Genomic DNA, 66,824 nt, shown 5'->3' on the forward strand with positions numbered 1-66,824 from the left:
ATTCATGCCTCACGTTTCACGTTCAAGTTCATGTATTCTCTATTCATGTCTCACGTTTTAGCACTCATGTTTTCATGAAACTATGTCATGTCAGTTTCCATGACCCATGTCATGTTATGTCTCATGTTTCACGCTCATGTCATGTATCCAGCGCTCATGTTTCATGTCTCAAGCTTCAGTACCCATGTTTCCATGTAATCACACATTCAGTTCTTATGATCCATGATCATGCTCCCACGTAACCATGTCAAGCGCTTATGTTTTATGTCATCTTTCATTCATGTTCATGTATTCAAGCCATGTCCAGCCATATCCTTAACCATGACCCATCATTCGAGGACGAATGATCCCAAGGGGGAGATATTGTAACACCCCGTACCTTTAATGAAGGTTTTGACCACGATCCTAGACTTAGAACATCAGATAAAGAATGTTGGAATTGAAATTTTTCCGTTCAGTTGTGATATGGTGGTTTACGCCCATGAACAGTGGTCGTAATCCAATTTACGACCATGAACAATGCCCGTAAACTGAAACCAAGAATTTCTGAACATTCTGGAATTTGACATTTTGAGGTCATATGGTTAAATACGGACCGTATTGTACTTTACGGCCCGTATTTCAAAACGTGTTTGGAATTTGAGAAAACTTCCTCTATGAAAGTTGTAGAGCATTGAAATACCTTTCCAACGGTATCTTACGGGGGTCAAACGGACATCTGTGCAAAGAGTTATGGCCATTTTACTGAAGAGAGGCAGTGCAGTCCATATGGCAGAATACGGACCGTATTGCAGTTTACAGGCCGTAAACTTGAAATACGGCCAGCACAGTGCTGGACGTAAACTGCATTTTCCAAAACATTATATGTTCGTTTATATCAGTTCAAGTCATTATTTTTCATTCCCTCAAACCCTAGAACGACCTCCTACTCTCCTCCAACATCAAGAACACCAAGGTAAGTCCATTCCAATTATTCCAACTCAATTCTAACATATATCCTTGTAATCTAAACAAGAAATAATCATTCCTAATCTAGGGTTTTCAAGAAAACCCATCTCAAGATTCAAGAATCAAGATTTAGGAAGTCTTCTTCAAAATCCAAGTCTTTAATTCAAGTTTTGGAACAACTAAGGTATGTAGAACTTCCATCCACATGAGGGAATCTCTATGTTCTTCCCCATGCTTCGTTTCCTTGATATACATGAAGTTCAAATCTTAGGGCACTAAATCCAACATATTGGTAGCCCGTATTTAAGTATTTATGTACATGAATTTTGTATCTATATTCGTTGTTGTATTCCTAATCTTCCATTACGGTTATTAGGAACCCTAGCTTAATCCATGAATCATGAATTCTTCCTCATGGGTTCTCAATATGTTTACATGAAACTTCATGATTTTATCTAGCAAGTTACAAGCATGTTTTCAAGTCAATTATATATATGATTTCGAAATATTCTTATTACTCATGAATCAAGAACATGTTTGCAAGACTATGACAAGATATCTTATGAAACTATTTTATAAGTTATTTCATGAAACCATGTTTACAAGATTATTGCATGAAACCATGTTTACAAGTTAATTCGTGAAATCATGATTTCAAGACAAGTACAAGTTAATTCACGAAAGTCATGGGCTTCTTAGCCAACTACGTTATTCTCATGTTCGGGAGTTGTATTAATACCGAGAAGGCTCAAGATAGCCTGAAACTACGTATGCCAACGTAGGATAAGGATCGCTCCGCCCAGATAGGACGATTCCTTCATATTTTCCCCATTGAGGGATTTGGATCCATTTATGTTAGATTCATGTATCGTGCCCCGGCAAGGTACGAGATAGCTTAGCTGATCGGGCAGAGATCAGACTCCACGTTTCTCCCCGTGGTGGTTCATGACGGTATTACAGTTCATGTCATGTTCATGTCTCGTGCCCCGACAAGGTACGAGATGGCTTAGCTGATCGGGCGGAGATCAGACTCCACGTTTCTCCCCGTGGTGGTTCATGTCATTATTACAGATCATTACAGATTATTACAGATTATCTCATGTTTACAGTACTCATGTTTATGTTCAGTTCCAGTACTCAGTTTCAGTTCTTATCATGTTATTCATGTCCTATGTTATTTCTTTCAGTTGCTTTACATACCAGTACATTCAATGTGCTGACGTCCCCTTTTATTGCCCGGGGGCCTGCATTTCACGATGCAGGTACTGATATACAGGACGACACATCTACTCAGTAGGACAACATTCGTATCAGCTTATTGGTGAGCCCCATCTCATTCGGGGTTTAGACATTGTATTTCTTTATTTAGTTTTGCATCTAAAGGTATGCTGGGGGCCTTGTCCCAGTGAGTATGTTTTCCAGTTAGACTCATGATAGAGGTTTCATAGACTAGACAAGTCAGTTATGTTATGTCAGACATTCAGAGTCGTCTAGCCATTTTTGGCTCATTCATGTTATTTCCGCACTCATGTTTAAACAAGTATTTTTATTAAGTATTATGACTCATCACGTTTTATAAAGGCTCATCATGCATTCACGTTATATTTCCGCTTATGTATGCCTCATGATAGTTCAACAAGCCATGTGGTTCGCTCGGTCACATGCAGTCAGGCACCGAGTGCCGTGTTACGTCCAGGCCATGGTTCGGGGCGTGACAATATGTGTATACAAGATGAGAGAATAAATATTCAAAAAATAATGTTGAGTACTTCATTTATGAAATAAATGTGTCGGAGAATTAAATTTGAAGTGTGTACGTGTATGTATGAGGATATAATAAATATTCAGTACTATGACATATGTCCACGTGGATAAAGAAGTAGTTGGTTAAAGTGTACAATTTATATAGCTTTTGGTACAAACTGTTGGGATTACATGAATTCGGTATTGGGCCCGAGCCCAGTTGTTTTTTTATTTAGTAAAATTTACTTGGTGTAACTACCCCTAAGACTTATTTATGGATAATATCTAACATTTTTAATATTTATGATCCATAAATATATTTTTCAAATTTTACACTTCATAGCTACCCCACTTTTTTACTAAATAACCGTGCAACACCATATCCCTGTTTAGACGCGTAGTTCCCAAATATACTCTATCTCTCTCCCTAAATACACGCAATTAACTCCCAATTCCCCCCATTTCTTCCATAATTCAAATCAGTTTCTTTCACTTCTTCAATTATCAATTCCGTTTTTCACTCTCACATAACTCCCCATTATTTTTACAGTTTCTAAGTAAAACATTTACCAAAAATAGGTAAGTTTTTTTTCGGTTTTGATTTTGTATATTGTATTTCAGTATATTTTTTGGCAAGATGCATGTTGTTTGCTTTTTTTTTTTTTTTTTTTTTTTTTTTTGTAAAATTCTCTGTTGCTTTAATTTCATCATTCTCAGATATACAAATCATTCATTCTTAGTGTTGTTTTTCCTCAAGATTCACAGATTCGATTTCAATGGTTGAAATTGGTTCTCTGGGCATGAGAACTCGAGGTATAAAAAATATAATAGATGGTCCTAGTTTCTCTTTGGGATTTACTCAACAAGAAAACCCCATTGCAGGAGGGTCATCCTATGCTGAGACGCGTAGCAAAAAAATCAATGATCCAAGAAGGACGAAACAACATCTTGATTCTCATGATGATAAAGAAACAAAGAGGAAACAGTCAGCACCAGATAAAAAAGTTTCTCAAGTGCCGCTACAGAAGAAGAGAAAGGTTACCAAGATTGTTCCCGGAGGCAAGAGCAAAAAAGTAGTTCGGAAAAAACCTTCAATTGATGTAGAAGACGATGGAGAGGTATTTTTCCCCTTTTCATGAATGTATTTCAATTCACCAGATCTATATTTCCCATATATTTATGTGTATTTTTTTTTCGTATTTCCTTTGGTTTTGAATTATTTATGTGTTTTTCAATTTGTTATATACATTTTATCATCTAGTAGTTATGTTTTTGTGTTTTGTTATATTTTTGTTTTTAATCTGGGTTGGACATTCTATCAGTATAATTGTTCATTATATTTCAGTGTATTTCGATGAATGTCAAAAATACAGCATGTTTGTTATAGATTTTAAGACTTTAGCAGTTGTGTTTCTTTGTAGTTGTGATTTCTTGTTATTAAATTTTTGTATTTTAGCTTCGTAGGGAAAATTGACTGTGTTTTACATATGTCATTTGGTCCAGGATTCTAGATTTTTGGTCATGAAGTAGCCTTTCGTGGCCCCATCTATGCAAAGATACACGAACGTCAATGTAATCAGTGACATTAGGGGTAAACTAAAGGGGGCTGGTCAGATGGACAAGTTTGGAGACTCTATTTTTGGGAAATATCTTAGAATGCAACATATGGATGTACAAGCACAGTTGTTCATGTGCTTCATGGTTAAAGAGCTTAAGGGAAGTACATACGAGTGCTTTACATTTGAAATAAATGGAAAAGTATTGCGTTTTAGCATTAGAGAATTTGCACTAATCACTGGATTGAATTGTGTCTCCGACGCAAATGAGTTTGTATACGATAAGATGGAAAAAAATAGGCTTATGGATGATTATTTGGGTGGAACATCTGATCACATCAAAAGAAGGCAGTTGATTGAGTGTTTCAACAATACAGATTGGGAGGACAAAGGCGAGGACGCAGTCAAGATGGCCATATTGTATTTTATAAATACATTTGTATTCTGCGGTAAGCCTGTTCAATCGAACATACCTAGGATACATTTTGACGTTGTAGAGGATGGGAGATATGTTGATTATCCTTGGGCAAAGAGTCCTTCAAGGAGTTGGTTACAAGCATTAGTTAGAAATATGCCGACTTCAAGCAATATTATAGAATTCACGGAATGCCAATTGCCATGCAAGTTTGGCTGTATGAATCTTGTTCAAAAGTCCATCCAATATTGCAATTAAGTCAGGAAATTTAATTCCAAGAATCTTGAATTGGCGGACTATTGAAGAAAGACCGAAATTTGATGCTTTGATGGAAGGCATGTTTAGAGATGACATACACCCGGTAAATTTTGGACATGCATTCCTTTTTTTTTTCCTAACTGTATTTGAATCAAAGTTTATTCATTTGCATCCCATTGTATATCACTTGTATTTTTCCATATATATTTATTGTATTTCAGTATATTTCTCACTCTATTTTATTGTAATGTAGATCATCACTTTTTCAGGGGGTAATCATATGTATTTCACTATATTTTTCATCGACTCAGTCCTCTATATCACTGTTTTTCTCATTATAGCCCCCAAATATCATAAATGTTTCCATATTTGTTTTTTGAAACCATTATATGTATCTATACAAATATATTTTATTCAATTTCTTTTGATGTACTTAATGTATATCACTTGTATTTTCCATATATATTTATTGTATTTCAGTATATTTCTCACTCTATTTTACTGTAATGTAGATCATCACTTTTTCAGGGGGGTAATCATATGTATTTCACTATATTTTTCATCGACTCAGTCCTCTATATCACCGTTTTTCTCATTATAGCCCCCAAATATCATAAATGTTTCCATATATTTTTGTTGACACCATTATATATATCCATACAAATATATTTCATTCAATTTCTTTTTATGTACTTAATGTATATCTCACTGTTTTTATTTTATTTTTCACAGATTTGTACTTTTGATGATGTTGTTCCAACCACTGTTGAGTTGGAACGACTTAATTTGCCTCCTGTTGTTTCACAAGCTATCCCCAACCCAACAGGCGGATTTGAAGTTGCCGAAGGCAACGAGATGGTCAATGATGACTATGATGACTTCAGTACCACACCACCACACAATGTAAGGGGTAAACAGTAACAGCGGTCTGCCGTATCTGATTCACCGCCTCATAAGAAATGCAGACATGTTTCAGTTATAGATTCTACTGTTAGGAAACAACCAGCCTGGAACGAACCACTCACAACATCGAAGGACGCTTCGACATCAAGGCATCATGATGTCCAAACAACCACCAAAACTGATGAGGTGAAACTGCTCAGACAAGAGTTTCAAGCTTTTAAGAAAGATGTAAGTGTTTTGTTTTCCTTTTTTTTTTTTGTAATGTATTTTCTTTGTTAAGGGTTTTTAAAATTTTGACGTATTGTTCTGTCAAAAACGCGTAGGTATCTGCTCAGTTTACTGATCTTAACAAGTCCATGGATGATATTCGCAAGTGCATCGATGACAACTTCAAAAAGGTTGTTGAGGCAATAAAGGGAAATCAAACCTCAGAAAAGGTAAATCCAAAATAAAATTGATTTTATTCACAAAATACAGATTTTGAATGAAAAATGTTCCCATACTTTAACGAGTAACATATATATATATATATATATATATATATATATATATATATATATATATATATATATTTCCAAGGCTGCCGATAGTGAAGCTCCGATAAATCAATACGAGGTTGGCATACAATACTCGCATGAATTCAATCAAGAACAACATTATGCCAAAGAGACATCAATTGTCAAAGACGGTATTGATGAAAATAAGGTAAAAACTACCCTTTTTAACAATATGTAATTTTTGTAATTTGTTTTGTTATACATATAGGAACTCTCAATAATATATATTATTGGAAAAAAAAGATGAAGGTTGCAGGCACAATGTTAACTGGCGATGTTTCTGGTGTTGGAATGTGCCGAAGTACACAAAGTGGGGATACTTTAAAGGCTTCAACTGAAGAGATTCAAGGTAGCGGTGAAACACCCCCGAAGCCAACACAACCACAGGTACCTAAGAACAAAATTTATTTGTTTTTTTTTTTTTTTTTGCAGAATCCCAATGTTGGTTTTGTAAAAGGATGTGGTACACACATGTTTACTTGTATTCACATAACAAGTTTAGTATATCTCACTGTATTTCTAACACTAATTTGTATATTTCACTGTATTTCTAATCTTTTTTAGTATATTTGACGATATATTTCACTATATCTCTAATTCTTCTTACTATGTTTCAATGTATATTTCACTTGTCACAACATTTTTTTGTATTCTACTGAATTTCACTGTAACTTTTTTTTAGTATATTTCACTACATCTCTAACACTTTCTAGTGTATTTCACTATATTTCTAACTCGAGTTTTTATACTTGAAATTATATTTCACTGTTTTCTAACTCATTCTTGTATTCCAGTGTATTTACTGTACACTGAACACTACACTTATTTTTTTATTGTATATCCCGGTGATGTTTTTAATTCATTGTGAATTTGTATTTTGTTGTTTCACTGAATGTTTTTAACTGGTATAGGGTGAGGCAGTCATGGTGCATACACATGTGCCGGTTCCGGCTGTGAATGTAGTCCAACAAATTCTGGTCACAAGTGATGAAAAAAAGAGTGGAGAGGTGTTATCAACACCACATTTGCAACCTGAGGTACTCAAACATATATTTCTAGTGTCAATCATGTGATATATTTTGAAGCAATCTGTAGCTGATTTTTGCGTTTGCATTTTGATATTGGTAGCAGGCTGTACAATTTCAACAAGGTGGGGTAAATGATAATGCAGAATTTAGTGCATCAGAGCAAATGGTAGCAGAGTTTTTAATCCAGTGTCCCCTTGCCACTGTGATTCCACTTGGTCCCCCTGCAATACAAGTCAATGATCAAGCTGATCCCTATATGTTTAAGACCCCTCAGAGCAGCAAAGTTGAGAACGTTGTACCAAATTCTCAATGGTTAATTCATGATGATCAATTACCCAGCCAACTTGGAGTACAACCAACAACGAGGCAAGGTTCAACTGCTGAAGTAGCACAACCTTCAATCGAAAATACTGAACGCCGAATGATTGTCCACCCAAGCATTGTGCGAGATAGGAAACCCAACAAATACACTGTGTCCCCTTTCATGCCAAATTACAGCTCAGCAGGATCTTCTGCAAGGTCTTCTGTCCCTATCAAATTTGAAAAGAAGCATCCCTTTGTAGAACATCCAATCAATGCCCCTGTGGACACGACGTATTTTCAAGAATATGAAAATTGGCTCAAGAAGAATCTGTTATTAAGGCATGATAAAAAGTAATTTTTTTTTAAGATTACGTTTCTTTAAAAATATGAAAATGTTTCTTATATAAGTTTTCTAATCATATGTTTCTTTTTTTCTGTTGATATATAGAAGAAACAAGGAATTAGTGGATCCTGAAGACGCCGATATGTCACTCAAGCTAGGCGTCACACTTGTTAAAGACAAAAACGGGTTCTACTTGTTATCAATGGAAGGGAAACTTTGGAATGATGAGGTTTTTTTTTCTTTTTTTTTTTTTACAGAATTTCCTTTTTCCATTTGCATGTTTCAATGTTTATTTTAAAATATATTTCATTAAATCTTCCTAATTTTCATTGTTTTTTCTTCATGTATTTCACTGTCTCTATCATATATTTTCAATGTATTCTACAGATCGACTACACTGATTCTCACCCTTTCATTTTACTGTGTTTTCAAAGTGTCTATTTCAATGAATCTTATCCTATATTTCACCATATTTACCATATGTACCTTTCGTACTGTTATTTTTTTTTAATAACATTCTGTTATATTTCTACTGTTATATGCTTCTGTTTTTTTTTAGCAGTTTTGCTGTATCTTTTTCAATATATTTCAGTGTATTTTAATGAAGTATCAACTGAGATTATTGACTGCCCCTATATTTATTTGCAGCATCTTGATGTTACTTTTTATTACCTCCGTAAGAAAGGCAAATATGAAGATAACAGCACATATAAATTTACCACCGTCAGCTGTATACTACAAACCATAATCACCGAGATTTACCATGCTTGAAAAAATCCAGAATCATCCACAAGTGTTGCTAGTAAGGAATCTGATGTATGTGAGTACATAAACGGGTACAGGTTAATGGGTAATGTACCATGGCATACAGTTGACAACGTATTAATCCCTATCAATGTGAAAGAGGAAAATCACGGGATTTTAGTGGTAATATCATTCATTGACGGGTGTGTATTTGTTATTAAACATACGCTATAGAAATAATGAAATACACTTCTATAATGTATCTTTTTGTTGTTTTCTTATATTTGTTTCTCAGTTTTGCGCAGATGCCTGTATGTGTACGACTCATATCAAGCTGCAGGGCATGAAGCCGTCGTTAGGAGAGAAGTGAACATGTTGGCTGCCCTTGTGCCACATCATCTACAAATGTCCGGTTTCTATGAAAAGAAGAAGGATATAGATTTTCAGAATCACCCCACTTACAAAAATAGAGCACTAAATGATGATTTTGATGTCGTTAATGTGGACGATCTACCACAACAACCCCCTAGAAGCATGTATGTATTATATATATATATATATATATATATATATATATATATATATATATATATATATATATCTTTGAAATACAGATTCAATAACACTGTTCTTCTTCTAAACTTTTACTAAAGAACGAATAAATTTTTGTTCATTTGGTTTCAGGGATTGTGGTGTATATGTGGCAGCTTTTGCTGAATTCTTGAGCTCGGGTGAAGGCATTCAAGTCAATATTGATTCAAAGTTTCACCGTCAGAGATATGGTGCACTTCTTTGCGACTATGCTTGGGGAAAGGCAAACCAGAATGCAGAAAGTGATAACGAGCAACCAGCAAGACCAGTCAGGCCTATAGTTGATTACGATGCAGTGAATATAGTAGATGACGTAGAGTAGATGTTGGGGTAGATTAGATGTTTTTTAGTTCAAGACATTTTTTCATGTGCTTTTGATGTTGAACATCAGTGTGTGGATCAGTTAATATTACTTTTAGACAGTATCTTTTTCTTTCAGAATACAATGAGTATGGTGTTGTCTTTTGTTTAGTGTTCTCGGATGTTATTAAATACACTCGTATTCTGTCTACAGTCATTTCGTGTTTGTTTGTTATAAGTACGCAATACATTTCCTTATTCATTGTATATCTGGTAAGCTTCTTTTTTTTGGAAAACTAGAAATGCAGCAACCAAGTCATATATATTGCAATACAAGTCAACTGGTTCATAAGTTCATGTGTGTTCTTTAAAATGTATTCCCCAACAATAACACTATATTGAAATACAAGGAAATAAATTGAAATATAGAGACATACAAAGAAATATAAAAAAGTTACAAAACCCCAGAATGCTTTCCCTTTGTATTATAATTCGTCCAATTTGTTCTGTATGAATCAAATGTATTCCCACAACAATCATTGCACATATAAAGTAATTTTTTGAGGCACAAGTATTGACCAATGTATTTCAATTTTATTTCATTGTCATTTTATATTGAACATATCAGTTCAATTCTATAACATAACACCAGTGAAATACATCACAGAAAAGAAAAAATGAATTCAAGATGGAATACATTTGATTCTTTTTTTTAAACATCATCGGACAACTGTCCTAGAAATAAAACACAAATGAAGACTAGACATTTATTTCTTCTTCTTAAGTGGCTCATTACCACACGAACGCCTTTTATGACCAAGACGTCCACATATACTACAAACATTCCTACGTTTACCAATCATCAGCTCCATTAATGGCTTATCCCTCTTCTTTTTTGGCCTACCAGGAGGTCGCTTGTATCTCGGTGGAAGAACAACCTCCTCCAATATGTGTGTTGGAACATTCCACTCACTCTCGTCGGGAAGTGGATCAATCGGCACATCATACGTATTCACCACTGTATTTGGCTTGAATAATTCTGAGCAATATGCATTAGCCGTTAGATTTTTACTCTTTAAGACAGCCCAGGCATGTGAACATGGTATTTCGTCAATTTGGAACATCCGACAACTACAAGTTTTCCTCTTCAAATCAATTATGAAACGCCGCGGTCCATCATTAACCGTATAAACATATTCAGTTGATGCTTCAACCTAAGAAACATACACATTCAACAACAAAAATACATTGCATGTCAAGTTCCATAAACTTAAAAGAAAACTTAAGGCAGTTAGCTAAATATAACGAAATACAGAAAAACACAGAGAAGTATACCCTGAGATATAAACAAACTAGTTTTATCATCAAGAAAAAACTTACCCTCATGCGTAATGATTTATACTCGTTCATTGAGAGCATTTCTTGGTATCGTCTCGAAAGTGTTGAGAATGTGTCTGTACCATTTTTCCTATTTGTGCAATTCCATCTCCCAAACATCCTCCTAACTTCTTCAAGGAAATCAAAAACAGGTAACTCTCTTGCCGCTACTAGTTTTCCATTAATACATTACGCTATATGCGAAGTCATCGTCCAACCTCTGTTAACAGGTGAATATAGCCGAGACCATTTCTCCCTTCCAGCATCATCCAAATATTCCTTTACCCATATATCAACATTCTCAATCTTTTCCATCAGTTTATCGAACTCATACTGTGTGTATGCTTTGGCAAGTGAATAAAACACAAGACTCAATACTTCATCATTCGACTTGTATTTCTTAGTCACATTTTTCCACAAATGCCATATGCAGGACAAATGAAGAACAATAGGATACACCCGATACACCGCTTTGATTATGCTTTCGTGTCTGTCGGACACGACACACATGTTATCCCTAATACCATAAGCTATCTTGAACTGCTCAAAGAACCAAGTCCAGGACTTATCATTTTCTGAATCTATCAAACCATATGCCAGTGGTAGAATATTACCTGTATATACATTTGCATTTTAAAAAGTTAATCATAAACTGTGTATTTTTATCAGTCTATATTTTAAGTCTAGATAAGAGTAATGTAATCTATATTTCACAGTACATTTCAGTTTATACAATGTATTTTTCATTTATATTATTGAAATTAAACACACAGGAATAGACATACCCGCACCATCCAAAGTACTTGCGGATACAAATGTACCATTATACGTGCTTTTAAGGTGTGCACCATCCACTACCACTATTGGTCTACAACACTCAAATCCATTTATGAATGCTTTGAGTGCAACAAATAAATACAGGAACTCATTTTCACATGATTTATGCATTTTAACATGTGATCCAGGATATGTTTTATCTAGGATATAGACATATGCCGACAATTTATTGTATGAAGCAGCAGGATCCCCCCTCAAATCATTCATAGCTTTTTCTCTAGCTCTCCAGGCCAGCATGTAAGAAACATCTACGCCGAATTCATCTTTTTCGTCGTCCATTATATCCCCAGGGCTAACTTTCCTCTTGTGGTTCGCTATTTTCGGCTTAACAACCGATTGCCCAATAAACCAACTTGTTGCTTGCCTCTGTGAATATACCTTGTCCTTCAAAGGGCATGTATGTTCTTCATGGAAATACCTAACTCTGAACAGCTCATATTTTCCAACACTTGACGCTCGTAATTTTCATTCACATTCAGGCGACATATATACGACTGTATAGCTACAAAATAAAACATAGATCAGTATGAAGTCATTCTCAGTAACGAGCAGTTTGTAATGCATTTATTATCTCCCGCAAAGTTAGATTATGGAAAGCACATACCTTATAGCATTGATCTCTCAGTTTTGAAATTGAATCGTTGTCGAATATCATAATTCGCCATTACAAGTTTCAATATATCCTTATCCTTGAAAATTTGATCTACAAAAATTTCCTTCTGTTCTGCATTGAAAATAATCAATTTGTTGTCCTCCTCTAAAAATACAACAGCCTTTCCACAATTTGACAGATCGAATTCATTAGAATCATACGCATCCATATCCTCCAAATTATCATCGTATCCAAGTTGAAGCACATCGTCTCTAAAAACACACTCACCAGTTGCAATCTCCTCAACATCATTATCTGTAATACTAACGCACAATGGATACATCCCCAAAACACTTTTTTCCCTCTTAAGCTCAACATACACCTTAATTCCCATATCGTTGTGTATTTCCATTGGTTGAGTATCCCCCTCAACAACATATTTTATTGAGATTTTGTTTCTGCAACTATCCAGACCAAGTTGAGTTGAAATCGTAGTAACTAGTTCATCGTATTTGCAATAATCACTGAATACAACTGCATCTATTTTCTTGTTAACATAAAAATTTTGATCGTTCCAAAACCCAGAATTTCGGATGAAAGCGGTTACGCTGGCCATTTATATCATTACAAATAGAGCGATACATTGTAATATGATATTCCTACTGCTTTCCACTAGAACAACGTATCTCTCCACTAGAACAACGTATCTCCAATCAGAATGTTGAAAAATTTAATAAACGAAAGGGATTTTTTCTGTATTAGTGCAAAGCAGATTGTTGAAAAAAATATTAAAAGAAAGGAACTTTTGCTAGATTTTGGGAAAGATAAGATGCTGATTTTATTTTTTGAATACAAAAAATATTTGAATGGAGTTAATTTGATTGACAGACGTTAGCTGTAATGGAACCTTATGAGGTTTGCGTGAATCATGGAACCATTAATACAAATCACCATTTAATTTGGAAAAGATTCTCATTGCCATAAATATAGCCGTTTTTTACTCAACAACCGATCTATATATAAATGTATTTCACTATATTTCAGCTAAATCTGGGATTGAAAAAGATGATGAGGAGGATAAACTTTACCAATTTCTCATGGGTTTGAATGACGTATACGTGGGTGTTAGAAGTAATCTGCTTATGATGCATCCTCTCCCTTCTCTTACTGATGCTTATAATATTCTTCTCCAAGATGAGAACCAAAGACAAGTGCACTTCACTCCTATGCTGAATCCCGATTTTGCCTCCTTTAATGCAAATCTCAATACTAAACCAAACTTCAACACTAGATCACCACAGCCTCCCTATCAACCACCTATTCCACATAGGCAATATAATCAGAAGGTCGACTTTAACCTCACTTGTTGGTATTGCAAAAAACCTGGTCATACAATTGATAGGTGCTATAAACTCCATGGTTATCCACAAAACCATAAGTTTTTTAAAGGGAGAAAGGTGGCTGCAAATGTGAGTGGTGATGTTGAGTCTCCAGATCATCTTCAGAGATGGGGTTGGTTGCGTCATGCTGATACTGCTCCTAAAGCTATAGCTAGTTCTACTGGTGCTTCAGGAGAGACGGACTCTTCCATACCTGGCCTTTCTATGAATCAGTTTTCTCAACTCATGAACCTGCTCCAACAAACTCAAATCAGTCTTGCTGCTCAACCTGATTCTCAACCCAACCTGATGGGCTCTGCTAAATTTGCTGGTAGTGTATTGTCTTTACCTGTTTATATTAATAATGATTCTCATGCTTGTATGCTGTCTGGTACTAGTAGAATTGTGTGGATTATAGATAGTGGAGCTACTGACCATATGACCTCTAATAAGGATATTTTATTCGACCTTACCCCTCTCTCTACCCCTTATTTGGTAACCTTGCCTAATGGTTATAAAGCCAAATTCACATCCATTGGGTCTGTTTCTATGCATTCCTCCTTGACTCTCCATCATGTATTATACATTCCTTCTTTTCAGTACAACTTGATTTCTGTGCACAAATTGATACAACAATATCATTGCATGGTTTTGTTTACTTCTTGTTCATGTCTTCTGATATAGGACCTTTTCATGAGAAAACTTCTGGATCTTGTTAGACTTGACCAAGGGCTATACAAATTCCTTCATGAACAACAATTCTCCTCCAAGTCTGTTTTTCCTGTTTCTGTTTTTCAAAAGACTGTACAACCATCATGCACTCCCCAACCCATTGTTCCTACTATTGTTTTTAATAACACTGTAGCTCCTATGCATGGTAGTGATCAACACAAATCTGCTTTACATTCTATTCCCTTACTTTCTTGTAAAGATAGGCACTACATTAATAAGAATGATGTACTTTGGCACCATAGACTAGGCCACATTCCTTTTACCAAAATGAAAACAATTTCTTCTATATCTGCTGATTTGTCTTCTAAACACTCCTTTGTGTGTCCTGTTTGCCCACTGGCTAGGCAAGGCAGATTGCCTTTTGCTCATAACACCACAATTTCTAAGTCTTTATTTGAACTCATTCATGTAGATACCTGGGGACCTTACCACACTCAAACATATTCTGGGAAAAAATATTTTCTTACCATGGTAGATGATCATAGTAGGGCAACCTAGACACATTTGATGCACTCCAAAAGTACTGCTTTTCCTTTACTGAAAGCCTTCATTTCTATGATCAAGAACCATTTTAACCTCCCTGTAAAAACTATTAGGAGTGACAATGCATTAGAAATTGGTCTTTCCACCACTGCCTTACAATTTTTCTCAGATAATGGCATTGTACACCAAACTACTTGTTCATACACACCACAACAAAATGGTGTTATTGAACGAAAACACAAGCACCTTCTTGAAATTGCCAGATCTTTACTTTTTCAGTCTAAATTACCTACAAAGTTTTGGGGGGATTGTAATTTGACTGCCACTTACTTAATAAATAGGTTCCCTTCCATTGTTCTACAAAATAAAACCCCTTTCCAGGTCCTATATGGCACATTACCCTCTTATTCTCACTTAAAACCTTTTGGATGTCTATGCTATGCCACTGTCCCTAAATGTGATAGAACAAAGTTTGATCCGAAATCTGTTCCATGTGTTTTCATTGGTTACCCTTTTGGCAAGAAGGGTTACAAGCTTTATAATTTGTCTGCCAAATCTGTTTTTACTTCCAGAGATGTCACATTTCAAGAGTCAATTTTTCTTTTTCATCTTCCTGAATTCTCCAACACACCCTCTTCTTCACCCACTCATGTTTTTAGTGATGACTCTTCTTTTTCCCTTCCTGTTGACCATGTCTTTGCACCCTCTCCTCCTGCTACCTCCTCATCTGGGGGTTCTTCTTCCTCTGTCCCTCCTTCCTCTGCTGTTCCACCCGTTACAGATACTAGGAGAAGCAATAGACAACACTCTCTTCTTTCCCATCTCTCTGATTTTATTGTCCAACTTCCTCCTTCCCTTTCCAGCTCCACTACTACTTCCCTGACTGCTGCTCATTCAGCTGCAACTGAGCCTCATTCTTATACTCAGGCTGCTGCCAGCATTGCCTGGCAAGAGGCTATGAGGAAGGAATTTGAGGCATTAGAATTAAATCGGACTTAGACTATTGTTGAATTACCTAAAGGCAAAAAGCCTATTGGATGTAAGTGGGTTTATAAAATTAAATACAAAGCTGATGGTCGTGTAGAAAGGTATAAGGCTAGGTTTGTTGTTAGGGGTGATACACAAGTTGAGGGCATTGATTTCCATGAGACCTTCTCCCCTGTTGTTAAGATGTGCATTATTAGGTGTTTAGTCGCCTTTGCTGTAAAATAGGGGTGGTCTTTATTCCAACTAGATGTTAATAACGCTTTTCTCCATGGCGATTTGGATGAGGAAGTTTACATGAAACTCCCTCAAGGGCTGTTGGTTTCTACTTCCTCACAGTCCACTTCTCCCCTTGTGTGTAAACTACAAAAGTCTCTTTATGGGCTTCGATAAGCTTCAAGGTAATGGTTTGCCAAACTATCTCATGCTCTTTGCTCTAGGGGTTACACTCACTCATTGAATGATTATTCCCTCTTTATTAAGAAATCTGAATCATCTATTGTGTTCCTTGCGGTGTATGTGGATGATATTATACTCACTGGTGATGATCCTGCTGAAATTAATGCCCTTAAGCAGTTTTTAGATGACCAATTCAAGATCAAGGATTTAGGATGGTTAATTATTTTCTGGGCATTGAGATCCTGTATGTTTCACATGGTGTTTTGTTACATCAAAAGAAGTTTATTTCAGATTTACTGGTTGAATTTGGGTGTTCTAATATGTTACCCGTGGTCTCCCCTCTTGAGTTGTGTGTTAAGCTCAAACCAGACCATGGAGATTTGTTGCCTAATCCTGAATCTTATCGGAGCTTAGTTGGTAAATTGTACTTTCTCACTCACACCCGGCCTGATTTGTGTTTTGCTGTTCAACACCTTAGCCAGTTCCTTAAATGTCCTCGGGTTCCCCACATGGATGCTGCATTGCATATCTTGAGATATTTACGTGGTACTTCTGATGTTGGTATTTTCCTGAATAATGCTCCTAATTTTTCTATCCGGAGTTACTGTGACAGTGATTGGGCCTCCTGTCCCGACTCTCATCGATCTGTTTCTGGTTTCTGCATTTCTTTGGGGGGTAGCTTGATTAGTTGGAAGTCCAAAAAGCAGTCGGTTGTCTCCTTATCTTCGGCCGAAGCAAAATATCGTGCTATGAGTAAAGTGGTGGCTGAATTAGTTTGGTTAGTTCGTTTGTTAGCAGATTTTGGGCTTTGTTTGTCCTCCCCTGTCCCTGTATTTTGTGACAATTTGGTTGCTCTCCATATTGCCAAAAATCCAGTATTTCATGAGCGAACGAAGCATATTGAGGTTGACTGTCATTTATCCGCACAAAATTGGCTGACGGTCTTATCTCTCTTCACCATATTTCCACTAGTTCTCAATTGGCTGATGTGTTTACCAAGTGTTTAACATGTGGGCAGCATCGTTTCTTACTTGGCAAGTTGGATGTGCTATCACCCTCCAACTTGAGGGGGGATGTTGGGATTACATGAATTCGGTATTGGGCCCGAGCCCAGTTGTTTTTTTATTTATGTGTATCAGTTTTAGTTTAAGCCCAATTTTATGTATTGAGTAGTGTAAATTCTGGCCCAAATATATAAGCGGCATTTGTACATTGATTTTTTTTCCAGTTAATGAGAAATGAAAGGAATTCTCTAGAACCTCTTCTCTCTCTCTCTTCGTTGTAACATGGTTAATAAACCCTAGTTGTTTTCTTTCACAAATTCAAATCATTGTTGATCTTAACACAAGCATTCATTGCGCGTACAATTTTAATGTTAAGTACTTCATTTATGAACAAGTAAAAGTGCACGGAGGAAATAAATATGTGTTAGAGAATTAAAATTGAAGTGCATATGTGTATATATGAGGAGAGAATAAATATTCAAAAAGTAATGTTGAGTACTTCATTTACGAACAAATAAAAGTGCACGGAGGAAATAAATGTATCGGAGAATTAAATTTGAGGTGCATACGTCTATACACGAGGATAGAATAAATATTCAGTACAATGACATATGTCCACGTGAGATAAAAAAATAGTTGATTAAACTGTACAATTTATATAGCTTATGGTACAAACATTCATTGCGGGTACATTTTTTAAAGCTTTTGGTACAAGAGGGGTAGTTGTGTTCGTACCCCCACCGCACTTATATATATTAGAAAAATGTTAAAATCAATTTTCAAGTCATATCATAAATAGGTAGTTAGATCGTATCCTACGCCCTACTTTTCTTTGTGATCCATTTATGGGTGATCCATGCACTATTTCCTCCGATAAGAACCAAATATAATAGATTAACATCACATCATATATATTCTAGAGCATAATGTTTTTCGTAATTGCCATCTCTAATAACCCCTTGCCCGACTTTCTGATCATCTAAATATCAGCATAAAAAAAGCCAGGACAATCAAGCATTGTTGGTATGATCAGGACAAATAACACAAAACATAATACCTCAATAGTTTGAAATATCACAAATAAAGAAATTGTCATATTTTCTGAAAGCACACAACATCTAGAAAAATGAATTCACGAAGATCAATATAATATCATATTATGCTTACGAAATACTTTTAAGTTAAAAGAAAAAGAAAAATAATAAACTTACCTTTACCATGGATATTATACGAGATCAGACAATGTGATATATCTTTGTCATTAATATTTGATGCTTCACGCCTCCAACACTCTAAAAGAGAGACAAAGAACCAAAAGCAGTCTCACTTAAGCCTCATTTGTTTGCACTTAATGGAGGTCTGAATCTGAATGGTTCAGACGTTATACCCTTAAGTGCATTTGTTTACATTAAGATCTAACAACTTATTTAATCTGAATAGGTCTTAATCATTAAGATCTTGAACAAAGTCTGAATATCATTAAGAGGTACTTTTTTTATGAATAATTTTTACCACCGACTCCACTCCACCACCCAACCTTACAGCCCCACTCACCAGCAACATCACCCCAACCCCCAACCCAACCTACCCACCCCCATGCCAACAACCCACCCACCATCACCACCCAAACCCCCACTACCACCCCACCCCAACGATCCACCCACCATCACCACCCACCTATCTTATCCCCAACTACCCTCCTCACCACCACGACTCACCCTACCACCACCACCCCTCTCCCTCCCCCCACCCCACAACCCTCCCACCACCACCCACAACACCTACCACCCCCACCCTCCCCTACCCCCTGCCACTCACCACCAACACCATCCTAACCCCCCACCACCCACCCCTTACCCCTTACCCCCAACCACCCCCTCAACACCACCCTACCCCAAGCCCACCACACCACCACCACCCACCTACCACCCCTACCCCACCCACCATCACTAGCGAACATAAATGTTTCACTTTTTTGTCAAATAATATTTTTATTTTATTAAATTTTTATTTAGTTACTTTTTTATTTGAATTGTATATTTATTATGTTTAAATAAATATGTTATGCACATTCGGATGTTGAAAAACAAACAGTCTTATTCATTCAGTGTTCAGATCTAGAGACAACATCTTAATTAGGGGTGTCAAATGGGCGGGTTGGGCTGAAATTGGCCTAATCAAAATGGGCTGAGGTAATAAATGGGTTGGGCTAACATTTGCCCAAAAGTTACTTGGGCTGAAATGGGCTAAAAATGGTTTGGGTCATGACCCGCCCAACTTGATGAAAACTATTTTTGTTGAAAATTATTTTCGCGGATTTTTTGTGAAAAATATTTTTGAGGAAAACATTTTCCGAGGTAAATATTTTCGAGAAAAACATTTTTTGTGAAAAATATTTCCCTTCATATTAAACATATTTTCGTGAAAAATATTTCCTTTCATATTAAACATACCACAAACTTATAAGATACATGATACAAGAAAAGTGTATACATAAAACAAATAAAGTAAACCTCAAGCCATAAACCCAAATTTTAGTATATCTTAAAAACGGGCTAGAATTGGGCTAGTATTGAGCTTAAGTTAGAGATCACTTTAAAATTGACTATGTTGGGTTGGCCTAAAATCAACCCAATATGAAATTATCTTGAGCCCAACCTATAAAATTTTGGGCGGATTGGGTGGGTCATCACCTTTTGGGCCAAATTTGACACCCCTAATCTTAATCATTCATATGTACATTCAGATTCAGACTTCTTAATCTTAATGAAAACAAATGAAGCCTTAGTACCAAAAAAAAATAGCTAGAGTGAATTGTTATGAGAGCTCCAAAATGAAGGTTAACATATCAAAAATAGTTCAAAAGATGTATTTTTTTTATTAAGAAAAAGGTTTAAATAGATTACTGGAGTGAAGAACACAATAGAGATGTGCCTTTTATGCATAATTCTTGGTACCATGACGAGAGACATTTGAAAATCTTGAATGCTCAAGCCAATCTGGATTCTTACTTATAAGTCATGTCTATAAGAATCACGGTGCCTAAAAAAAGCAATATAACTCTATTTTTATTCACAACCAAAGTCGGGTCTTCTGCACCCATGCATAGTAAAGTTATAGCTTGTTTGGCCAAGCTTCTAATATTAACTTATTTTGAGAAGTGTACTTTTTAAATGTGATTTTCAAAAAAGTACTTTTGGTGAGAAGAATGTTTGTGTTTGACCAATTAACTTAAAAAATACTTTTGAGCACCAGTTAGTGTTTGACCAAGCTTTTAAAATGTGTTTCTAAGTGTATTTTCTCAAAAGTGATTTTCAAAAGAGTGCTTTTGATGAAAAACTATTTTTTTAGGTTCTGAAAAACAGTTTTTGCTACTCCTTAAAAGTATTTATTTTCTTCTAAAAGTTTGGATAAATACCTCACTTTTTTAAACTAAGCACTTTTTAAAATTAAAAAAAATGCATTTTTAGCTAACCAAAAGTTTGGCCAAACAGACTATTAAAAATCAACATTGGCTTGGATCCTTCCGACATTTATTGCTATCCAATGTGAAATGTTTGTGTTCTTTTTAAATTATGTAACTTTACGTCTTTATCTTCTAGCTCTAGAGCCCGTTTGGATTGGCTTATAAGTTGCATATAAGTTGCTTATAAGCTGTTTTCAGTTTTTTTGAGTGTTTGGCTGGCCAGCTTAAAGTCATTTTGTGCTTAAAATAAGCTCAAAAAAATAATTAGGCCCATTTGACTTAGATTATCTAAAGCAGCTTATAAGCTGAAAACAGCTTATAAGCCAAAAAAAAAAAGTTAGACTACCCCAACTTATTTTTTTTAGCTTATAAGCTGTTTGCAGCTTATAGGCATAAGCCCATCCAAACAGGCTCCTACTATAATTCTTCATTTGTATTCTAGTAAAGATCAACTTTATCACCGATTAGGAAAAGTATCTAATATTACGATTTTATCCAACTTGGAGTTATATATTATGTATGTGGCTCCACGTAGATTCTCAGTTAATTCTTTTCGAGAAAGAACAACAAATTAAATTTAAAAAATTATAATCCTTCTTGTCCACAATAAGTGATCTTTAGAAATTTCGCACACCAACTAAGAAAATCACTTAACATATTAACTAAGATGAATATTTGACCTAATTTCTTTTATTTCTCCTCAAACTTTCCATGGGAAAATATAAAGTGGAAGTCTTTCTAGAAAAATTTTCACATCATTTATTAGACAAGGATAATTTTTTTTAAAAAGAAGATATTGGCTTGAGGCCATATATTCACGCACGTTGCCATTCAGTTGTAGAGACCAACACAACTTCTACAAACCTTCACCAAATAGACTTTCAAGTCTTATACATTGTCGGAGCTGGAGGAAATATCAAACTCAGTTAGGAATTGCACTCTCATATTTCCTGTTATCAAGCTTCTCTGTTTCAGTGATTAATCAAAAGGAACCTCAGTAACTTCAAATCGATGTACAGAAGCAATTTTTTGTGTTAAAAAAAGAACAAAAATCGTAGATCCGATATTGAAGATGAACTTGATAATATTAAATATAGTTAACGCAAGAGTACTGATACCTTTATGATAGAAGGCCTTTACATGCCCAATAATCTGAAATGGATACGAAAAAGGAAAAAGAGAAAGAAACTCATCACACACCACACGTAGATGTTATTGTTGTGATCCCAATCTTTGTGAATAATTGTTGTGATCCCAATCATTTAATTATTTGGCCTATTACATTAGTTTCCTTTGATGAATGAATTGGTAACTATTTTTTGTTCATGCAGAGTAGAGGTAGCAAAGCTAAGTTTCACCGTTATAAGTTTATTCTTGTTCCTGCTCTGATCAGAAAATAATTTAGCCTTTCAAGGACGTGAAGGTAGCCTCATATATTTACCATTTCTCTCTATCTATCTATATATGTCTGTGCTGAAGAGATTACACTTAAGCTTCTTTAGATCTAGGTTGAAGTTTCCTCTTTTGCTCTATTGTGTTCATCCTACCCTTTTGGGGGTATTTACTCCAATGATAAAGTAATATGGTGGGCAAATTCAGTCATTTTTACCACAGATTACTAGATCTAGTTTTTGTTTGTTATTTGCATATTCATCTCACCAAATTGATCCGGCAACTATATGGGGAAAATAGAAGACAAACCAATAAAAAAAGCTGCTAGAAGATACTGATTGTTATTAGTAGTTGAAGCTCTACTGAATAGAAGAAAACAGTTTGATTCTTATGAATAGTTGGCATATAGTTCGGCAGTGGTTTCATTTCTAGTGACAAGAATCAGTTGACTGTTATTCTATTTGATTTCCTGCTTAAGTGACAATCAGTTGCATACATAAAGATGAACAACCGTAAATTGTTGAAGGGGTAAATTTCGTGTACACTGAAGTACCTAAACTAAATTTTGTAACTAGAATCTACATTATAACTATATATAACTATAGTATAACTCATCCACCATTGCTTGTGCCATGTTATTGGAAAAAAATTAACTTCACATGTTCGTTGACGAAATTAATCTTAGTAATAGCCTGAGTCACAAAATTGAGCTGAATAAGGAGTCCTTTCTATTAAATAAGCTGGACATCTTTTTGAGACATATGCAAAATATAAGCTTTGCGATACACAGGCAAGAGCTGTGCAAAAACTTTTAAACGAGAATTTATTTACGCAACGTTAGGGGACTGCACATTACAGTAGTGAGAATAAAAAAGTATTAATGACAATAACTATACTGATTAGCCTTTTTTGTTGTTTTAGTTATTTATTTTAATCTTTTTCTCCATACTGTTATCCTAATTGTAATAAGTCAAGCGAAAGATTCAGCAAGCACTACTTCTATTCAACAAAATTATTGTCGCTTCTCATTGCACAGAGTTGATCATATTGATTCTTATTAGAATCTCTTTAACAACTTTTATATACGAATCTTCTTCCTCTTCAATTTTCAAACTAAAATTTCAACCAAAACTTTAATCTTCACCAAACTACCTCAAAATTGACCTATAAACTCCAAAGAATATTCCCTTACTTTTTCTATTAGTTTGTTTATATAATTGATAAATAAGTATTATATGTATTATATTTTGAATATCATAAATACTTATAATTAGAACTTACAAATAGCTTATCCGTATTAAATTTTCTTTTCTAATTAAGTGAGAATCTCAGTTGCATACATAAAGATGAATCAATCATATATATATATCGTTGAAGTTATGATTTAGATGTCAAAACATATGACCTCTAGAATATTTTATTCAATATAATAAGCTGTCCCTTAAAAAGTTAATCAGTAACATTCACAAATATTTACTTTGCTCAACCCTTTCTATCCCCACACTCTCTCTTTTCCTTGTCCAAAAGCTAGCGTGTTCCAGTTTTTAAGTTTTGGTTTCATTAGTTAGATGAGTGGGCTTTTTTAATTAACGGAAAAGGGTTAAATATATCCCTCTGCTTTGTTTTATTGTTGAACTTTGTCCCCCTTTATATTTTGTGGCTGTTTATACCCTGCCGTCCATCAATTAAACAACCCAACCTACAAACTAACCCCCCCCCCCCCACCCCCTCCCCCAATATTATCCGAATAAAACCCAAAACTGATTTTCTCTCCACATGCATCGTAAGGAATGGGTTTGTTCTATATAAGAGGAACAAGAGCAGTGAATGAACTCATTGTTGCTCATGTAATAGAATTTGTAACACAACAAGAACTGAAAATTTGCAATTCCAAAGTTCCAATTCCAATTCCAGGTTCTTTTTAAAAAATAAAAAATAAAATCCCATTCACCAAGGAACCCAACAGCTCAGTGGTTAATTTAAGATTTTAGCTCAACTAAACAGACCCAATCAACTTTAGTAGAATAATTCCAACACTTGGACAATTATTGTCCCAACTTGCGATACCTTAAGAACCCAAGAGTTGTAGTTCGATTTTTTTTTTTTTTTACCCAGTTCTTAAATCAATTCTCAATTTCAAGTATCCAACAGTTGCACCTGCAGATTTTCGAGGGACAAAGTTCAACATAAAGCAAAGTAGAGGAGAGGGGTATATTTGGCCCTTTTCCGTATTTTTACTCCTCTTTTCTCTCTTTGCGCCACTACTTGGTCTTTCCTCCGTGTCTCTCTCCCCACCACCATTGTCATCAACGCCTAATGGTTGAAGTACTAATAAACTCTTGCTGGTTTTGTTTTGTTAGATCATCTGATCATGTGGATTGATATATTAAAATTCTTCAAAGAAAACCTATGGGATCCACCCGCGAAACTCAAAGTAAAAATGAGAACAATAAAAAGAAGGATGGAAGTATTGATCAGTCGAAGGGATGATGTCATGGATGCAACAGAAGAAGCAAAACTTCATTCAAGTAAAGGGAGGAAGCGAGAGGTTGATAATTGGTTGAACAGTGTACAAATACTAGAGAATAAGTTTGCATCCTTTGAGCAACAAGTAGAACACAGTTGCAAAATTGCAGGCATATGGTTATCAGATCGTGCTGATAAAATTCATAAAGAATTGGAAGATCTCCTAGAGCAAGGTATATCTTCTGAGGGGATTTTACTTAATTTGAATGAAGTAAAAGTGCAGCCTTTGGTGACAACAAACTTGAAAGGCAAAGCATTTGAGCGAGTCTAAAGGAGGTGGTAGAGTACTCTTTGAGTGAAGTTTCAAGTATTGGCATTTGGGGGATGGGTGGTGTGGGTGAAACCACTCTTGCAACACATATCCATAACCATCTTCTCAAAGATTCAAGATTCACAGGTAATGTTTATTGGGTCACTGTATCACAGGATTTTAGCATTACTAAACTGTAGAGTCAGATTGCTAAGATGTTGAGACTAGATCTTTCAGCTGAGGATGACGATAAGAAAAGGGCAGCCAGTTTGTGCCAAAGATTGATGAGGATTAAAAGCTTTGTGCTCATATTGGATGATGTATGGAACCATTTTGATGTAAAGCAGGTAGGAATCCCTTTGGAAATTGGTGGAGGCAAACTGATTATAACTAGCCGATCAGTTGACGTGTGTGAAAGGATTGGCTGCCAAATGAAAGTAAAAGTAGCAATTCTTTCAGTGACTGAATCTTGGGAATTATTTGTGGAGACACTTGGTCACTGTGGAGATCTCCCAATAGAAATAGAAGAAATAGCAAAGAAAATGACAAAGAAATGTGATGGATTGCCACTGGGAATAATAACTATGGCTGCAAGTATGAGAGGAGTGAATGATGTTTTTGAGTGGAGGGACGCATTTGAAGAATTCACAGAATCTTGTATGCAAATGGAGAATATGAATAACGAAGTGTTTTCCGTTCTCCGCTTTAGCTATAATCGGTTGAGGAAGCCAAGATTACAGAAGTGTTTTCTTTATTGCTGCTTATACCCTGAAGACTTTCAAATTGAGAGAGATGAATTGATTCGCCTTTTTATTGTTGAAGGATTGCTAGTCAGGAGGAACAGCAGGGCAGCAGAATTTGACCAAGGTCATGCAGTGTTGAACAAACTGGAAAGGGCGTGCTTATTAGAAAGTGTTTTGAATCGTAGAGGAGAAAGAACATGTGTGAGGATGCATGATTTGGTGAGACAGATGGCACTGCATATTGCAAGAGATGAATTTAAGTGGATGGTGAAAGCGGGAGCACAATTGCGTGAAATACCAGGGGAGCAAGAATGGTCAGAGGACTTGGACAAGGTTTCTTTGATGGAAAATGATATAAAGGAAATTTCACAGCCCTTATCCAATGTACGTCCTCGGCTTACAACTTTTTCATTGCGAGGAAATCGTAGTTTGAGTCAAGTTGTAGATCCTTTTTTGGTGCAGATGCCTGGTCTATGTGTTCTGGATCTAAGCTACACCACAATACAACAGCTGCCTAGTTCGGTGTCAAATTTAGTAAGTCTCCCTGCATTGCTGCTGCGACGTTGTACAGAACTTAGATTTCTGCCGCCGTTGGACAAGCTCAAGAACCTTACTGAATTGGACCTTTTTGACACAAACATCAAGGAGGTGCCCCAAGGCTTAGCAAGCTTGGTTAATTTAAGTTGCCTGGACATGAGAACAAGGGAGAAATTATTTAAGACACCAGCTGTAGGTATTTTAGCTAGGCTCTTTAATCTTCATTCCCTCTCGATTCCTTTTGCTGTATGAGTAGAAGATTTAAGGGGGATGAGACAACTAGAGGTATTTCACGGGGTGTTTGTTGATGTTTGTAGTTTCAATGGATTTGTCAAACATCGGCAGTCTTGCAGGACGCCGAGTTTCTTTCAAATTGCTTTAGATCCGACACAATCTCCCCGTTTGGGTTCCGATTTTATTTGTTGTGATAATGAAGTGATTCTAAGGGACCTGGTTCTCACCGGGGACAATGTAGAGATGCTATACTATGATAAAATAGAAGAAGAGCGAGATGTGACTCTTCTACCACTAGAGACTCAAGAGTTAGTAATTGACCACTGTGATATTCTCACCTTGGGCAATAGGTTGTTAGATGCTGTTCCATCTCTGACTCAGTCCAAAGACTTGAGAGCAATTCAAATTATTAGATGCAAAGGTATAGAGTTATTAATGACGTTATCTAATTGTAGCTCAATGGGTGAAAGAATGATGGGAGATCATGAACTGACGTCTACTTGCAGCCCCTTCTCGAGTCTTGAGAGATTGACCTTGGTTTCCTTAGAGGAATTCAGTGGTCTTGTTAAGTTGGAGTTAGGAGAAGCTTTGCCTCCAGTTGGAACCTTTTCCCATCTCTGCAAGCTTTATGTTTGTGGGTGCAATAAAATGAAGAAGCTAATCCCTAGGTGGTTGCTGCAATACCTCCTAAATCTGACGGAAATAGATGTGGCATTCTGCTCGGGAATGGAAGAGATAATAACAGAGGATGAAGAAGAACAAGCAAAGCAGTGCGCAAGCTCAGCCTCATCATCGTCTCCTTTTCCTTCAAATGAAAGCAGAAGCATCAAGGATGATGAGGTTGTTTTACCAAAGTTACAAACTGTTTCTTTAATTGGGTTACCAAAACTGAAGAGCATATACAACGGAAGAATGACTTGTGGTTCTATTCAGAGTATAACAGTTTGGAATTGTTAGAAGCTGAAGAGACTTCCATTAACTCTTCCTCTTCTAAACGGCAGCCATCAGCTCCTCTAGCTCTTCAAGCTATCAAAATGAATCTTACAGACTGGGTTTCTTTGGCATGGGACCATCCTGACTACAAGAATGTCCTCCGTCCTTTTTTCAAACCCTTGAGGTTGAGTCAGGCCTGAGGTACATATTTTCACTTCTTTCAATTTCATTATTTCGAATACTGTATTCTGCAACTTTAGGGTGAAGAAATATATAACGACAAAGGCTGTAGGAAATATTTTTCGTGTCTCCTTTCATTCCTTGAATTGGTTAATATACAAAATATTCTGACCTAAAATAGGAGATTACAAAATATACAAAATATTCTAACCTAAAATAGTAGACTACAAAATATTCTAACTAATATTTACATAATCTATCACACCCCCGCAGTCGAAACGGGAGGTTTACGAACGCTGAGACTGTCCCGAAAATCTTCAAATAGGACTTGTGGTAGTCCCTTGGTGAAAATATCGGCAATCTGATAACGGGATGGAACATGAAGGACACGAACCTGTCCTCGCGCAACCTTTTCACGAACAAAGTGAATGTCCATTTCAATGTGTTTGGTGCGCTGATGTTGCACTGGATTTCCCAAAAGGTAAATGACACTCACATTGTCACAATACACCATAGTAGTCTTATGAATAGGACAATGTAATTCGAACAGAAGATTGCAGCCAGTATGACTCGGAGACAACATTAGCAACCCCCCTATACTCCGCCTCAGCACTCGAACGAGAGAGGGTAGGTTGGCGTTTCGAAGACCACGATATCAAGTTATCTCCACGGAAGACACAATAACCAGACGTTGACCGACGTGTGTCAGGGCAGCCCCCCCAATCCGCATCAGTGTAGGAAAGGAGGTCAGTAACTGAGAATGGATAAAGATGTAAACCATAGTCAAGTGTACCCTGAATGTAACGGATGATACGCTTAAGAGCATACATATGAACCTCTCGCGGTGCATGCATGTGTAAGCATACCTGTTGAACAGCATAAGAGATATCCGACCTCGTGAAAGTAAGATACTGAAGTGCACCTGCGAGACTGCGATAGTGAGTCGAGTCATCAGATGGAGCACCCGATGTGCTGCTCACTTTCGGTTTGGTATAAACCGGAGTAGAAGTAGCCTTACAAGAAGACATCCCAGCTTGATCAATGATTTCTTCAGCATACTTGCGTTGCGACAGAAACAGGCCATCTTTTTGGCGAGTGACATGAATGCCAAGGAAATAATTCAAAGGACCCAGATCCTTCATAGCAAATTCCGAGGCAAGGAGAGCCATAATGGAGCATCGGAGAGAATCTGAGGAAGCAGTAAGAATAATATCATCAACATAAAGTAAAATGTATGCCATATCGGACCCCTTTTTGTAGATGAACAAAGAATTGTCAGATCTGCTGTTTGAAAAACCAAGAGAAGAGACATAATCTGCAAAACGCTTGTACCATGCCCTCGGGGCCTGCTTAAGTCCATATAAGGACTTACGGAGTAAACATACATAATCCGGATGAGTGGGATCTCTGAAACCCAGAGGTTAGTGCATATACACTGTTTCCTTAAGCTCACCGTGTAAGAAAGCATTCTTGACATCTAGCTGATGTATAGGCCACTTCTTTGATAATGAAAGATTGAGAACGGTACGAATCGTAGCCGGCTTGACCACCGGACTGAAGTCTCACCACAATCAATGCCAACCTGTTGAGTCTTTCCATCACCTACAAGACGGGCTTTATGCCTCTCAAAATCACCATTAGACTTTTCTTTATGAGTGAAAATACACATAGAACGAATAACAATCACATTAGGTGGACGGGGTACCAACTCCCATGTCTTATTTTTAATAAGAGCAACAAATTCATCATCCATAGCCATTTTCCAATTCGGGTCACGAAGGGCGGTCACAGGGTTACGAGGGAGAGGGGATTTTGTAACCATGGTATTCAAGTTAAACATACATTTTGGCTTAAAAATACCATGTTGACTCCGGGTCACCATTCAGGGCGGATTGGTAGATTGGGGTGGCTGGGGTGATGTTTGTGCGGGTGGGGAGATGGAGCCGAGGGCTGTTGGCCCAAGGCAGAGGGGAGAGGGGTAGGTGCGGCAGGGGAGGCGGCTGGCGGAGGCACTGCCGACGGAGGGGAGGTGGCAGTAGGAGCCACGGTGGGAGGGGGGGTAATCAGCTGTGTCACGGGAGCAGCGTGGGGGGGGGGCTGAGCCGACTATTCGTAGTAGAAGTCATATGATGCAACCAAAATGGGGAAATCCCATCATCCAAAAAATCATAAGTAGTTGAAGTGGGAGAATGTAAATTGGAAAATAGGAAAACATTCTCATCAAAAATCACGTGACGAGAAATAATGATTTTGTGGGACGATAAATTATAACACTTATACCCTCTATGATTCGAAGGATACCCCAAAAATACACACGGTGTAGACCGGGCTTGCAATTTGTGGATAGTCGGAGAAGGAAAGAGGGGATAGCATAAACACCCAAAAACCCGAAGATGAGAGTAAGATGGCTTTCTTTGGTATAGCACTTGAAGAGGAGAAACGTGACCTAATAATTTACTTGGTAAAATATTAAGAAGATATGTTGCCCTTTGTAAGGCGTGATGCCAAAACGAAGGGGGAAGAGAAGCATGAGCAAGGAGAGTCCGAGTGATATTATTGATAGAACGGATTTTTCTTTCGACTTTCCCATTTTGTGATGACGTATGTGGACAAGAAAGACGAAATGACATCCCATTAGACTCACAAAATTTCCCGAATTGACCATTATCATATTCCCTCCCATTATCACATTGGACATTTTTTAATATGACGTACAAATTGGGTATGAATGTGGGTTTTTAAAACTAAGAATTTCGCATAGACGTCGGATTTCTTAGCCAAAGGAAAAGTCCATAAAAACTTCAAAAAATCATCCAAAAAAAGAACATAATATCGATGACCCAATGAACTTAACACGGGAGAGGTCCACAAATCACTATGAATAACATCAAATGGCATCAAAGTTTCGAAAATAGAAGAATCAAACGGCAACTTAATGTGTTTACCACGACAAATACTAAATTGACTAGATTTATTACATTCAATGCTTTTATTAAGCCTAAGACAATCTAAGATAGAATTTCCTGAATGACCCAAATGATCATGCCAAAAAGGAGAGAACAACGCCGCAAAGGTTGATGGAGTGGTGGTTGGATATTTGATGGTGGTGACTGGATAAAGATCTCCCCGACTATCACACCGCATTAGTGTCATCCCCGTCTGAAAATCCTTCACAGAAAACCCATATGGATCAAATTCAACAGCCACAAAATTATCAGTAGTAAACTTTCGTACTGAAATTAAATTCTTAATGAGTTTAGGCGCATGTAAGACATTCCGCAAGGATAATAGGGGATTTGGGGGAGGCAAACTAGTATAACCACAACCACGAATTGGAATCGAATGACCATTTCCCACAACAATACCATTATTTTGATTGCTCAAATTAAAATAAGACGAGAGATTACCGTCCGAGGATGTCATATGAGAAGTGGCCCCGGTATCCATGTACCAATTTTGATCAGGCGGGTTCAAGGTCATGGTGTGCATTGCGGACTCAATGTCGGTTGAAACATATGACCCATGAGGGGCCACTGCTGCCGTGTAGAGCTGCTGGGCTGGAGGAGGGCCCAATATACCCTGCTTGTAACACCCCAAAATTTTCTTTTTTTGAAAGTAACACTTCAAAAAAAAATTTAGAAGAAAAAAAAAATTTAGTTATGTTTCGGGTGATCTGACTTCGGGAGGTTGTAACCCCATCCGAATTTGGGAATTTGGGAAAACTCATAAAATTAAAGTTGTAGATAATTGAAATAACTTTCCAACCATATATTATGGGCTTACAGGTGACATCTGGATAAAGAGTTATGGACATTTTAATGCAGGAAGGTCAAGCTGGACAGTAAAATTCGGCCCAACCCGATTCCAAGTCGGGTCAGGCCCAACTCCTTAGCCCATTAAGGGATATTTTCAGCTCCCTTCTTCATTTCCAGACCAAGAAATGTCCAGAACCTCCTAGAGAAAGAGAGAGAAGATAGTAGAGAGAAAAAAATCAAGATTTGATCAAAATCTGAGCTCCGAATCCCAAAGCTCGTGAAGAGAAAAGTGTAGTACGAGTTGTCATCGTCATTTAAAGCTAAATATTGACCTTGGGGAAGGATATTTTCGTGGTTGAGCTACTGCTAAGGTATGTATAAGATTTATTTTATGTTATTAAAGTGTTTATTTGGAGTTTTAACGGATTAGAACGGAGAAAATAGCATTATAAACTCGTTTGTTGCCTTATTGCAATTTATGGATTGGGGGCTGTTTTGTTGGATTTAAATGGGTGGAATTAATGGAGTTGTGATTTATAATAATTGTTGATGTTGTTACTGATGTTGTTGATAAGTTGTTGTTCTTGAATTTGGGAGAATAAAGTGTATGAAGATATTGTATACAAACCCGTTTTTGGATTGGGACTGCTGTTAGTGTTTTTAGCATAACTCCTTGTATACAGCTCCGTTTTGAGTGATTCAAGATGTTCTGGAAATCTATTTCATAGACCTAAAACTTTCATCAAGGCTGTAAAACCCAGTTTTGCTTTTAGCTACTCGAAAAGGGGTGATGAAGTGCAGGGGGAGGTGCTGTCCAGATTTCTGTTTTGAACATTCTACATGGACTGCTGTTAGTATTTTGAGCATATCGTTTTTTACAAAATTGATGTATGGGTGATTCGAATTTCTATGAGACCCTAAGACATATATCTACAACTTTCATTGAGGACACAAATTCCAGTTTTTCCATTTACCCCTTCGAAACTGAGCAACGATACAAGACAATAGCGCTGTCCAGAATTTCTGTTTTGATAGTTTGGGCTGATTTTCGTTGATTTCGTGTTTAGTTGTGATGTGCTGGGACTTTTGAACTTAAGTAGATATTTGATTGTGTATTTAAGGTATATATGCTCTTGTACAAGCTAAGAGGAATTATTTGACGAAGTGGACTTTGGTTGGTCTATGGCGTAGATGATTTGAACTCCTCGAGTTGTGGTAGAACTTGTTGTGTGGTAAAACGCCAAGGTTTGTGTATAAACTTGAACTTAAAATATCTTTATTTTTTTGGAATTTTGAAGTATCTTGATGAGTTATTTCTTTACTCTTTATCTTATATTATTGTATGGTTATTGTCTCAAGTATTGCAAAACTTTTGCTAAGTCGCCCACTTGTACGAATTGCTTGATCATTTTGCATTCTTGTTGGGACTTTGTCCTTCTCGTTATGGTGACTAGTCATCGATATTGGCATGCCCCTCGATTCGGATCTTGCCCATCTTGACTTTGGATTTACATTTCGTCTTGACGATGGATTTTCGTCCATTTTCGAGTACGAGTGGAAAGCCACTTTCAACATGGTTCTTGATTCTCTTGATATTGGGTGACGACCCTTCTTGATATGGGCTTCGGTCCTTCTTGATTTCGGGGCTTCGGCCCGTCTTGATATTGATTGTGCTTAGTGTGATGGCATGACGTGCATATTGGGCGAAATTGGTTATTTGACAAATTCTCTTGAATTGAATTATAAGCTTTCTTGATACTTGAGCCTTAGTATATTAGTAATGATATTTTGAAACTCTCCAAGGTTTGTATTCGATACTTTGATATACTTGTGCACTTGGGCTTATTGTTACCTTATTGAGTCACCTACGGAGAACAAGGGAATTGGAGAATTTAATGGCTCCAAGCCCAAAGTTTATACACCACTAAGCTTTATGCTTAGAGATAGTTGTTTTCTATCGTAGGTAATGCGCGAGATGAGGTATGAAGATGGCCATTTGGAGTAGACTTTTTGAGAGCCCTTGTGAAGATCACATCTGCATATGCATCTAGTTTTTGTAAATTTTTGGGGACTTGTACATGATACATGTGTGGCACTTATGTATGAAATTTCGAAGGCTTGTGGAAAACAAGACCATGTGCTTGTAACTTAAACTTGGTGACTGGTTCTGCTATTTTAGGATGTGTTTTTAACCCAAGTCATGTCATATACTGAATTTGTATTTTGTCTTGTAATTATTTACAAAGGATGATAATAGTTTTGTAAAAATCACTAGTTTGAATTTTGCGCATCTTATGGACCCGTAATGGTGTTGATTTGGAAATAAAATTTCAAAACGAAATTTCTTAAATGTGTTGACTATTTGAGAAGGGAATTACCATTTTAAAATGATGCTCTACTATTGTATTTCATCTAAGAAATTTTTTTTTGGAGCGCACAAAAAAAAAAATGCCGTACTTCCAAATTTTTCCGCATGGGCCTTTTTCCGCTATTAAATATATTTGTGAATATCTTTCGGCATAAGTTCCTTCTAAACGGTGTAAGTGTAAAATTGACTTTTGTTTCGTAATGGTGTCCTCCCAAAGGGGATGCTACACTGCTGCCGTGGTGGGACTGGCGGGGGACGAGCCCAAGAGGTCGTCAGGTACGGGCAGGGGGGAGGAGCAGCCCAGCGAGGCTGCGGGACCCACTGCCAGTGAACAAACTGGCCGACAGTCCACTGCTGCGAAGGGGAGCCCGCTAGCTGCTGACCGCCACTGCTACAGGCTGAACCACCGCGTCCGCCGGTGAATTTTCCGCCGCCTGAGCCGCGGCCAGAGCCTCCCTTACGGCCAGTTCCAGAATTTTGGCCGCGGGAATTTTTGGGTTTCCCTCGACGTGAGCTTGTGTTGTCCGAGGGCAGTGGCGCGTCGTCGACCGTGACTACCATAGCCGAACCAGACCCGTGAGACACCATTGCCGCAAGTTCACGTTCTTCCAAACCAAGGGAAGACCGAGCCTCTGTGAATAGGGGGAGCGGCTTTGCATGGCGAATTTGTGTCCCAACCCCTTTGTACGCTTCAGTGAGACCCGAAACCAGTTGAAGTTTAAGGCGGCTATTCGTCACGGGAGCCCCGACGTTTTTCAATTGATCCGCAAGGCTCTTTAGACGTTGACAATAGGCAGAGGCATTGGGAAAATCCTCCATACGAGTCGTCGTGAATTCTTGTTCGAGAGTCACAGTACGAGAGGTTTGATGATCTTGGAATATATCACGCAAGCGAACCCAAGCGTCCATGGCAGTAGTGTCTAGTTCGATGATGGTGTTTAACAGATCATTCGAAATTGTCGAATATATCCATTGAAGCACGGTGGCGTCAATGGTCGTCCATAATTCGACTTCCTCATCAGTTTTGGGAGCCGGCTTCTCCTTACCTTGAGGTGGAGGAATGATGTGATGAAGGACCTTGTGAGAACGAGCATGAATTTTGAAAAGCTCGGCCTATGTTCCATATTGTGAGTTCTCCATCTCAAGAGTAACAGAGATGTGATTCTTGATATTGGAGACCGCGAGAGCCGGGTGGAACGAGGGCTTTGCTGGAGTAGTAGTGGCGTCGGCCATGGCGGAGAAAAAAAAAAAAAAAAAAGGGCGACGGAAAGAGGAAGAAGAAAGAGGGACTAGGGCGTAGCGGAAGGAGGAAGAAGAAAGAAACCCTAATCTGATACCATGTAGGAAATATTTTCCGTGTCTCCTTTCATTCCTTGAATTGGTTAATATACAAAATATTCTGACCTAAAACAGGAGATTACAAAATATACAAAATATTCTAACCTAAAATAGTAGACTACAAAATATTCTAACTAATATTTACATAATCTATCAAGGCTTCTACTTAAATTTAAGAAACTGATGCGCAGCTCTCAGAGAGGATTGTCATATTTCTAGGATGGTACCGTGGTGGAGATGAGCAGCTTATGGGTCATTGATTTTTCACCATTTTGCAGTGACAAATATGTGATCAGCGGCAACTTTAATTTGGATTTCAAAAATTTGTGTGGTTTACTCCAAAAAAAAAAAAAAAAAAAAAAAAAAAAAAAAAAAAGAGTTCTTGTTTTCTAGCCTTTTCAACTTTACTGTGTTGACATTTCCGTTTATCTTTGTTAACTTGTGTCATTTGGATTTTATTTTTTCTGCTCTTGTTTTTTTGTTTTTGTAACATCAGTTTGATACTATTTAAAAACTTTTAAGTTATTAAAATACAAAAAGGTATTTGAAAGTTAAAGTTAAAACATTTTTTTAGTTTATACATTACATTTTAAAAAAATGAAAGCTCTTATAATTTCTATTTTACTGATTTTTTTTTTTTTGAGATTATAGTCTCCGATAATTCAAATGGAGCTTTTCATTGTTTTTATGAATGGACCCCTTATTGGCAAACTTATTTTTTTTGCAAAAGGATATTATAATATTCAACTTGTAGTATGATGAAAGATAAATAATTAAAAGCCTTGATATTATAAGATACTTTTGTAAATGTTCTTTTAAACTAAACTACACAAAAAATACTGAAAGTCAATGAAATGAAATTTTTCTTATTTTAAGCTTTTTTTTTTCCTTCCAAACGATGCACGTTAAGAAATAACGTTTCTTTCCTTTTTCTTAATTTAATGAACATTTTTATAAAATCTGCATTATAATAACATTTTCATGTTGAACTAATTATTTTGTGCGAAAAGAAGGCCCGGCTCCAAGTTGTTCAAGAATAGTGGCGTTGAGTTTCTCGACCCTTTGACTTAGGATTAGTCAGTTCTATTTCTCGATGGGGCGGGGAATGTCCTAAATTATTATTGATTATCCCATATTTTGCAAAATATTTTAATATTAAAAAGGTGAAAATATACTTTTTGCAATTGTTCAGTATTATTACTATTTGGAGATCAAGTTATATTTTCTTTAACTTGTAATTTTTTTCAAACATTTTCATAATTATATGAGAATAATATTTTATCTTTCCTCTTTTAATATAGTCATTGACAAGGTAAACTTTATGTTCAAATTGTGCGCACATAAATTAGATTAATTAATTACGTACGTCGGAATTCATTTTCGATTGAAATGGAAGGACTATAATTTACATTGTCGATACATTTTTAAGGTATTTCACAATGATATAAGTTGTTTTTGCTTATTCTTTTAATTCACAACTTAATCCTGCCTAAAGTGAAATCTTTGTCTATTATTAATGTTTGCTAGTATATATGACACAACATCAAAGGAGAAAATTAAAAAAATTAGGTTTAATCGGACGAATAAATTTAAAACAACAATTGATAAATTGTAATTACACCATTAAATAATAAAAAATATTATAAGAAGAATATTTTAATTCAACAATTAAACCTATATTAAAACAGAAACTGAATGACATGATAATTCTTACATGTCTGTGTCTGTAATAAAATCTTAAGGAAAAATATAATTTGAAACAAGTTTAAATAATTATTCCACATGAAAGAAAGACTCAAATACGTATGAGTATGCTTTGTGGGGTCACTATTATTTTTTCCATGACATCATCATTTTTAGTGACATGTAAAAGCCTTCTTACTCCCTCCGTCCCAATTTGTTTGACACCTTTCGCCTTTCGAGAGTCAAACGAGCTGTTCTTTGACCGTAATTTGTTCATATATCTTTTAAATATTTTGTATTATAATTATGGTGACTAATAGTATTTTTTACGTAGTTTTTAAATATGTAAATTTTATTTCGAAAAATTTAAAAGTTATATATTCAAACACACAGTCAAAATTAAGAAGTTTAACTCTCGAAAAATGAAAAGTGTCAAACAAATTAAGACAGAGAGAGTAAAATTTATCTAAATGTGTGAGGACTTGTAAAATCATAAAAACTTTAATTAGGGACACAAGAGAAAAGACACGTGAGGAATAAAAAAATGGATTTGACTAAACATCTATGACGCAAGAATGGTCGGAGACTGAATTTGGGTCTCTCAAACTCTTATTTACCAAATTGCGTAGGCGCAAATAAGCAATATGGAGCTAAATTAGGGGCAACACAAAAGAAGGACTCAAACTCTAAAAGTTGGACATGTCACATGTGTCACTACTTCAATGCAGAATGTAAATGTATTTAAACTCTACTAAGAGCCTGTTTGGATGGACTTATGCCTATAAGCTGCAAACAGCTTATAAGTTAAAAAAAATAAGTTGGGTAGTTTAATTTATTTATTTTGGCTTATAAGCTGTTTGCAGCTTATAAGTTGCTTTAGATAATCTAAGTCAAATGGGCCTAATTATTTTTTTTGAGCTTATTTTAAGCACAAAATGACTTTAAGCTGGTCAGTCAAACACTCAAAAAAGCTGAAAACAGCTTATAAGCAACTTATATGCAACTTATAAGCCAATCCAAACGGGCTCTAAGTGACAAGTATAGCTCCGTGAGGATTACAAAAGCTCTCATTCTCTCTTATCAGTATATAATTATTAATTTGGAAAACTTTTTGTTGTCTTGTAATTTCGATGGATTTGGTAAGTTTGCCTCTCTTGAAATATTATATTTGAAGTTGACATATTGTGCTCAATTTCTTAAGTACTTAACTATTAGAAATGTAATGTTTCCTCAAAGGTCTCATATTTCTTCATCAGAAAATGTCGTTCTTGACCTATTTGTGCTAGTTTCTAAAAACAATCCACAGTAATCATAATTTGACCTTCCACTTCTGTTAAGAGACTGTATATCATGGGCCTCACAGCATGTAATTTATATCTATATATATATATATATATATATATATATATATATATATATATATATATATATATATATAATAGGAGAGGTATAAGCAATGTAGTTAAGCTAAGTAGCAAGCTAATAACAAGTCACTTGGCAATTTTAAGACAAAGTTAATGAGAATTATAATAACATTTTTGAATTTGAATAACAAACTTAAAAAATATATATATCATATAAAGCTAGGAATAGACAATCCTATGTGGCACATCTCAATGACCTCCATTGACATTTATCTTTTTTCTATTTTTTTGACATTTTCTCCATCATTTTTATCATTAACTATATTTAAAAGCCCATATAAAAACAAGTTTGAAAAAAGGAATTGTAGTAATAACTTAAGAAGATGAAGAGTCAATAGCATGAGCATTACATACGAAATGAATATTAACTTGTAAATGCAATAAACATATGTATTAAATGTTTAATCAATGACCTCATTTTTCTAATAAAAAATTTAATAATTAATGATCAACATTCACAATGTTAATATAGCAAAATACGTTAAACATGATATAATGCAACCATAAAGAAATTACTTTTCCAATAATAGTTTTCTTCTTTATGGAAATGCCTGGAGTCTTCCTCTATTTTTGAGTATTAACTCCCATTATTTGCTCCCTCACTTGTAATTTATATCGCATTTAAATTCATTAAAGCTCTTTAATTACCAAATACTACATTTAAATATGAAGATAAAGAACAAGTGTAGACAACTCTATGTTGATTAGGAATGACTCCTATTGCCTTGCATTTTTCTCCCTACACATATTGTATGTTTCAATGTCATTATACTATGTTCATCCTTTTTAACTTTTTCTTATTTTCAGACATCAAATTTTCCCCAGACTAATGACTATGAAGGTTGGAGGTTTCTGAGATGAGAAGGTAAGCAAATAATTCTTTTCTATGAAAATACTAATTATTTTTATTTAACTATCTGTAAGCTTTTTCTGGTGAGGCTATTCAACTCTTTGTCTCTTCACCTTAAGATATTCTAATATTTTTGTTGCTATTTTGGATTTGGTATACTATAACTCCCGTTTGTTCATAGAATTTTCACTCTTTTTTTTAAAAGTAATTCAAAATAATGTTTGGTATATAATATTAGATTCATTGTTTAAAATTTTCTTTGAAGGCAAAGAGCAATTCAAAAAAATCAAGTAATGCTTCGAGTAAGAGAAATCCTGAGGTCATGGAGACAAGCCTCTTCTAAAGTCGGCTGAAGAAGATAATCAAACGGATGAATATAGTAATCAAGCCGCTAAATCATGTAGAAGAAAATTATGTAGAAATGGACTCGATTTTCTTTGTAAGATATTTTTTTCAAGGTTTTTTTTTTTTTTTTAATTTGCTTTTTCCCTGTTTAGGTTTTTACTATAATAACCTAAACCACATTGGTCATTCTCCTATCCTTTGTAAGTTTGTACAGTTTCTCAAAGCAGTAGTTTCCTTTGATTAATCCTGAAAGCTAACACTAGTTGAATATGAGTTTGAATCTTAATAAAAAGATAAAAACCAAATTATCACCAACAAAGCTTATCTAAGCTCAAATGTATCGATCTTATCTAATCTTAAAAAATTCATTTATCAAAACTAAAATTTAGTAGTACTATATTAAACGGGTTATTTAATATTTATATTCATCACATAGTCTTTTGTCTAAATCTTTAAAATTTAATGTTAGAAGAATCATTAGAAAGCCACTTGGCTATTTTTAAACAAGAGTAGTAAATTTACAATGTTGTTAAGCTAAGTGGAAAGCTAATAAAAAGTCACTTGGCTATTTTAGAACAAACTGACTAAAAAGTTAAAGAAGCTTTTCTAATTTGGATAAAAAAAGATTCCAATTAATCAATAAAAATAATAGAATTAAGACTAAAAGTAATTGAATTTCCAAATAAATGTTCTTAAAACAACAAACATATATACACGACATTGAAAAGGATCCGTTTATTTTTCTCTGTATTTTAGTTTCTTTTAATAAAAAGTAAAAGAACAAAATTAAACAAGTAAAATTGATATGACTAGGAGTCTTTACAACTTGAAAATAGCAACAGAAATTCAAATTAAAAGCTAGAAAACCACAAGATGTACAGTTATGGACTTGTGGTCAACGACAAACTCTTTGTAACTACACACAGAAGTCCCTCCAACTAAGACTAGGAGTCTTTGGCACTTGAAAAGAGCAAAAAGATATACTCAAATAAACTCCGAATTTGAATTTAAAATATTCAAATTCACCCCCTCGTCACAGAGAATTATCAATTAAAAACCCACATGTATATATAGATTAATTTGAAAATATTGGAGTACACATAATTAGATCAAACGTTTATTGCAAAATATAGCTATAAAATCCGACGTCATTAACAACGTATCCATTATCAAGATGCAATGGAAAATAGATGGTTTGTGTTTATGTGGTTGTAGCACCTTCTAGATGGCGAGAAGCCATACCTTAGTTTTTCGCATCGTTGAGTCTTTGCAAAAATATTTCAAAGAAAAACTTGCAATGCGGATGTTGATGTGATTTTTTGAAAGTTGTTGTTATGTTTTTCATGAACTCTGCTTCTACTATGTTTTCTTTTCAGGTACCATAAGTATCAATACGGAATTAGAAGAATGCAACTGATTTTGTTTGCAAGTCAGCCATGTGCCATGTAACAAATTCAGCCATTCTTCATGTATTGATTAAAAAGGTACAATTAAGTTCTAGAAATCAATCTTTAGTTCTATTTCTAATTAAATTTTTATTCTTAATTTGTTCTATTTCCCCCTCAAATTTTGATATGATAGTTCGGCAAAGAAAAGGCACATGATAAATCAGTAGTTTAAGAAAAAAACATGAAATAGGGATTAATTTATTTGTTTTTAAAAAAGTTATTACCATTTTTCGTAACCCTATTCAAATAACAATAAACTATAATAGAGATGGATTGTAACTATGTGTTTTTTGGGTAAAAATAACATGCTTTTGCAAAAAGACAGCTTCAGGTCAAATCCCATTCAAAGGCTCTTCTTCTTCAGTTTAATAGTACAAATTGTGGACACGACAAGCAGAACGGTGTAGTGTGTGTTTGGTGATTCTGATTTAGGAAGGAGCGTGTCAAATGGTGAGGGAAGTAATTTTCCTTTGAAAACTAATGGGGCAAATTAGGTTAATATGGTGAAATACTACCAATCGCCTTGGATCAATTTCAGTGATGTATGAGGTTGATGCCGTTCAAGGACACCCAAGTTATCACACAACAATATAATATTTTCAAACAAACAATAACATATTCAATGTGATCCCACAAGTGGGGTATAGGGAGGGTAGAGTATACGCAAATCGTGCCTCTATCTTGTGGAGGTAGAGAGACAATTGGGATTGGTGCAGCTAGGTAAGAAAATTTACAAGGATGACTTCAAGAACAAAATATTATCCATTGATATATCAAATTCATATCAGTTATTTTCTGCTGGTTTATAGAAGCCTGTGCTCTCAGTTCAACTGCTTAATGGACATGACGTTAGCCTTATACTCTTGCTTATTGGAAAAAATGAAGAGGAATTATCTTTCTCTAGAAAAATATTGATCTTATCGGAATGTTCTATCAAATATCTTTTTATCATGAATTCATACGAAGGATTAGCGATGCTACTGGTCTTGAGGTCAGAGCCACAAGGATACCATCAGATTGATGATTATTTAAATTAAACTCGAAAATATTAAAATATAGTTTGAATAATGAAAGAATTTCAGTCAATAGGACAAATGATCAATAATATATATAAAAAAATTATTTTAAAATGATTAAGAATTAATATTCAGATTCAGTATGTTATATTAAAAGGGGAGCAGTGACAAGAATATTAAGTCAAATAGCAGTCTAATAGAACATGATCGTTAGGGATTGTACAAAAAATGAGAGGCGGATCCAAGATTTGATGGTTGTGGGTTCCAACCCATTTCAAATTAAAAAATATAAAGAGACAAAACAAAAACCTATAGGTGACCAAGGATTCGAACCCTTGACCAAAAGAGACAAAGCTTTAAGAGTTCCTTCTTTGCCACTGAACCAATAACACACTTTATTAATGAATTCTCCAAATCGTATTTCTTATATTTTTATTAAATTTTTCAATACAAATATAGAATCCGCACAAATACACGGGGGTTCTCCCTATAATATATGCTGAATCCGCCCCTGCAAAAAAATTGGTAATTAAGTAATAATCCACATGTCGTAGTTAGATCTTGTGATATTTTCGTGATAGCATGTTTAATTTGTTGATAATTCTATTTCTAACATGCTTGAATTAGTGGTAGGTGAGCATTACTTTGGACAAAGGTTGTACTTTTATGTAAGCTTGACATACATATCATGAAGAGATTTGACAGCGACTTTCACAAACAATAAGTGATTCGTTGAGGTTTTGGGTTAAGAGTGATAGGTAGGAGTTATGAGGGAATGTACAGTTAGTTTTTAAGACTTCACTTAAAAAAAGATAAAATAGGCTATCAATAATTTGGTTAGAGATTTTTTTTATTTTTTATTTTTTACTTTTAAAGCATCGATCTAAGGGTTATAGAGCTATAAACAGTGTTTGGAAAAATAGAAAAAGAGTGAAACTTATGTTTAAGCTTGTGTTGTCGGTAGGGATATCCAGCTTTATTAAAGTTAGTAAACTAAAATCAAATCATTTATATATTCTTTATGACATCTATGTATTTATTTCGCTATACTCAGAAATTGAATGATAATGAGCTTAAGCGATGCGAATAGCAAATGTAATTACATAATCTGATTAAAAAATATCAATAATTTTTTTTTTCGAATGAATAGATCAAAAAGACGAGACACCATCCTAAAAAAGTAAAACAATTTAGTGGTATTAAGACTTCTTTGAGTACATATTCCAAGGCAACATTTGAATTTTGTTCTACATTCACATTGAAATAGCATGTAATATTAAAAATTCAAATAAGTTCTCCTTTGTTTCATAGGATTTACGTATAACGGAATTCCAGCATTATGTATAGCTAAGTATAATTGTCAGTTTTGTTTTTAATAGTAAAATAGTTAGTCTTTGTTGGTAAAGGTCTATATGTACTCGATGATTAAATCAAATTATTCTAATTAATTATGATTAGATTGTAAAACAAGATGAGAATATGTCCTAATTAATTATGAATTAGCGATAGAAGTGTATGCGAAAACATGTGTCATATATTTATTAGTTGGTATAAACACCAGTTGGGTTAATTTTTGCCCTTTTTTGTTTCATAATTATTTATTTTTGTGATACATTGCGTTGGAAGCAAAATTATAAAAAACAATTAGACTTAATATGCTCAAACAAATAAGATTACATTTATTCATAATTAATTTTCTTTAATATTGGCCGCGCATCGCGCGGGTACGGATATTAGTATATAAAATAGGAGAGGTGCAAGCAACGTGGTTAAGCCAAGTGACTAGCTAATAACAAGCCAGTTGGCAATTTTAAGACAAAGCTAATGAAAATTAGGATAAAGTTTTTCACACTTTTTTATAACACTTCAAAATTGAAAAATAATTTTACGGGAAATAAAGTTTAAACTTCTAAATTTAAAACAAACAATATTTATCTGCATTTAGGATAAAGCTTTAAACTTTATCATAACACAATGTATCACAATTATAGGACTATGTGGTGAACTTGAATTTTATAAATCTTTTCAAAAGTTAATCCGGAATTCTTATCAGGATGGACTCTTTATAGATAATCCCAAAATTCAGTCAAATTTATTATCTTACTTTTAAACTCTTTTAAAAATATGTTTTAATTATGGTTATTTATCTATTAAATGGTATATTTGAAAATATCGTTTAAAATTCAAATTGCAAGCTCTTCAAATTTGCATCCCATGTTATGTCAAAAGATTCCATTGCGTTCTTTTATTCAATGAACCTGAAATTGTTTTGAAGTTTTAAATTAAAATTTAAGCTATAAAATATATATGAGAAGCTTCTCAAGCACCTCTCTCAATTATCTTCTCCAATGTGAATTTTATCATTTATACATTAAATATTGGTGTGGAATAATAGTCAACTCATTACAAGAAAGTATAGAAATCGCAACAAAAAAATTTATATTTGGCAACAACTTAATTTTATTGTTGGCAAATGATTTTTTTGTTGCCAAAGAATTTAATTTTGTTGCATAGTATTGATTATTGTTGCAAAAAGTACTTTTGGCAACAAAAAAAATTGTTGCACGTTGTTGGAATAACAGCCGTTGGGAAAAGTTAATGCAACAAAATATTTTTTTTTGTTGTCAAAAGTACTTTTTGCAACAACAATCAATCTATGGCAACAACAAAAAAATTGTTGCCAAATATTTTTTTTCTTGTAGTGACTAATCACGTATGGATTCATTAGATTTGATTTTATATATATATATATATATATATATATATATATATATATATATATATATATATATATAGAGAGAGAGAGAGAGAGAGAGAGAGAGAGAGAGATCAAACTAAAATTGAATTGCAATTAGTATTAGTGTTTGTAAAAAATGAATTTCTTTGTACCAAAAGAAAGAAAGAAATTTAAAAAATATAGTTAGAATAAAACGAGGGGAAAACGTATAGGAATTAAAAAGTAAGGAAAAAAACAAGCCGGTCAATGTGGGATTAGAATTTAATTTAAAAATTATCTTTTTGATCTCATAGGATAAAGAATTTTAGTGGATAAAAGGGAGTAGCTTAAGAAATGATATCACTTAAAATCATTATCCTTTAAACTTCACCATTTAAATAGGCGTTAAATACTGTAAGCCCTAGCAACTTCAGTTTTAAAAACTTTGGAATAACAATAATTTATATTAATATTATAAAATAAGGATAATTAGGATCTTAGGTTCCTATGTTTTCTAAATGTGTATTTAACTTTTAAATAACTATTCCTAACTAATTGATATGATTTTTGAATTTGAGTTTAAATAAATTCGAGTTGTATTTCAATTCTTTAGGCCTCTTATATATACCTCTTCAATGAAACATAAATCAATATCTAATCTCTCATATCCAGGCATCTGGCCAGCAATCAGTAAGTGTGCTATCTGAACCTTTATTCTTTAAAAACTGTTATCTCATAATGTATTTTTATTTTTGATCACGTTATTGGTAGTGAACTTTTTATTTGGATGTAAATTTGCAATCCTATAGATGATAGTAGTTTTTTTAAGCTTATAGCGTTTAACCCACTTTTGTGATAGGCTATCTATCAACTTCCAATTATGAACAAAGAATTATGGTGATCTTGAAAAAATTATTATAGATTTGAAAGTGATAGAAATGAAAATTTTAATATTCTGTTCGATATTGAGACTTTAATTAATGCAGTACTACTTTGTTATTAAAGTTTCTACTAAATCATAATCAAAATTATGTGTTTCTACTAAGCAATGAGTTATAGATATGTGTTATTTATACAGATATTTGTCACTTCATATGTACGTGTCTAATTGAACAAAGTTTATGAGTATGTGCTTATAGTTTTCGTATGCTTATATCTTAATATAGAATTTCTTTTTGTCGTATAGGTTTTCTACAATGGATAAAAAAATTATAGGTTATGCACATCAAATTTCTCTCAATAATTGTCAAGGTACATTATTATGCTTGATTTAACTTTATTATAAGTACTGTTATTTTATTTTTTTGTTTACAATTAACATTACATTTATCTTTTGTACAAATGCAACTAAGGATTCTGAAGTTTCCACAGATATGATATATACAAATATTTCACAAATGCAAAATGAATATTTGAAAAATAAACAAGTATAATGGAGAACCGAAATATATAAAGCAGTTTTACTAAACTGTCGAGGTATAATTTCATGATTGATTTGGAGTTGTTATTATTATTATTATTATTATTATTATTATTATTATTATTATTATTATTATTATTATTATTATTATTATTATTATTATTATTAGTTTGATTTTGTTTACAATAACATTACACATTTATCTTTTTTCACAGATGTAACTAAGATATCTGAAGTTGCCATGATGTATACAAATATCTCACAAATGTGAAATGGATATTTAAAAAATGGACAAGCGTGACGGATAGACGAAATATGTAAAAGGATTTTACCAAATCATTCGTGCAAGAAATGACTAAATGTATTTTGAATTTGCAATAATTTATTTGGCATTTTGTTTGCTTTTATTTATCTCTCTTTGAAACACTTTATATGGTTGTTATGATTATACATATCTGTTTTACCTTTCTAACTTCAAAATTAACTACATAAGTTTTTTTTTAATTGTAATTGGATTTTGAATGATATCAACTATGCGAAGGAGATGAGGCTTCTTTTAAATAAGTCATTACTTTTGTGGTTTAGTGAAATAATTATATAAATAAATATTAGGTGGATTGCCTCCTCTATTCCTGCTTTCCGGGGTACCTCTTCATCATCAACTTTTTAAAGTAGTTGGGTTCCCTAGCATATTTATATTTAATAGAAATGTTAATTTATACAATATTATGTATTAATTAGAGAATTAAATTTAAAAATCATATAAAGAATTTATTCTTTAAGTTCCCTATTTTCACTTTTTACAATATTTTAAAGATAAGCTTTAATCTATTTTGTATCACCAAAGTCATATATCTAAAATTTATTTGGTATCAACGAAGTAATCTTTTGGTAATTAGAAAGGAATATTTATAACGTTAAGATTTTTTTTTTTTAAAAATACATCAAATATATTTTTTGAATTCAAGTGAAAGATTAAATCTTCGAAATTTGAATTTGAAAACAAATTGTGTAAGATAAAGTTTTTGAATTAAATTAGTAAGGGGATAATGATAATGTGAGGATATCGATACATTTGAATATGATATTTCCTCTATTTATTCCTTGCCTTCTCTTCATTCTTTGAATTCCACTTTCTCATAAGTGTCTGACTTTTAATGATGCAAAAATTTCCATATTTTTTTATTTATTGTTATATCAGTTCTCTTTTACTTATGTAAAATGTATTGCAATTATATGTATATGGAGACATATATTTACTGAGCTAGAATCACAAATGGAGAATAGTCAAAATATTAATGAGGTATGATAACCTAGAATATATTTGTTTGTTCACTATTTGTAATTTTTGAGACGTAACAAGTTTCACATAAAAAAAGAATTCAATTAACCTAAAGGTTTTTGTTTAGATGGTGTTGAAGTTTGCATTTATCATCTTTCCATATTCTCATATATCATTCTGCTGGATGACATTTTTCTTTTGGTTATATAGCTTTCTTTGTTCCACAATCTTACATTGTTATAGTAAAATTATTCAAATATTATGTGACAAATTTGAACATTAAAGTGGAGGTCAGTGTCATAGCAATCGAGATAAATATACTATTGCAACCACTAGAGAAGTTAGTTTTATGAAGGAAATTTTAAAGTGTTCTCTCTTAAATTATTCCAATATTAAAAGGAGAATAGGTAGTGAAGATATTAAATCGAGGAACGAGCTAATAATAGAAGGTGACTGTAACGACCCATTTGGTCGTTTAGCACTTTTGGTCTCGTTTTCGCTAAAATACACTTTCGTACTTTTAAAAGGTATTTTTGACTTGCGGGAGTGGGTGGCACGGCGATTTAATTGATGGGTAATTTTCAGAATATATTTACTTAAAGTGTGTGAATAGTTTATTCATAGGAATTTTAATTGCACTTATACAAGGTATTAGTTGGAGAATTAATTTGGTGGTTCGTGAGCCTAATTTGCACCATTATGTGTTAGTTGGATGACTAAGTAAATTAGATAATTTATAAGAGAGGTGGGCCAAGCCCATTTATTCCTAGACCAAATACTAGAATAGTTGGTTTATTAGGGTGAAAGAATTACTGGCTTTCAGATTAATTCATTGCACGGAAGAAAAAAAAAATAGAGGCTGCTCACGTTGGAAGAATAGGTCGTGCGTTGAAACATCAAATTCTAAGCTTCAGGTTAGAGTGTTGAACTGCTTTCTTTACAGTATTATATCTATATTTATGTAGGGCTGGGATGAAATTAAGGGTCAAGAGACCAACTTTTACGTTTGTTGTGTGTTGCTATGGTGTCCCTACATTGCATAGTGTGCCATGTTGGCTCAATTCTGATGGGTGCTGCACTGAAAAACTCCTCCACTTTATTTATGGGTTTTTGCACGATTATCCGTATTTTCTCACGTTTAAAAATACTAGTAACTCAAATTCCCCTGAATTGTAAAGTATTGAAAAAGGTGAGAAACTAATTTGTTAAACAAAATACCATATTCACGTGATGACTTGTGCATTCCAGGATTGGATATGATAAATGTTTAGCTAGAATCAAATGAAACATAGTGGAAGCATAATGATGACTCAATAATTGAGGGTTAATGATAAAATAATGATAAAATTGTTGTTGAATAAATGGTCCCTTTACGTTTTCTTGTTCAATTGCAAGCAGAGTGTTCGTATTTTCTTTTGGGTTTGTAATTCTCTTATGTTTATCATGTTCAACTTTAAGTCTAATATATATAGGGTATATGTAATTGAATATTTTGGTATCAAATTATATGTACACCTTCAAATTCAAGACAATTAAGACTTTGGGATAATTGAAGGTTTTGAGCCTTAGTCTTAAGAGATGAGAATTAATGATTTTAGAGTCCATTTATGAATGAAATTGACTAATTTTCCGGATATATGACCCTTGGGTTATGGGTGATATGATTTCCTAATAAAATTCTAGTTTTGCCCTTATGGGCCGGTGATAACTTTTTCAGGTCGTTTTTGGGTTTCGAATATAAGTATGGCAATATGGATGTCCTTAGATTCGTATTTTAACGTAGATCGCATATTTTATAGATCTTGATCGTTCAGAAGCTCTACGCAAAGGGAAGGCATTAGTTTGATTGTTCGTGGCATCCGCTCGGCATTGAGGTAGGTTACGGTGTACTTTAGTTAGACTCTGATTAGAGAATCGTATGTAGTTGTAGAAAGTGACGGGGATAGAATGATAGGCCTTCGGGCATGAAGTGGAGGTGAATTCCAATTAGGTTGGTTTTGCCAGCTGTTATGTGGGCTTGTCGCCAAATGTGTTATTTCTGTGATTATCACTTGTTTGTATCTCCGTCACATACTAGTTCACTCATCACATGAAAATGAATGGTAATATTGATAATTGAACAGTGGACAGTAATATGACTTGTACTTGTTGATTTATATTGGTGATATTATTGAGACTGACATCATGCATGGCATGCTTTCCATATTATTGTTGTGATGATTGGTGAGGTGAGTGATTGAGAGGCTCCGAGGTCTTTACCGGAGATGGAGAGTGACAGAGAGACTCCGAGGTCTTTGCCGGAGATTGAGAGTGATTAATAGCCTCCGAGGTTTCTGCCGGAGAGCACGAGTGGTACATGGACTTCGTGGGTCCCCCGTGGGTCATGGCTTTGAGGCACTGCCCTTAGCATGTGTGTACGAGAGTGGAGTGAGAGAGGTGACTGTTGCATTGCATTGCATTCATCCATTCATATATTTGACTGATCTTTTGGTGAATGATATCTGTCTTGGTTGATTTCATGATTCCTTTACACTTTACTTGTATATGATACGTGACCATACCTGTCTGCTCTATATGCTACTTGTTGGTTTCAACTTCTTCATGCGTTATTTAATCATTGTCGGCCTATGATGCTTACCGGTACAAGTGTTGTACTGATACTACTTTTGCTACACTTTTGTTGAGTGCAGACTACGATCCAGGTTCCAGTTCTACACCCCGTGGCTGATACGCGAGGGTGACATCTTTCAGTCATTCAGGGTGAGCTACTTGGTCATCCGTGGCCCTTGAAGGACCTCTTCTATTTATTTTCTGTTTTTGTATTCGACAGACAATATGTAGCCTTCGGGTATTTTCAGACTTATATTCCGTACTATGTTAGCGCTCTTGTACCCTTTGACCAGATTTTGGGGTTGTCGTGACATTTCTAGTTTTGATAAGTATTTAAGACTTGATAACTTATTTTTATTTAATTTTCCGCTTATTTAACTTGTTACTAGTAATGTGGTTCGCTTACTCGGAGGGATAGTGTAGGTGCCACCACGACTCGCTAATTGGGTCGTGACAAAGTTGGTATCAGAGCTTCTAGGTTAATTGGTCTAATGAGTACAAGAGCAATGTCTAGTAGAGTCTCGCGGATTGGTACGTAGACGTTTGTACCCATCCTCGAGAGGCTATAGGACACCTAGGAAACACTCCACTTCTTTTTCTCTTTCGTGCTAGTTCAATCCGATTGGTATCTGGTTTATTCCTTTCGTGCGAGATTGTTCAGATTGGTATCTTAACCTCATTTCTATGTTCTCTCACAGATGGTGAGGACGCGATCGACTGCTACTGGAGGCCAGGAGCCTGCACCTGCACCCGCACCCGCATCCATACCCGTGGCCCGAGCAGCTGTCCGTGGGCGAGGCAGGGGACGCGGCAGGGGACGTGGTAGGGGCAGAGGCCGTGAAGCTATTCCAGATAGGAACCAAGCACCAGCACCTGCTCAGGACCCTGACATAGAGTTGACTCCGGAGCTTGACGACATTCCGGAGGAGGAGATTAGGGCTGCTGAGACACAGCCTGGGGTCGCTGCTACTCCTGATTTTCAGGAGGCTGTGTTTCGAGTGTTGGGGTACTTTGACAGTTTGGCTCAGGCGGGCATGATTCCAGTTGCTCCAGATGGCTCGCAGACTAGGGTGGGGGTCACACTCCCGATGCTACGGTTGCTCCAGGATTTCGAACATCGAGGGTATTGCCGGCAGCAGCAGTGGCTCCTTGTATTGATACTACTCCAGCGCCTGATTTTGCTCTAAGGCCTATGGATGGGCCAGTATTGACCAGTGAGGAGCGAAAATTGTTCGAGGGGTTTGCCAAAATGTCTCTTCCTTGGTTCTGTGGTACTCCCGGGGAGGATGCGTATGAGTTTATTGTTAGCTGCCATGAGATGCTTCATAAGTTAGGTGTAGTGGAGTCTCACGGGGTCGATTAAGTTTCTTTCCAGTTAGTTGGGGATGCCAAGCAGTGATGGAGATCGTACATGGAGTGTCGACCAATTGGGTCGCCACCTTTGACCTGGACCCAGTTCTACCAGGTATTCCTAGAAAAGTATGTCCCTCGTACTCTAAGAGACAACAGGAAGGATGAGTTTTCGGCATTGGAGCAGCGGGGTAGGTCGGTTGTGGAGTATGAGACCAGATTTCTCGCTTTGTCCTGTTATGCGACGGCATTACTTCCCACAGAAGCTGAGAGAGTGAGGAGATTTGTGAAGGGTTTGGACCTTCCGCTTCGGTTGGCGACCTTACAGTTAGAGGCTTCTGGGGCCTCATTTCAGTCAGTAGTGGAGCATGCCAGGAGGGTTGAGTCAGAGATGGGTCGGACACATAGTGGGGGTGGCGACAAGAAAGCTCGTAGATTTGACAGTTTCAGAGGTCCTATTAGAGGTGGGGGACGCCATGAAAGGGTTCGTCATCATCCCTACAGCCGCCCCATCCAGTCATCACTACAGGCTTTAGCAGGTGGTCCTTCAGGTTATAGCGGGCACAGTTCTGAGCAGACTTCCCGGGGTTCTTACTCTCGACCTTCAGACCGCGGAGGGTATTCTGGTTCTTCTATAACAGTTCAGCAGCCTATAGCCAGAGGAGCATGTTTTGAGTGTGGTGGGATAGGGCATTACGCGAGAGAGTGTCCTAGATCCAGGCAGGGTTCTAGAGTTCAGACATCTAGGCCTCCAGCACCGCCAGCTAGAGGAGGAGGATATTCTGGTAGAGGGGGTTCGCAGTCTGGCAGGGGCGGCCATCAGCCTATCAGAGGTGGTCATCAGTCGAGTAGGGGCAGCGCTCAGTCAGTGAGAGGAGGATCTCAGGCAGGCCGTGGTAGTCGTGGAGGCACACAGTCCGAGGGTGGACGTGCCCATTTCTATGCTTTTCCGGGTAGACCTGAGGCCGAGGCCTCTGATGCGGTTATCACAGGTATTATTTCGGTTTGTCACCGATCAACTTCTGTCTTATTTGATCCGGGTTCTACTTTCTCTTATGTGTCCACTTATTTCTCTACGGGTCTGGATATGCTTTGTGATATGCTTGATGTACCTATTCGCGTCTCTACTCCTGTCGGAGATTCTGTGATAGTAGATCGGGTCTATAGGTCTTGTGTGGTCACATTTATGGGGTATGTTACTTGGGTAGACTTGGTTATTTTGGATATGGTGGACTTTGATATTATTTTGGGCATGGACTGGTTATCTCCCTATCATGCTATTTTAGACTGTCACGCCAAGACAGTCACGTTGGCCATGCCAGGTATTCCACGGTTAGAGTGGAAGGGTACTCCTAGTCCAGCACCTAAGAAGATCATAGCATTTCTTCGGGCAAGGAAGTTGGTGGATAAGGGATGTTTAGCATATTTGGCTCATGTTCGGGATACTAGTGTGGATACCCCTTCCCTGGAGTCGGTGCCAGTTGTTTGTGAGTTCTCAGAGGTTTTCCCCACAGATTTGCCCGGTATGCCGCCTGATCGAGATATTGACTTTTGCATTGACTTGGAGCCAGACACCCGACCTATTTCTATTCCACCTTATCGGATGGCTCCGGCAGAGTTGAGAGAGTTAAAGGAGCAGTTGCAAGACTTGTTGAGCAAAGGATTTATTAGACCTAGTGTTTCTCTCTTGGGTGCTCCCGTCCTGTTCGTGAAGAAGAAAGATGGTACCATGCGGATGTGTATCGATTACCGGCAATTGAACAAGGTTACAATCAGAAATAAGTATCCAATACCCCGCATTGATGACTTATTTGACCAGCTTCAGGGCGCATCGATTTTTTTCTAAGATTGATTTGAGGTCAGGCTATCATCAGTTGAAGATTCGAGCGGAGGATATTCCGAAGACCGCTTTTAGGACCCGTTATGGTCATTATGAGTTCTTGGTGATGTCTTTCGGGCTTACTAATGCCCCTGCAGTGTTCATGGATTTGATGAATGAGATCTTCAAGCCTTACTTAGATTCGTTCGTGATCGTATGTATTGATGACATCTTGGTGTACTCTCGGAGTAAGGAAGATCATGAGAAGCATCTAAGGATCGTGCTTGGCCTGTTGAAGGAGAAGAAATTGTATGCTAAGTTTTCCAAGTGTGAGTTCTGGCTCAGTTCCGTGGCATTTTTGGGACATGTTGTGTCCAAGGACGGGATTATGGTTGATCCCAAGAAGATCGAGGCGGTTAGAGATTGGGCCAGGCCTACTTCGGTGACTGAGATTCGGAGCTTCGTGGGCCTTGCGAGTTATTATCACCGATTTGTGAAGGGGTTTTCATCTATTGCTTCCCATTTGACTAGGTTGACTCAGAAGAATGTGCCTTTCCAGTGGTCCGATGAGTGTGAAGAGAGCTTTCAGAAGCTCAAGGCTTTATTGACTTCAGCCCCGATTTTGGCTTTACCTGTGGAGGGAAAGGACTTTACTGTTTATTGTGATGCTTCTCGGATTGGCTTGGGTTGTGTGCTGATGCAAGAGGGTAGGGTGATCGAGTATGCTTCGAGACAGTTGAAGGTTCACGAGAAAAATTACCCCACTCATGACTTAGAGTTGGCTGCAGTAGTCTTTGCTTTGAAGATTTGGAGACATTACTTGTATGGAGTCCATTGTGAGGTGTTCACGGATCACCGTAGTCTTCAGCATGTGTTTAATCAGCGGGACCTAAATTCGAGGCAGCGTAGATGGATGGAGTTGCTTAAGGACTATGATATCACCATTCTTTATCATCCGGGAAAGGCAAATGTGGTAGCTGATGCGTTGAGCCGAAAGGCAGTGAGTATAGGTAGCTTGGCGCGCTTGATTGTGGGAGAGCGTCCTTTAGCCATGGAGGTGCAGAGTTTGGCTAATAGTATGGCGAGACTCGATATTTCAGAACCTGGTAAGGTTCTAGCTTGTATGGAGGCGAGGTCATCTCTTTTGGAGCAGATTAGGGCCCAGCAGTTTGAGGTTGTGAAATTGTGCAAGATTCGGGATAAAGTGCTAAGTGGAGAAGCCAAAGAGGCTATTATTGATGAGGAGGGTGTTTTGAGGATTAAGGGGCGCATTTGCGTTCCTAGAGTTGGTGATTTGATTCCGTTGATCCTGAAAGAGGCTCATAGTTCTAAATATTCCATTCATCCAGGAGCAACAAAGATGTATCGTGACTTGAGGCAACACTATTGGTGGGGTAGAATGAAGAGAGACATTGTGGAGTTTGTTGCTCAATGTTCGAATTGCCAGCAGGTTAAGTATGAGCACCAAAAACCATATGGTGTGCTTCAGAGGATGCCTATTCCCGAGTGGAAATGGGAAAGGATCGCTATAGATTTCGTGGTTGGTCTTCCGAAGACTCTGGGCAAGTTTGATTCGATTTGGGTTATCGTGGATAGGTTGACTAAGTCTGCGCACTTTATTCCGGTTCAGACTACTTATAACGCGGAGAAGTTGGCTCGGATCTACATTCGAGAGATAGTGCGATTGCATGGGGTGCCTATTTCCATCATTTCAGACAGAGGCACTCAGTTTACTTCCCATTTTTGGAGGACCTTGCAGAAGGAATTGGGAACTCAGTTAGATCTTAGTACCGCGTTCCACCCGCAGACAGACGGACAGTCCGAGAAGACTATTCAAGTGCTTGAGGATATGTTGAGGGCTTGTGTTATTGATTTTGGTGGTCATTGGGACCAGTTCTTACCCTTGGCAGAGTTCGCGTACAATAATAGTTATCACTCCAGTATTGACATGGCACCTTTTGAGGCTTTATATGGTCGGAGGTGTCGTTCTCCTATTGGGTGGTTTGATGCTTTTGAGGTTCGACCTTGGGGTACAGATTTGCTGAGGGAGTCTTTGGACAAGGTGAAGCTTATTCAGGAAAAGCTTCTGGCAGCTCAGAGTAGGCAGAAGGAGTATGCTGAACGGAAGGTTCGTGATATGGAGTTCATGGTTGGTGAGCAGGTCCTACTGAAGGTTTCGCCCATGAAGGGTGTGATGCGATTTGGGAGGAAGGGCAAGTTGAGCCCGAGGTTTATTGGCCCTTTTGAGATTCTTCGTCTTGTTGGCGAGGTGGCTTATGAGTTGGCTTTGCCACCAGGTTTGGCAGGTGTTCATCCGGTATTCCATGTTTCCATGCTGAATAAGTACCATTCAGACGGGTCTTATATCAGTCAGTGGGATTCGGTACTACTAGATCAGAATTTATCCTTCGAGGAAGAGCCAGTAGCAATCCTAGATAAGCAAGTGAGAAAGTTAAGGTCCAAGGATATTGCTTCGGTCAAGGTGCAGTGGAAGCACCGTCCGGCTGAGGAGGCCACTTGGGAGACCGAGGCGGATATGCGAAGTAGATATCCTCAGTTGTTTGACAGTTCAGGTACCCTTTTCTCCATCTTTTCCCTTGTCGCTCGAGGACGAGCGATTGTTTGATTGGTATATGATGTAACGACCCATTTGGTCGTTTAGCACTTTTGGTCTCGTTTTCGCTAAAATACACTTTCGTACTTTTAAAAGGTATTTTTGACTTGCGGGAGTGGGTGGCACGGCGATTTAATTGATGGGTAATTTTCAGAATATATTTACTTAAAGTGTGTGAATAGTTTATTCATAGGAATTTTAATTGCACTTATACAGGGTATTAGTTGGAGAATTAATTTGGTGGTTCGTGAGCCTAATTTGCACCATTATGTGTTAGTTGGATGACTAAGTAAATTAGATAATTTATAAGAGAGGTGGGCTAAGCCCATTTATTCCTAGACCAAATACTAGAATAGTTGGTTTATTAGGGTGAAAGAATTACTGGCTTTCAGATTAATTCATTGCACGGAAGAAAAAAAAAATAGAGGCTGCTCACGTTGGAAGAATAGGTCGTGCGTTGAAACATCAAATTCTAAGCTTCAGGTTAGAGTGTTGAACTGCTTTCTTTACAGTATTATATCTATATTTATGTAGGGCTGGGATGAAATTAAGGGTCAAGAGACCAACTTTTACGTTTGTTGTGTGTTGCTATGGTGTCCCTACATTGCCTAGTGTGCCATGTTGGCTGAATTCTGATGGGTGCTGCACTGAAAAACTCCTCCACTTTATTTATGGGTTTTTGCACGATTATCCGTATTTTCTCACGTTTAAAAATACTAGTAACTCAAATTCCCCTGAATTGTAAAGTATTGAAAAAGGTGAGAAACTAATTTGTTAAACAAAATACCATATTCACGTGATGACTTGTGCATGCCAGGATTGGATATGATAAATGTTTAGCTAGAATCAAATGAAACATAGTGGAAGCATAATGATGACTCAATAATTGAGGGTTAATGATAAAATAATGATAGAATTGTTGTTGAATAAATGGTCCCTTTATGTTTTCTTGTTCAATTGCAAGCAGAGTGTCTGTATTTTCTTTTGGGTTTGTAATTCTCTTATGTTTATCATGTTCAACTTTAAGTCTAATATATATAGGGTATATGTAAATGAATATTTTGGTATCAAATTATATGTACACCTTCAAATTCAAGACAATTAAGACTTTGGGATAATTGAAGGTTTTGAGCCTTAGTCTTAAGAGATGAGAATTAATGATTTGAGAGTCCATTTATGGATGAAATTGACTAATTTTCCGGATATATGACCCTTGGGTTATGGGTGACATGATTTCCTAATAAAATTCTAGTTTTTCCCTTATGGGTCGGTGATAACTTTTTAAGGTCGTTTTTAGGTTTCGAATATAAGTATAGCAATATGGATGTCCTTAGATTCGTATTTTAACGTAGATCGCATATTTTATAGATCTTGATCGTTCAGAAGCTCTACGCAAAGGGAAGGCATTAGTTTGATTGTTCATGGCATCCGCTCGGCATTGAGGTAGGTTACGGTGTACTTTAGTTAGACTCTGATTAGAGAATCGTATGTAGTTGTAGAAAGTGACGGGGATAGAATGATAGGCCTTCGGGCATGAAGTGGAGGTGAATTCCAATTAGGTTAGTTTTGCCAGCTGTTATGTGGGCTTGTCGCCAAATGTGTTATTTCTGTGATTATCACTTGTTTGTATCTCTGTCACATACTAGTTCACTCATCACATGAAAATGAATGGTAATATTGATAATTGAACAGTGGACAGTAATATGACTTGTACTTGTTGATTTATATTGGTGATATTGTTGAGACTGACATCATGCATGGCATGCTTTCCATATTATTGTTGTGATGATTAGTGAGGTGAGTGATTGAGAAGCTCCGAGGTCTTTACCGGAGATGGAGAGTGACAGAGAGACTCCGAGGTCTTTGCCGGAGATTGAGAGTGATTAATATCCTCCGAGGTTTCTGCCGGAGAGCACGAGTGGTACATGGACTTCGCAGGTCCCCCGTGGGTCATGGCTTTGAGGCACTGCCCTTAGCATGTGTGTACGAGAGTGGAGTGAGAGAGGTGATTGTTGCATTGCATTGCATTCATCCACTCATATATTTGACTGATCGTTTGGTGAATTATATCTGTCTTGGTTGATTTCATGATTCCTTTACACTTTACTTGTATATGATACGTGACCATACCTGTCTGCTCTATATGCTACTTGTTGGTTTCAACTTCTTCATGCGTTATCTAATCATTGTCGGCCTATGATGCTTACCGGTACAAGTGTTGTACTGATACTACTTTTGCTGCACTTTTGTTGAGTGCAGACTACGATCCAGGTTCCAGTTCTACACCCCGTGGCTGATACGCGAGGGTGACATCTTTCAGTCATTCAGGGTGAGCTACTTGGTCATCCGTGGCCCTTGAAGGACCTCTTCTATTTATTTTCTGTTTTTGTATTCGACAGAGAATATGTAGCCTTCGGGTATTTTCAGACTTATATTCCGTACTATGTTAGCGCTCTTGTACCCTTTGACCAGATTTTGGGGTTGTCGTGACATTTCTAGTTTTGATAAGTATTTAAGACTTGATAACTTATTTTTATTTAATTTTCCGCTTATTTAACTTGTTACTAGTAATGTGATTCGCCTACTCGGAGGGATAGTGTAGGTGCCATCACGACTCGCTAATTGGGTCGTGACAGTGACATATCCAAAGAGTAGGCTGTGTACAAATTCTACTTGGTTAAATACAATCTTTCAATTTTGACCTAAAAGCTGATGCTAGTTTTTGAATTGTAATTAAAACATAAAATTTTAAAATTAATAAATTTTTAAAATTAAGTATGATATTTTTGAAAATTTGTATTTAAAGATTATTTTAAATTTAAATTACAAGATAAAATTAATGTTATTATGTCTTAACCGATTAAACAAATAAATATAGAAGTTAACTACTTAGCAATTATTTTTTAATATCATAACTCCTTTTAAATATGTCAATGGAATATTATAGTGATATTTCCTTTTTGTTTTCATATCAAAATGTCTAAAGTAGTTGCAATCATGATATGATGTTAAGTGTCAATTTAAATTTTCAGAATAGTTTTTTTGTTTGAGTAGACATTATTGATCACGTTAAATTTAATATATTAATAGTTATACTTAAAATCTCACAAATTTATATGATTTTAAATATGTAAATGCGATATGACAAAAAATTATCATATCAAATAACAAGATAATAATTTTTCAAGGTTAATTTTCTTTGATTCTAGCTGTCACGCATCGCGCGGGTACGAAAACTAGTATATAAAATAGGAGAGGTACAAGCAATGTGATTAAGCTAAGTGGTAAGCTAATAACAAGTCCCTTGGCAGTTTTAAAACATAATTATTTATGTATGTAATAACTTACAATTAATCAATTTAATATTAATTATTAAAGAACTTAAAAGATAAATATAAGAAATTATATTCAAAATTTAAGACCTTATATGTACAGATTAGCCTAACTTGGTGGGAACTAAGTTTATCATTACCAATAATGAAGATAAGCCTACTTTTCAAATACTAAGAAATACTATATATTTGAAATATTATGCTCTCTCTCTCTCTCTCTCTCTCTCTACATATATATATATATATATATATATATATATATATATATATATATTATAACTATTATTATTATCTATATTTATATAAAAATTATAAAATGAATTTATAAAATAACTTACACTTTAACATGATGAAAAAACAAAAATTAAGATAGCAGCAGGGATGGGGGCGTTAGCTGTGGAGAACAAATCGGTGGGATTGGGATGGGGGGATAACAATTGTGTTGCGTATAGCATACATATTTATTTGCCAATAATTTAAAATTTAAACATAAGAATACAAATATATATATTCTTATTTGAAATTAAAAGGATCGGTTAAAATTTGAGTTTATCTCCTATTTGGAGAGAAGGCAAATCGAGTTTCAAAAAGCAGACCAAAGAAAACATTTTGGAATTTTAGTATAAATAGATAAGTACAATGTTTATGCTATATAACAACATTTATTGAAAGACAACATGTTCGGAATTAAATGTAAAAAAATTGAATACAAATATAATCTTTTTGAAATTTGGATCTATTATCCTTATTCATATCTCCTTTTCGTTTTCCTATTTAACCCCTTCAAATCCAATGTGGGAGTCAATATTCACAAAGTTTGCCAGTTTTTTTACTTGCAGTAATAGGAGAATTATAATTCTAATTCTCATATTGGTTTCATTATTTTATTGAAATTATTTGGTTCGCTCCAGATCATTCTTCTTTCTTCTTTCTTTTCTGATACTTTCTAGATTCTTTAAAGGGGTAGTTTTTATTTTTGTTTTAGCGCGTTACAATCCTTATTATTCACGTTTTTAATTACACTACTTATGTAAATTGATTATTGTTGTTTTTTATTGGTGCATTTCAACTTCTCTACAACATTTTTATTGGATTTATTTGCAGTAGAAAGTCTCAAGACAAGTTCCTGTCGCTAATGAGGATTACTTGAGTTTGTTTCTCAATATCTCAAATTTATTATTTTAAAAGATCTAATTTTGATTGACAACTGACAGGGCTCAAGATACCAGGGTGGAGCTATTACCATGAGAAGCCATGGATGGATAAGGTAGCATGGTGAAACTTAATACAATTCTCCGTGCTTAGAGAGTCATGCACAAAGTTTCGTGTATAAAGAAGCACATATTACTCGAAGTTTTGATTTTAGTAAAATTTATAGCTTTTTTTATTTGATAGTTCAACCATTCATTGTGTTACACTTATTCTCATAGTTTTAAACTATGTGCATTCAACTTTAAGCTCTTTGAATAAGATTTTGTGATCAATGGTAAGCACAACGATTCTATTCAACAGACTATTAGTAACATTTACCTAAAACGATACTTTAATCAACTAATATCGCTACATGAACACCTTCGACAACACTTGTGTTTGCTCTGTTAAGATGGTCTAAAAAGAATTCGTAATATTAGTGTTCGATTAAGCAAAAAATGAAAGTTCTCATTAACTTGGAGTTTCCTTGGGGGTTGATTTTGGATTGGTTCCATTTATATTCAAATATATAGGATATGTTAATATTTATATTTTAAGCCAAACTATAAATTTGACTAAATACATCTAAACTTATATATCCAATTATTTATCTCTGACTTACCTATGTATAAATTTAAATTTAATTATCACTGCTTTTTATTGATCTCCAATACCTCTTTTTGAATTGAACTAATATTTTATATCAGAAGTAATTATAGTTCTTCTCTCACCAAAAATAATAATATCAATTGGCTTTATAATTTAGTTTTTGAATCTGAGTAAATAACGTAAAGGAGACAACAAAAATCTAAAAAGTATGGGTTTAACATGAAAGCTTTGCAAGATTTAGAAGTTAGAGTTAGTATTAATCAAATATCAATCAAAAGGAAGATCAAAAAGATTTTAAAAAAGCACGGAATAAAATAGTAGTATGACATTACGAATAAATTTAAAGTGTCAGATATTTGAACAAAAAGATCAAATTAATCAAAGAAAAAAAAAACACGATTAAAAAATATGTAATTGTTTTTAGAACAAATATGAAATGTATGCTGAATTTCAAAATGACATATATCTAATAAGATTAATTCAGTTGTATGTTCGTCTTTTCAAATAAGACATTGAAAATATATGCTAGAATTTTCTAAAACATATCATAATATTAAAAAAAGTAAAACAAGAAAAAGATCAATCATAGAGGTAAAAAGGTGCATTTGGGGCGGGGGGGGGGGGGGGGGGGGGGGGGGGCGTGGATGGGAATGTCATTGTTCAAAGTCAGGGGAAGGTGTTTAGCTTTTAAATCACTCATAAAAATGATGATATAATTTTGATCAAAGTTAAATAAAAATTTAGTAAGGGAGTAAAAGAAATTTTATACTCCCTCCGTTTCAATTTATATGAACCCATTTGACTGGGCACGACATTTAAGAAAGAGGGAAGACTTTTGAAACTTGTAGTTCAAAATAAGCCTTGAAAATTTGTGTGGCTGTAAATCATTCATAAAGTGAATTTGTTTCCAAATTAGGAAAAAGGTCATTTATTTTGACACGGACTAAAAAGGAAATAGGTTCAAACAAATTGAAACAGAGGGAATATCTATTTAAGGCACTAACAAGATATCCTAGGCTATTTGAAGATAAGATGACAATTGAATTTTGTTAAAGTAATATATAATTCAATGTACTTAAACAAGCCAAATTATAATTTGTCATAAATACATTCTTCTATATTTTCCGTGCATCGCGCGGGTATGAATACTAGTTACAATAACAAGAGAAGATTTGTAGAGGAGGCCACTTTCAAGTTTCAATTGGGAATAAGGCCACACAATTTCCTTTTCAATTATTTTTCGGTATTAGGGTTTAGAAAAAGGAAAATGGGTTATATTTCATAATTTTAAAAAGTTTGGAGGTTTTAAGTTATACACTTAAGTCCCTGTGACTTGTAATAAAATATACAAAACTCCTCTCTCTTTCTTCTAAAATATGCATAAGTCTCCATCTCTCTCTTCACTCTCTTCTCTATCATGACCAATCTCTCCAGTCGATTTTTCTTCTCTCTAGAGACCAGAAGCTCTCCAATCGTTGTCCTCATGTATGTTAATTAATTTTGCATCAGGCAAAGTATTTTAAGATCCATATTGCCTATTTAAAAGTATGGTTTGATTTTTTTTTCCAACTTGATAAAAACTTAGTGTTCATAAATTACTGCTTTTTTCCAAAACCTTTGAAGTTTTGCTTGTTTTTCTGTCAAAATGTGTGTTATTTATACTTATTTTTCTTGTTTCAGTCTTTCTTTTTGTGTTTTTGCTTTTAGTAAATTATGGTCTATTAATAGACTTTTGGTCGATTATTCTTATTCCCTATCTGAAAAACAGGCAAAATAAAGTCCCCGTTTGAGGATAGTTCAGATACAACCGCCACATCCCCGTTCAGGATGGTTCAGATACAGTTGAGAGTTGAGAGTGATGGTTCATATCGTGGTTCAACAAAGTTTGTATTGTTTATATATAGATCGTATAAATGCCAAGGTGTAAAGGAAGAAGAGGAAAATACTCCCCCGTTATGGTGATATGGTTCAAACCCATTTTGCTGCGGATCATAAGGATAAAAAAGAAGAGGTGAAGAATTTAGCCGAGATGTAAAACGAAAAAGAAGTGCAGAAGCTGAGAGTGAGTCCTACTCAGACCCCGTTGATGAGTGCAAGGTTGATGGTGATGAAGGAGATAGACTTGATAGTAGAGTTGAGAATAATGGTTATATATCTGAGAATTGAGGTGTTTGATCAAGAAATATAATGGAGGAGTCTGATAAAAAAAAAGCGACAACGGAGGAGTTTGTTCAAGAAAAAAGACAATGGAGGAGTTTGAACTTTTGATCAATTTTTTATTGGGAAGGATGTATTCTTAAGGTTGTAAATTTGCGAACTTTTTGTTTTATTACTGTTGTAGAGAAATTTGTAGTCCGTCAGTCAAAATAAAGTCAGGTGTGCTGGGTCAATTATAAGCCAAACTGAAAATAAACCACCTTAGTTTATAATTATAACTCACTGCTTAGGACAATTTTAGACCATTTTGATCGATGATAAATCAGAGAAATAAAGGCGACCGTTGGAATGAAAAGCATGCTGAATTTGCACTAGTCTAATGAAATAAATAAATAAATAAATAAATAAACCCCAACTGTCAAACGCCAAACGCCAAACCCCAACCTCAAACCCCAAATCCTAAATTGCACAAATCTAAGGGATCGTGGATAGATATACCATAAACCGACCATCGTCAATAGCTAACAGTTATCATTCAGGCTCGACTTCACACATAGTCAATAATTATCCGCATGTTATATATAGACCAAAGACAATATTTGTCTAAAAATCCATAAATAAATAAAATAAAATAAAAGGACATGCCCACTATTTAAACATTATAATAACACTTTAATACAATACATGAGAGTCCCTATCCATTGAGCACTGATAACGTTCAAATCCACTCCTCAAAGAGAGAGTGTACACGGTCGCCGCAATATAATTTACCCAACTATGAGTCGGGGTCGAATCCACAGGGAACAATATAAAGGCGATTTAAACAAGTAAGGAATTATCACCAACTAAGCTAAGCCAAACACTTTTTCAATATTTGAATTTTTGATTTAAAATCTAACAAAGACAAAACTAACCTAGAAAGCAAGTAAAATGATCAATGGCCTCACAAGCAAAGGAAAACAAGAGAAATTACTCTCAAGTAATGATCAAATGTATTTTGCAATTTTACAACTATGAGCGGGTTTATGTTAATAGATAATGATTTCTAAAATCTCATTGAAAGTCTCTCAATCATATCAATAAATTTCACTCTAAGCTTTCTCAAGCCTTAGAGTGTGATGTTAAACACAATCATTTCAATCTTAACTTAACTATCATATCTCTAGCTCAAGTTATTAGATGGATTTAATGACCCAAATCCTAGCTATCTAACTCTTTTCCTAACTTTCACTTTCTCCAGCAAAGTAAAAGTACTTAGGCACAAATAATGTTTGCAACCATTAAGAGACATTAAAGCATGAAGAGTTGATAGAAAAACATTAACTCACTTCATTAGAAATAAAAATTGTTCAATACATAAGTAAAATAAGAGATTTAATTCAACACTTGATAATGAATATTCTCATAAACAAGATGCAAGTGAGAGAATAAAGTACAACACACTTAAATATTCAATACATAACAAGGAATTGAAGAAATGAATATAGGATTAAGAAATTTCTTATCAAGATCTTCAAATCTTCAATCCCCAAGTGTGAATGCAAAAGCCCTAGCTCTCCAAACTTGTGTAAAAATGGCCAAAGATGATAGATATTTTGCCCTAAGTCTTGCTTTTATAGTTCCCAACTTTTTCCAAGTCCAAAAATAACAAACAAAGCCCAAGTTTTCAGATTTGCAGAACTGTCCCTGTCCCGTTTTTGCACTGGACAGTTTGCAAAATTGTCCAGTTTGACCTCTTTTTGACTTTATTTTCACTTAGTTTCTTCTGACGCTTTTCTCAATCATATAAACCTATAAAATGGAAGTAAACAATATTAAATGCACTATTTTCTCAATCAAAACATAACAACAATCTAAGATTAAAGAAGAAATAAGTTGGTAAAATGCCAACTTATCAAGCACATGATCAAAAGAGTTTTAAGACAAGTAATGATACTTAAAAGGCCAATATTTGTCTAAAAAAAGTCATAAATAAAATAAAAAAGGATATTAAACATTATAATAACACTTTAATACATCATAAGACAGTCGTCATCCATTGAACACGTGATCAAAATAGTTTTAGGACAAGTAATGGTACTTAAAAGGCTAATATTTGTCTAAAAAGCCATAAATAAATAAAATAAAATAAATAAAACACTTGATACTATTTAAACATTATAATAACACTTTAATATATATCATATGAGAGTCCCCATCCATTAGACACATGATCCAAAGAGTTTAAGCACAAGTAATGGTTACTCTTAGAACAAGGCTGTGCTTTGAGAACAATAACTTGTTATCAGACTAATTGGATAGTAGTGTTATGATTACTATTACTTGTCTTAAAACTCTTTTGATCATGTTTACAATGGATTAGGACTCTCATATGATGTATTAAAGTGTTATTATAATGTTTAAACAGCGGTATGTCCTCTTTTTATTTTATTTTATTAATTTATGGCCTTCTTAGAAAAATATTGGGCTTTTAAGTATCATTACTTGTCTAAAACTATTTTTTGATCATGTGTTCAATGAATGAGGACTCTCATATGATATATTAAGTGTTATTATAATGTTTAAATAGTGACATGTCCTTTTATTTTTATTTATTTATGGCCTTTTTATATAAAAATTGGCCTTTTAAGTATCATTACTTGTCCTAAAACTCTTTTGATCATGTGTTGAATGGATGGGGACTCTCATATGATTTATTAAAATGTTATTATAATGTTTATGGTATGTCCTTTTTTATTTTATTTTATTTTATTTTATTTTATTTTATTTATTTATGGCTCTTTTTAGACAAATATTGGCCTTTTAAGTATCATTACTTATCCTAAAACTCTTTTGATCATGTGTTTAATGGATGGGGACTCTCATATCATGCATTAAAGTGTTATTATAATGTTTACATTGTGGTAGGCCCTTAAAAAAATATTATGGCTATTTAGACAAATATTGGTCTTTTAAGTATCATTACTTGTCCTAAACTCTTTTGATCATGTGTTTAATGGATGGGGACTATCATATGATGTATTAAAGTCTTATTATAGTGGTATGTCCTCTTCTTTTTTTTATGACTATTTAGACAAATATTGGCCTTTTAAGTATCATTACTTGTTCTAAAACTCTTTTGATCATGTGTTTAATGGATGGAGATTCTCACATGATGTATTAAAGTGTTATTATAATGTTTAAATAGCGGTATGTTTTTTTTTTTTACATTTATTTATGGCTATTTAGACAAATATTGGTCTTTTAAGTACCATTACTTGTCCTAAAACTCTTTTGATCATGTGTTCAATGGATGGAGACTTTTATATGGTGTATTAAAGTGTTATTATAATTTTTAAATAGTGGCATGCACTTTTATTTATTTTATTTTATTTACTTATGGTTTTTTAGACAAATATTGTCCTTGGTTTGTACATAATATGTGAAAAATTATTGACCATGCGTGAAGTCAAGCCTAAATGATAACTGTTAGCTATTGACAACGATCGATTTATTGTATACCTATCCACGATCCCTTAGATTTGTGCAATTTGGGGTTTGGGGTTTTATTTTTTTATTTTTTTGTCAATACACTCGTCGTCATCACTATCAGGATCATCCTGTCACCTTGCTCATAGAAATCCAATTCCAACATTTTGAGGTCTCCTCTCATTCACCCATGTAATCATCACCTACTATAATATATTCTGCAATCGACGCCATAATAAATCTATAATAGACTACAATTATGGTTTATGACTGCAATCGACGCTATAATAAA

The 66,824-nt window shown here is 35.2% G+C and overlaps 2 protein-coding genes and 1 pseudogene across 2 annotated transcripts; 1 reads left to right on the plus strand and 2 right to left on the minus strand.

Moving 5' to 3' along the window:
- Positions 1–10,456: 10,456 nt before the first annotated feature.
- Positions 10,457–12,182, minus strand: LOC132608143 (uncharacterized). Its single transcript, XM_060322223.1, has 4 exons — positions 11,852–12,182; positions 11,285–11,680; positions 11,003–11,025; positions 10,457–10,903 (listed from the first exon to the last, which is right to left on the minus strand). Exons 1-4 carry the CDS (start codon positions 12,180–12,182, stop codon positions 10,457–10,459), a joined length of 1,197 nt encoding a protein of 398 aa, XP_060178206.1.
- Positions 12,183–24,123: 11,941 nt separating this feature from the next.
- Positions 24,124–33,740, plus strand: LOC132606774 (probable disease resistance protein At4g27220; annotated as a pseudogene).
- Positions 28,259–28,765, minus strand: LOC132608144 (uncharacterized mitochondrial protein AtMg00810-like). Its single transcript, XM_060322224.1, has one exon. The coding sequence runs from the start codon at positions 28,763–28,765 to the stop codon at positions 28,259–28,261; it is 507 nt and encodes a 168-aa protein (XP_060178207.1).
- Positions 33,741–66,824: the final 33,084 nt, after the last annotated feature.

The sequence above is a fragment of the Lycium barbarum genome, chromosome 8 (genome assembly GCF_019175385.1).
Source record: "Lycium barbarum isolate Lr01 chromosome 8, ASM1917538v2, whole genome shotgun sequence".
NCBI classification, from domain to species: Eukaryota; Viridiplantae; Streptophyta; class Magnoliopsida; order Solanales; family Solanaceae; genus Lycium; species Lycium barbarum.

What these genes read in the sequence shown, in the direction of transcription:
- LOC132608143 (XM_060322223.1), bottom strand. Translation starts at nt 12,182, where the DNA reads ATGGACGACGAAAAAGATGAATTCGGCGTAGATGTTTCTTACATGCTG. An exon ending in AAGTACTTTGGATGGTGCGG is followed by an intron (nt 11,681 to 11,851) that starts GTATGTCTATTC and finishes ATGTATATACAG; the next exon opens with GTAATATTCTACCACTGGCA. An exon ending in ATATTCACCTGTTAACAGAG is followed by an intron (nt 11,026 to 11,284) that starts GTTGGACGATGA and finishes TTTATATCTCAG; the next exon opens with GGTATACTTCTCTGTGTTTT.
- LOC132608144 (XM_060322224.1), bottom strand. Translation starts at nt 28,765, where the DNA reads ATGTCTTCTTGTAAGGCTACTTCTACTCCGGTTTATACCAAACCGAAA.